The following is a 72,089-nucleotide window of genomic DNA, read 5'->3' as shown; positions in this document are numbered from 1 at the left end:
TAAGAGGGTCTTTGGACCTTGCAAAAAGGATGTCTTTGCTGTTGTTGTTGTCCCTTTGTAGGGAGCTGTCTCTTCTGACCACCTATTTGTTTTTGAGGAAAACTTTTGGAGGTGACTGAAGGCTTACATGATTTTTTATCATAATGAGCCTTTTTTGGGTTGGGTAAAGGGAAGTTTCAGATTTTTTTGTTCCTGAATTCCCCTTTTCCCAAGAGACCATACACTGTACAATTCTGTTGGCGGGATGCTTGTTAAGTTAAGCCACAACAGACTCCACAAACAGGTCCTTACAAAAGGGGTTAGAGTGTAACAATGAAGTCACATTGGGGAGTGACTTGGAGCCTTCCAATGTTTCCATTCACGCTTTTGTGCTCCATTCTAGAAAGTCATAGAGTGCTTCTCATAGGGTTCTCATAAGACTTTTGGCCATAACAGCAAAAAGTGTTCTGGAATCTTCTGGAAGCCATTTGGTGGCAACTTCCAGCAAGGTGGTAGAGATTATAATACTAAGGAGGCAGATCCTAGAAAGAAATTCTGCTGAGGCTGTCTCCTCTGAGATTCTTCCCAAAGGGGTCCCAAACTATTGAGTAGCTATATCTAGAAGGAGCTTTTTCCTTTCAAAAGGGAGTTGAAGTGTTGCCCATTCCTTGGTGGAATTATTTGAGGCTGGGATGACAGTGGCAAACGGCTTTAATACTGCCATTGTCTCTCGTTTTCTAGTCACTACAAAGTTCTGAAAATCGGCCTTCACAAGATTAATGATTTTGAAAATGAAGGGACAGAAGGCTGGGGCTACTTGGTGAGCAAACTGGGTCTTATTCAAAATAAAAGTAGAGATCCATTTTCCATTGTCCTGGTAAAGGGTGTCTTCTATGGCTTTTAATGCTATAGGCATAAGTAGGAGAACTGTTTCTTTTAGTGGTTGCTACTGTCTGCTGAAGGTGGTATCAGGCACTATTCTGTATTAGGGAGTGCTGCCCTGTCTCTAAATTCTACATGTACAACTTCGATCACAGTTTTTCTCTCATTAAGTAGATACTTACCATTGGGAGAGAAAATGCACATTGAGGCATCTTGCCAAGGATTATTAGTATCATCAGGGGTGAGTATTGGAGGCCCTATTATGTTTTGATCTGAAGTTTTGTAGTCCAAACTGGCCATTTTGGTGTTTCCAGGCTGAATTCTAGTATTAGACCTTGTTTGGGCAGAATTTGTATCCACTCTCACTTTTCGTTCACAGGATGCAGAACTTTTACACTTTGGGGTGTACAGGGCTGATCTAATTTCCTTTTCGGAATCATGTGTCATGTCCCTTATATACTGCCGTTCTGTGGCAAGGGCATCTTTGATGTTACTCATTATTTCCTTACGGAATTGATCAAATGTCACAAACTGTGTATCCCTTTTGGGAGAGCTTGCGCAATCTTACTGAGCTTCAACAACTGAACTATAACTGCCTGTTAACCAGGGGGCAGAAGTCCTGGGAGAGTTACTATACCCCTCCAAAAATGTAGTCACTTCAGTTGGGGTTAGGTGGATCCTAGTATCCCTTTTGGAGGAAAGATCCTCTTCAGCATCTGATAGCTGCATGGTTGGCTGAAATTTGTATCCCTGATCCTTCAGGGTTCAGCAGGGCCATTTCAATGGCAATGTCCACTTCAAGTCCATTAGTAGGAATGTCACCCCCATGTAGAGATTCCTCTACTTCCTCCGCGGGGTTAACCTGGGAGGTACTGGAGACTAATGTGACTGGGTTTTGGCCCAAACATAGGTCTTGTTCTGAAAAAGGGTTAAATATCTGATGACAGAGTTCTGCTGGGAAGATATGATCTCCCACTTCCTTACCCCTACTGAACCCTAGGACCCATTGACACAGCTTGAAATGAGCTGCTTTGTCCTTAAAACTTGCAGCCAGGAGCATACTACAAATTTTGTACTTATCTGGTGACCAACCAAATTTTCCTTGTTTTCTGTAAGGAATATGCTCATGGCAGGTGGTATGGGCTGTACCCAATGGCAAAAAACAAACCAAGCAATTTGTTGCACAACACTGAGCTGAGGGTCTTGCATAATGGTGGCCCTGTAGTGATATAAAAGGGATTTTGACAAAGGAAAAATCTATTTCTGAGGGAGGCCCTGTGTCACCTGGTGAAATTTTCTTTCTGCACAAATTTCTAGGTATAAGGCCATTGTTAAATATACCTGAGAAAAAAAGTTATCAGGAATGCTGGGGTTACTTACCCCCAGATTGAGCGCCTATACCAAGGCCGGTATGGATAAGGGTGAGAAGAATAAAACTACAGAACCACACTCAAAAGACATCCCAATGGCAAAATCCTGGAAGAGCGGAGAGCTGTACCAGCTCCTAAACTTCACTGCTCGCCTAAGCGGCGACCCCAGCGCCATCTGAACTCATTTCAGTCTAGCACTACTCCTCAGGCTTGCATGCCAAAGCAGGGGGAAACCAGATACTGAGGGTCACGTGACACAGGGTCTCCTCAGAAATAGATTTTTCCTTTTGTCAAAATGACATTTTGATTCCTAAATAATGTTTAACACATACTTAGTAAGGAGAACATATAGCTTTAGACTGACGATCACAAAATAAACAAAAAGGTGATAAAGCGCCAGTCCGAATATCGGTGATCAAAACTCATGCCTGCCTCTGTCGATTTACTAGAACTATTCCAACATGCAAAGAGAATAATTTACACCTGTCCCTGCGGAATAAAGGAGGGTGTTGTGAAATGTAATAATAGGTAAGTATGTTAAACATTATTTTTAGAATAAAATGTATCTTTTAACAACATAAAAATTAGGTATGTTAGTTAAATATATTGATTGACACCTTTAGGAGTGAACCCAGCCAATGACAGCTAAAAGAGTCACTGGAAACAACATGTTGTTAGTTAATGTAGAAAATTTCTTAGTTCCTCACCTGCTAAGGTAGGCATGATTTCCACAGTTACTGCTCAGTAACCCAATCCTCAGAGCAAACGGGCGGGGGGGATAATGATATGAGATTGTTTAAGCTGGGGGGGTCACCCAGACAGCCACTGTAGAGACATTCTCAGATGTGAGGATGCCCTGCTCAGTGGCGCACAAACATCACTACAAAGGGGTCATCCCAACACCAAAGAAAGTATAACCATAAAAAAAAACCAATTAGTGGGTAAAACTAACCAACACTTAACCTCACAGACAAACCGTGGCCTGTTTCACACCCAAAACATTTTAAGTAAAAGGTAAGATTTAATCCTCCTTTACCTGGGTTTTACCCATTTCGATCTCAGATACAATTCAAAACTGGCCCTAATGTGCTGCACTCGTCAAACACTGTTCTGAATTTGCGAGAGATAATGTAAAGTAAAACAGACTTACACCTCCAGTAGGTTGCTTGCACAATATCTTGAAGGGAGAGGTTCCTTTTATAAGCGAGAGAAGTAGAGATAGCTCCTCACTCTGTGAGCCTTCATTTTACACATTTTCAAATCATTCTTAAATATTGGAGTGAGTTTCAGAAATCAGATCTCTAATAAAAGGGACATGGCATTCTTGGACAGTCAAGAGGGTTCCCTGACCGAACACCATAAGGAATCTGAAGGACGTCTTATCTTTAGTCCTTCGCAAATAATATTTCAAGGCTCTGACTGGGCTCTGGAACCCTCCTGCTCCTTAGTACCAATTCCGACAGACTGAATCTCAAAAGAGCAGGCTTAATGGGTGCTAAGGGGGTCTGTTCTTGGCCATAAAAACAGTTTGAAAGAACAAATTGCTTTTGAAGCAGAGAACTTACCTCTTATCCAAGGCGTGGATCTCACTGATTCTCTTAGCTGTAGCTAACAAAACTAAAAAGAGGGTTTTCTCAGAAGATCTCTTAAGAACAGAACAAAAGGTTCAAATTTCTGACATAAGCCACTTCAGGACTAGAGCATCAAGATTCCATGAAACAATTTTTTTAGCATCTGACCTCTTAGAGGTACCAACGGATTTAATAAGGTCCGTTATATCTGGTTTAGAGATATCCAAACCCTGAGGCGAAAAACAGAGCATCTCAAAATGCTGAACTTATAACCTTTAAGTGTGGATACAGAAAGGTTCTTATTGAGGAACAAAAGAAAATAGCAATCCAATTTCATGAGGTTCTGGAAGAGGAAATGTCATGATCATCCCATGAACGAAACATATTGCCACTTGGACTCATAGACCTTTCAAGATGGTCTTCTGGCTCTATTTTGGATTGAGCCGTTCTTGGAAAATCCTTTGTTGAGTAGATTATGAAAAATCTGAATGAGTTAGCCTCTTAGACTCTGACAGGTCCTGTTCCAGATAGAAATCTCCTGAAGTGGGGCTGTCTGAGTAAATCTACTGTTTGGAAGGCTTTTCGGAAGTCGATCAAGAGATCCTGAGAACTGGGAACCAATCCTTTGGAAGGCCAGAAGGGGCTACATCAACGTCATCCTGGTGTTGGAGTGGTGCTGAAAGCCAACACCGCACCCAACATCTTGAACCAGGGAAGGCGTAGGTCCAGACCGACCAATTCAGAGCATTGCGTCCGTCTGAAGTTAGCTTGGTCCGGGACAGGAGAGCAGAAGATTGGGAGCCTGTTCAGATTTTTTGGCAACAGGCTCCTACCAGAGGTTGACCCCAAAGTCTCCACAGCGACTTGCACACTTTTCGCGGCAAAATCCAGTCTGTGGACAGAACCTGGAAGCTTCCTGCCAAGGAGTCTTGCTCTCACGTTGAGGGCTATGAATGAATTCTCGTTAGAGCAGAATCTTTGTGCTTTAATCCACAAAAAGGAGGTCTCTTGCTACCTCGCTGAGGAGTAAGAATGAGCCACCTGTTTCTTTTATATAAGACAACGCTGTGGTGCTGTCTGAATGAACCAGAACTGTTTGTCCTTGATAAAGGTAGGACGAGAGACTCAGGTGGATTGCTTTCAAACTCCTTCCTTGTTGATGTGCCATTCTTTTCTGTCGCATTCCACAAACCTGAAATTTCTTTTACCCCAACGTCGCTCCCCATCCTACTTCTGACGAGTCTGCAACAGTTCGTGGTCAGAAGGTTCGACTGAAAAGAGAGAGACCTTTCAATAATTTTCTGAGTCTAACCACCACCTGGATCCTCCTGATACGTCCGAGATTGAAAAAGGAGAAGGAGTCTGAAGCTTTTCAGGACTGTTCCATTGCATCCTGGAGGTAGAATTGAAGGGCTCAAGTGAAGTCTCCCAGGGAGACAAACTTTTCTATTGACGCAGAGTTCCCAGGAGGCTCATCCCTGCCTCATGAACAGGTATCCAAATCCAGAAAGTTCCACCCTTTTTGAGACAGTCAGAGAGATTCTTTGATCTGACGGAAAGCCAGAAAAGGAACTGTTTCCAGTCTCACTCCTAATAGATCCTGATTGTGAGGGGAGATAGGTGAGACTTCTTCCAATTGATTAGAAGTCCTAGCTTCTGTGTTGTCGAGAGTTACTTTTCAAATGCTCCAAGCACTTGAGACTGAGACTGGGAACGAATGAGCCAATCGCCCAGATAGAGAGAGATCTTTTTCCTCTGAGATGAAGAGAAGGCAAGGAGTGGACATAACTCTTCTTGAATACTTGAGGGCTGTGGACAGACCGAAGCACAGAGTCCTGAACTGATTTGTCTTCCTGAAAACGAAGCAAGAAACTTCCTGGACGCTGGATGACCGGAATGTGAAAGTAAGCGTCCAGCAGATCTATTGAGACCATCCAACCTCGACGAAGAGAATTGCCTGACGGATTGCGAAGATCCATCGAGAAACTGGTTTTCCACGAAAAAGGTTGAGAGAACTCACGTCCAGGACTGGTCTCCAGCCGCCTGAGGCCTTTGGAACAAGAAAAAGGCGGTTGTAAAAGCTAGAGTTGACTTCTTCCACGATGACAGGTCTCCTTTTAAAAGCATGGAGTGGATTCCGCACCAGAACCGAGCATTTCTCTGTTGCTGGAATATGCTGTCAAAGCTAAAGGTTCTGCAGGGGGCCTCTTTGAGGAAGGGGATAGAATATCCTTCCTTTAGCACGGACGTGGTCCACTGGTCCGCCTAAAATCTCCTCCCAAGTTTGCCAGAACTGCTGAAGTCTGGCATCTACTAGTGGCATGGAGGACATGCAGATCACTTTTTAATTGAGGGTTTGATAGCCCTGAGACAACTTGCTTTGCCCCGAAACTAAGATCCTGTAATGGTGAGGGGCCCCACAAAGGGGAATATTTTGATTAACTAGAGGATGAGTTTGCGCTGGCAGAGAAGGTCCTTGAGGAGCTTTTTGGTTTACGGAGAGGATTGCCAAAAGGTCCTGTGTGGACTTGAGTTCTGGGATTTTACACTTGGGCCACAAGTTCTTGAGGGAAAAGGGCTTATCCAGAGGTGCGAAAAGAAGAGCCGATCTTTTGAGTCCTAGAAACTCCACTGGAACAAAAGAGCACCAAAGTTGTCGCTCTAAGAACTCTAACGTGAAGATGGAGGTAACCCAGACGCACCGTCACGAACTTTATCTAAGCAGGACACCCAGAAGAGAAATCATCCTTCCTTCGAAAGACCAAAAGACTTTACCTTCCTACCAAAGCGCCATTAGTCCAGTCGTCCATAAACTGATGTTCCAAGGCGGAAAACGTTCTTCAAAAGGTGGTCCAACTCTGAAGGAGAGAAGAAAACCAGAGCCAGAGTTCATCGCAGAACGACGGATAGAATCAACGAGACTGAGAAGTCTCCTGAGAGGAGGCAGAAGCTCCCCAGAGAGAAAAACTTCCCCAGTGTCTGTAGCAAGCTTCCTGTCTTAGTAGAAAGTGAAGGAGTGGAAGCAGAGTGGTTTTCCCTGATCACGCTTGTCTTCCAACCAGGAGTTCATTTTCTAATGCCTCTTAGCTGAAATAGAAAGCACTAACTTCATAAAGGAAGAGGAAGGAGGCTTGAATCATCTTGCGTACTCCTAGAGAGGGGATGAGAAGAGAAGGTGCAAAATCCCCTCAGGAAAAGGGCACAAAGAAGCAAGAAGCTTCTGTAATCCTAGAGGATAGAGGAGTCTGTCTGGGTACTACAGGAAATCTTTCCACAACTTCTTCCTCAGACGAAATAGAGAAACCTTCCGTCTTGACACACACATCCTGTGAAGGAGGCCTGAGGAGCCTGAATAAGAGCTTGAGGAGGAGCCTGAGCCTGAGTAGGCGCCACAAGAGGAGAGCCTGAACTGGCGCCACAAGAGGGAGCCTGCGCCCACAAGAGGAGCCTGAACTGGCTTTACAAAAGGAGCCGGGAGTAGCCTTCCTCACCTGGCGCTACCTGAGGCGCTTGAGCCGAGAGAGCGCTTAAATCTTGAGGGAGCGCCTGAGCCTGACTAGGCGCGTATCAGCCTGATCCTGAGCCTGAACCAAAGGAGGATCAAGAGACACAGATCGAGGAGGATCCAGACTCAAGGCTCCGAGAGCTCAGACGAAGGAGGAGGCATCAAACACACTTCAGAAGGCTTTGCTGGAGAAGAACCAGGCCTTCTGAGCCCGCCAAGAATGCTTCCACTTTTTTGTGCACGTCAAGAAAGTCATGAGTAGACGAGATCCAACTGGGGAACGATGATCAGTAGAGCCAGGATCGTGATGAGGAAGAGGCGCAGAAGCCACGAATAGGCTTAAAATGGAAACCAAAAGGAGAAACACCGAACGCTCGGGCTTTACCTAATGGGAAGTCTTATTCTCTAGCGCACATGAGCCTTGCACCTGGAGAAGATCTTCTGACGACGAAAATCTCTCCGACCTCCCAAAAACTACAGGAAAGGCTGTGATAAGCGAAATGGCTTCTTTTCTGAACCGCTGAAGGCTGGAAAGATTCCTGCCCCTCTTCAATGGTCTAGACTCGCTGGAAATTGGTTTCTTGGTGAGACGGAAATCACTGAGCTTGAAGAAAGAAACTTCCTTGAGTCGCCCAACGGGCGCCTGAAACAGCCTGGGAAACAACAGAGAAACTTGAGGGGGCGGCTGCTCGTGAGCAGACCGAACGTCACTCGCCTGCCTTGACTTTCAGCATGTCTTATCCCAGGAGCAGGGAGCTTGACAGAGGAGGGTCAGGAGAACGAGCAGGCCGAGCAACCACCTCCTCCACCACACTAACACTTTGCACTGCACTTAAATTATTCACAATATTTTGAAAGAATCCATACGCCATGAAGGATTTCGGCCAGTTAACGCCAATATCCTCCATGGTTTCACAAGCGGAAGGGTTAAATCTGGCGTCCATCTGACTTGATACTCAGACAGGTAACGGGTTCAGGGATATCAGAGTCAGGAATAGGAATATTAGTGCCACGGGATATTAATTAAAGTTTCTGCATAGCTATGGAGATTCCTGGTTCTGAGAGAGAGAAGAAGAACTTCTAGCTAAAAGCTTCTCCTGGCTCTATCTTTCAAGCTTCTTACATGCTTAGATAGAGCCTTCCAATCTTTTTCAGTCATACTGACACATTCATCACACTTCCTCCTCATATGAACATTCCTGACCTCCTACAAGCTACACAAATTGAATGAGGATCAAGACTAGCTCTTGACTAGGAACTTCTGTCTTGACAGAAGCTTTGCTGCATACCCTAAAGGTATAAGACCCTGAATCTGACATACACTATCAGAAAACCTGACTAAATAGGTGACAAGAAGACAGCTGCAAACCAACAAGAGAGTACTTCACCAAGTGAAAAACAGCTCGATGTAGGACAGCATACAAGAAATTTAGTCGAGTAACTTCTCGACAACAATGTCGCCGCGTGGACGGCAAAATTATTCTGAAGCATGTTGAATAGTTCTTTGTGTACCTCACAGAGTGGCCCTGGGCGATCACCCGATATTCTGAGGCCTGCCGACGCTTTGAAATTTTGCCGTGACGGGGACTAAACTACCTCCTCCATGTAACTAACAGGTAAGTTGTATGTGTTAAAAATCCCTTTCTGAGTTCCCAATCCCTGTGTCACGCAGAGAAATAGTAACGAGAATCATGTCAAGATCAAGATACAAATAAACAAAAAGGTCTAAACAAAAAGGTGTCATGAACAAAAACACATGCTATGAAAATAGATTTAATATGATATCTCAGCAAAGCAAAGAGAATCAAATCACAGGTAAGTATGGGTGGAACAAAAACACAACTTTGTACAATGTCATAGACAGGTAAATATAAACTTTACAATAAGAGAAATACACAATATATCTTATACAATATCAAAAATGTGAGGTATACTGGCGTAAAAATAAAATAACATCGGTAGGGTCTAGGCTTAAATCTAAATACACAGCATAACAAAAACACAATCACCAAGACATTTTGAGATAATGGAATACTAGATCAATTATGGGAAAAGGCAGTGAGGCATGATTGATCCAGGAGAACAGGCAGAGAAATAAATGAGGCAGGCGAAGGGGGGAAAAAGCATGGGTTAAGGATAATTAAGAGTGGGGGATGACACTCGCACAGCCACTGTAGAGAATTTCAGAGCTTCGAGTGATTTTAGATGATCCGGTACCCAACACTAGGGCGGGATTTCCATCGTATCACCTGGACTACATTCAGCAAAAATCCATATTATGAAAATTTTCTGTCGAGATCGAGAATACAGAACCTATGTACTGAACAGGTAAGTTTAATGAAAAACAGAACTTGCTGGTCTTATAGCATTCAAAGAAAGAGTTCCACCTTTCCCGATAAAAGAGAGGACCTGACATACACTGAGGGAGTTCTTTGTACGAAGCCTCTTTAGGAAAAGACTGGGCATAAGGACCGGTCTGTGGAAGAGCACCACCTTCCAGGAGACCACTGTCCTGAGGGTCTTCATTTTTCAAGGAACCCATGATCAGGGAAAGGAGAACTTCTCCTGACGGGAGGAAATCAACGTGATCATCACCTCTAGAGAGAGCAGATAGCACTGAGATTCTGGCACCTGGGCTGCTAATCAGAAACAAGGTCTTCCTTAACAGATCCAGATAAGAGCATTGTGAGTTATCATATCAGAGGCTAATTTTAGAACATCGTTCAGAACCAGGTAACAGAATGTGGGCGTGTTACCGGCCTCAAACGGCATGCTCTAGGGATGGAGGAAAAGCAGAATCTGTAAGGTCAATCTTGAAAACCATACAAAATGATATTTCATAATAAAATAAATTTTTGAAACATACTTACCTGGTAGTTATATATAGCTTTAAGTCCCTTGACGTCGCAGATTCTCAAAACTCGCGTGGCAATCGCCGATCAGGTCAGGTGGAACTACCTGTGCGCCTTCTACCCAGTGTGTACCTGAACCATTCCAAATTATTCCTCAGATCTTCCATGCCTCTAGTCTCTAGAGGGGAGGAGGTACTTAATATATAACTGTTGTAGTAAGTATGTTCAAAATTTATTTTATTATGAAAATATAATTTTTAAAACATCTAACTTACCTGGTAGTTATATATATAGCTGACTGACAATTTTTGGTGGAGGGTCAGGAGACAGCCAACATCGTTGGAATTTCTGCTTTTATGGTTAATAAACCAACTTGTATAGGTCCTTACCTGGATTAAGGAAGCTGACTTTTTGAACTCCCTCATTTTGTCTGCTAGCTTAAGACGTCCAACAATCCACTCAGGGGCTGAAGACCTCTAGGAGCCCCAACCGGGTGTACCAACCTCTATTCGTGACAGACAACCTATAATACCCTTGTTCCAGGGGCCACCAAGGAACAAAATGATCATCTGACTAAAATCAATGATTGCGGAAGACTGCGTATCAATCTTCATCAAACAACCATAAAATTTCAACCATTCCAAGGTAAGAACAAATCGGGTATTGTTTTATGGAATTGGATTAAGGAAGCTGAGTTCAATAAACTCCGCCTCATTATGTCTGTATTCCTTAAGAGGTCCAGCGATCCACTCAGGGCTGAAGACCTCTAGGAGCTGCCAACGGTGTACCAACCTCTATGTGACAGACAACCTATAATACCCTTGTTCCGGGCGTCACCAAGGAACAAAATGATCATCTGACTAAAATCAATGATTGTGGAAGACTACGTTCAATCTTCACAAACAACCATCAAATTTCAACCATTCCAAGGCAAGAACAAAGGGTATTGTTTTATGGGATTGGATTAAGGAAGCTGATTTCAATGAACTCCCCTCATTATGTCTGCATTCCTTAAGAGATCAGCGATCCACCCAGGGGGCTGAAAATCTCAGGGCTGTCAACCGGTGTATAACCTGTGACTAGACCTCCTCTCAATACCCTTGTTCGGGCTCTACCAAGGAACTTTCATCCCAATGATTGCGGAAGACTGCGTCCAGTCTTCACAAACAACCATAAAAATTCTCAATTCCAAGGTAAGAAAAGGGTATTGGTTTATGGGATTGTAGGAGTATTCCCCTCTCCCATTACTGAATTAGATGCTATAAACGGGCACAGCGTATAGCAATCTTCGCATAATGTTTGACTTGTTTTAGATAGTGAGAGGCAAATACTAACTTGCTTCTCCAGAAGGTCGTGTCCAAGATACTCTGCAGGGACCTGTTCTGTTTAAGAGCTACAGAGGTTGCTACTGTCCTGACCTCGTGCGTCTTACTTTCAGAATCTTGTAGTCTATCTCTCTACATTCCATATTTGCTTCTTTTATCAACTGTCTGATAAAATAAAACAGAGCATTCTTCGACATCTATACAGAGAGCTTTTTGACTGAGCACCAAAGCCCTTCTGAATTCCTTCTAAAGTCCTTTGTCCTATCCAGGTAGAGCCTTAGAGCCCTTACAGGAATAGGACTCTCTCTCTCCTCCCTGTTATGTCCGTTGGTTCGGAATCTCGAACGTTCTGGGCTAGGGGTTGTGATGAGTATTCATTTTTGCAAGGAAGCCTAGTTGCAGTGAGCAGATTGCCTTGCCTTGTATAAAATCTATATTCTTGCTGAGAGCATGTATCTCATTAATTCTTTTCGCTGTGCCCAAACTGACCAAGAAAAAGAGTTTTCATGGTGAGGTCCTTTAAAGATGCCCTCTGCAAGGGATCGAACCTACTCCCCATGAGGAACCTCAGGACCACGTCTAAGTTCCATGCTGGTGAGTTCTCTATATACAAATTTGGGTTACAGAAATATTGGAAGAGGACACATGGTTGTCCTTGCACCATCCTCTAAATACCTCCCACTTGGATTGGTATACCTTAATGGTGGATAACCTCCTTGATTTGCGATAGCGCTCAGCTGCCTCCTTCGAAAAACTTCTGGCTCTTGTGAGTTTTCCGATAGTCGAAAACAGTTACTAGTAGCGCTTGTAGGTTTTGGTAATATCTTTCAAGTGGGGTTGTTTGAGTAGATCTATCTGAGGTAGGGGAATGTCCACATCCAATCCAGTACTTCTGGGAACCAATCTCTTGTCGTTTAGTAAGGGGCCACAAGGGTCATTCTGGTCCTCTCATGTGACACAAATTTTTTCAGTACCCTGTGTATTATCTTGAAATAGGGAAATGCATACACGTTCAAGTTGGACCAGTCCACCAGGAACGCGTCTATGTATATAGCCCCGGGATCTGGTACTGGAGAGCAGTAAGTGTCCAACCTCTTCGTTTGCGCTGTGAAGATGATCTATGCAAGGACGTCCCCAAAGTCCTGATGTAGCGTTCATTCTTTTTGAGGACTTTTTTCCTGCTCAGAATGTCCGCCCTCACATTTTTTCTCCCCTTGGATAAAGTGGGTTACTAGTTTGACATTCTCCTCCTTTGCCCAAAGAAGAGATTCTCTTATTGTCTCGTATAGAGACCTGGAGTGAGTGCCCCCTTGTTTGCTGATGTAGGCCAACGCTGCCGTGTTGTCGGTGTTGACCTGCACCTCTTTGTTCCCCACTGTGTTCGAACTCCTGAGAGCTAGAAGGATTGCAGTTAATTCCTTCTAATTGATGTTTAAATCCTCCTGCTCTCTGGTCCAGGAGCCCGAGACTTTTATTTCCCTCGTGTTGCTCCCATACTGAGTCCGACGCGTCGGATAACAACACTAGGTCTGGGTTCCTCTAATATAGAGAAGGGACCTCCTGAGCTTGACGGGACGTTCCACCACTACAAATACGGTCTTATTGGTTCCGAAATGGGGATGCACTTGGTCTCAGTTCTATTTCCTTGTCCCAGTTCTGATTTAGATGAAAACTGTAACGGGCATAGAATTAACCTCTCAAAGGAGACAAACTGTTCCAGCGAGAAAGGGTTCCCAGCAGACTCATCCATTCCTTTGCCAAGCATGACTGTCTCTTTATAAAGTTCTGAAATTTTCTTGAGGCTTGTCCTGTCTTTGCAATAAACGGAAAAGCCCGAAAATCCTGACTCTGAATCTTCATCCTAAGGCATAGAACCTCTTGGGATGGGATCGGCTGAGATTTCTATCTGTTTATCAGAAGACCCTAATTCTTTGTTAGAACGCTTGATGCCAGTGCATCTTGCGTCCTGAGCTAACTCCACGTCTTGGCTTCCAATATCTTGAAGTACCTTCATGTCTTGACGCCCTGACGTCCAATGCCTTGACGATTGACGTCTTGGGTTCATTGACGCTTGTCATCATGGTATTTCACTCCCTAGATGCTTGACGCCACTGCATCCAGCGTCTAGAGTTTCATTCACTACGTTCAGCGTCTTAAACTTCTGGACGTCTAGAAGCTTTAGTTGACGTCTATTATCCTTCTTCTGTTTTCCTGGTTGTCACGCTTGCAGCTGGGAAGACAAAGTCTGCTGCATATTTTATAGTAAAGCTATATGCGGGGCTTCCTGCTGTTGGGGACAGGCTGGGAAGCCTCAACTACGGCAATTATTTCCTTCTCATCGTCAATAATGGACCGAGGAGGGGTTCAGACGAGTACCAATCCGAAGGAGGAAGAGGAGGATGTGGAAGGCAGCACAGTGTCCGCCACGCTCTTGCAGCCCGGTATCCTGACTGAACAGAACTGTCTATGTTTGTTCTTAGTAGGAGAGCTACCCTTGGGGCTGGAAGGAAGAGCTCCGGGTTGCTGCTGTGGCTACAATCTGTAGTCTATGAAGTGTTATCATGACGTCCCTCAATATTGGGTAATTGCTCTTGAGAGGTCTCGGCTCCGAGCCAGACGTCAACCTTGTCTGTTTTAGGCCGAAAGAGAGGGACCGAAACTATAAAACCTTTCCCGTGGACGAACTTCAGAAAATTCTTGGAGATCGGGTGCATGGGGACGTGAAAATACGCATCCTGGAGGTCCAGTGAGGCCATCCAGTCATGACCTTTGTTGCAACACGCTGCTAGTCTCTAACCCCGATTTGGGGTCGTTTCTATAGGTGGATCTTGAACCTGTCTGGTTTTTGCAACATCAAAACTTGTTGTTGAGTGCAATCCTTGGTTCTGTCGTTGCATCTTGACTCAGAAAGGACTATTGGTCTTGTTTGGGGCCTCCTCAGGAAAATCCGAATCTTAGAAGACCTTTGTTGGCGAATTCGGATGAACTTCAGAACTCTCTGTGGGAGTCTCCTTTTGCAACATCAGTTAGAGGACTTGTTGCTGTTAAACCTTTGCCTTGGTTCTTACCGTTGCAGTTTGGCAGAAAAGGTCACTGTCTTGTTACACACAGGGCCTACTCACTTGCAGGCTGGACAGCCTGGCTCCTACACTTGATCTGCAAGAGAAGAAAGGCAGGTCCTTCTTCTTCCCTGTGTAGAGGGTCTTTCGTTATCATTCATCTACCCATCCTAGAGGAACCTCTATCGGAGGGCCGACCATGAAAAGAGCTGAAACACCTGAAACACAGGAACCTCAGCCTTACTCTTTTTAGTGATGAAAGTCGAGGTAGGACTTTTCTAGCTGTTTTAGATCTTAAATCTTACATGGTTTTCAGGGCCAAGGATGAAAAGCCTCTTTACCAAATCTTGAGAGAAGGGGTGAGAGGAAAAGGGCATAAATCAATTCTGATTTTGATTGGACGTGACCCCATTAGCCAGGAAAGAGCAAAGATGGGCATTTTCTTCAGGATTTTCTTCAAGTCCATACACATGAGAAAGGTGCAGTTGAATAATTCTCTTCCTCAACTATCTCCGAGTCCTTTATCCATACACTGATGTTGACATCAAATATATGAGAAAAACAAAAGGCTGTTCCTGGGGAAGAGGCAGGTTTCATTGTTTCTCCTTCTCAAAGTATCCATTCTTCGTAAATGCTGAAAAACAAAGGCCTCTTTTACGCCTTCACAAGAGTAAATTCTGAAGCGCTCTCTTGGCGGGGGGAAAAAACTCAGAATAGCCCTCAGTCGGATAAATTTCGGGATTCTCTGGAAAAATTTCCGAAAATATCTTCATAAGCCTTTTCAAGTCTGATGAAAGCTGATGGCCTTTTATATTGTCTTCGTCAGAAATCTCTACAATAGGATTCACAGGAGAATGCGAGATATTATCATTCTCTTCTTCCGATTGTCGAAGACGGAAATAGCGCGTTGTTTCTCCTTCCTCTTTCAAAATATCATCTTGACGCCAGGCGTCCTGGCGCGTCCAGTCTCTTGACGCCTGGCATGTTGGCGTCCATTTTCTCGAAGCTTAACGTCTTGGCGTCCAGCTTCATGACACCTGACGTCCTGGCGTCCAACTTCTCGACGCCTGACGGCCAGGTGTCCAGTTTCTCACGTCTGACATCCTGGCATCCAGCTTCAACGCTTTCGGCGTCCCTGGCGCCCAGCTTCGACGCCCGGCGTCCTGGCGTCCAAACTTCTAACAATGTTAAGCTGTCCCGCCAAACCTAGAGGTTGCTTGAGAACTGGCGCCTGTGCGACATCGGTCAAAAGTGCTTCCTCAGGTTGGCGTTGGCATCTGAGCCTTTTGTTGTGGCCAGTATTCCGTTTCCGGTTGCGCGACAGCAACCAATGGGGACGAAAAAACAACTTTAACCTCGCCTTTCCTATGGCGGTGAGCGTCCCTGGGAAATGTCAACAAATGCGGCTCGAGGGGACGACTGCTTTGGTAGCTAAAGCCTCTTGCCTCCCTTCGTCTGTCGACTTTCCTTCTCACAGGGGTTGGTGAGCTTGGAAGAGGTCTAGGACTAGGAGCACGACAGGACCCGGCGGTCGCACCCTCCACTGCACTTGCACTAACAACATATTAACACTTTTATTTTTTAGATCTCTTATTATCGATCACATATTATCCCTGTCTTCTGAGAGTTTTACCTGTTGGGCCAGGGTCTGAATGGCAGCCAACAAATCATTAAATATTGGGTCCTTACCTGTTTCAGTAGGGGTTCAGAGACTACCACTACGGAGAAGGATCAATAGGATAGTTATCAAGGGAAAAAGAATGAACTATTCCTGGTTATATCAAGAAGAGTGAGAAACAGTACTCTTGGCTCTTCTGAGGCGGTCTTTCATTCCGTTCTTCAGACATACTAAGTGGGGATCCAAGGAGACTTGGACCCAGCAACTTTGCATCCACACATACATTTTCACACTCGATGAAAGTCAGATATGTTATAAGAAAATCCAAACGAACAAGCGAAAAGCCAAGCCAAAGTGTACTTCACCAAAATAAGTTGCGAAAAAACACAGGCTACGGTGAAATTCCATCGATGTTACCGACACAGCGGCAGGGAAGATCTGAGGAATAGTTGGAATGGTTCCAGGTACCTGGGCAGAGGGCGCAGGTGGTTCACCTGACTACCGATCGGCGATTGCCGCGAGTTTTTGAAATTCTGCCGTGACGTCGGGACTTAAGCTATATATATAACTACCAGGTAAGTTAGATGTTTAAAAATACCTTCTTCAAGGCTGATTTAGCTGTAGTAATAGTGGCCGGAGCTAGGCCTTTTTCAAACAATGATCTAAAGAAAGTAACCGCTAGGTTAGTAGTCATAATCTGAGCTTCAGATGCCTTCAAAAAAGATGCTAATTTTTGACTGCTGAATCATATTGCCTGAGTAGAATCTCTCTTATCGGATTCTAGAAACAGTGTGTTAACAGAGGTCAATATTTGCTCCCTTTTAGCAGCAAATTTTATAAAGTCCATAAAACCAGGGCATTCTAAATTTTTAAGGAAGCTGACACAGTCTTGGTTTGTACTACTTGGGTCAATCTGGGTTTGGGTATCTGATGACACCGCAACTTGAGCTCCAGAAGCAGAGGGAACCAGTTGCTCTTCAGCCAGTGGGGGCTACCAGGGCTAGTTGGCCCTTGAATGACCTGAGTTTGTGTAGTACTTTCAACAACATGTTTATTGGGGGAAACAAGTAGATCCTCTCCCAACTGTTCCAATCTATGGACATTGCGTCCGTGGCGTAGGCATGGGGGTCCAGATTGGGAGCCACATAACAGGGAAGTTTGTGATTGCTCTCTGTGGTGAACAGATCCACTTGGAGTCCCGGAACCCGGTGGCAGATCCAATTGAACGATTCCCCATCCAGAGACCACTCCGTCTCCAACGGAGTAGTTCTGGACAGAGAATCCGCCACCACGTTCCGCACCCCGCTAGGTGGTGGCTGACGAATGCCAGCCGTGCTTGTTCGCCAGGGAAGATGGCTAACATCACCTGATTTACGCTGACTCGATTTGGAGCCGCCCCTGTTTATACAATGAACCACCCGGCGCTGTCTAACACCAGCCTGATGAATCTGGCGGCGGGGGCAAAAGTTTCTTCAGAGTTGAAACACTGCCATAGCTTCAAGGTGTTTATATGGAACTGTCGAAACATTATAGACCATGTCCCTTGTACTTTTTGTTTTGGTGAGTACCCTCCCAGCCGCTTAATGAAGCGTCTGTGTGGATTACCAGAGCTGGGGGAAATTGAAGGGTACAGACTTTGAAAGGCCTTTGACTGTGGACCATGGTGAAGCCTTGTCTTCAAGATTTGAGGGATTGAAGGACTCTGTCTGAGCCTGACATTGGCTCGTCTCTGCCACACTCTGTTTATGTCTTTTAGTCTTGCTTTTCAAGAGCAGGTCTGTCACTGAAACAAACTGAGAGAGCCGAGAATCCTCTCTTGAGATCGGCGGGGACGCTGCTTTGCCCTTCAGAAATTTTCTGGTAGCGTGGCTATCTCCCTCCGGCTTTGGCAGGGGAAGGATAGCCTGTGCGAGTTAGGTCCCACTGGAACCAGCCACTGAAACCGAGACTCCGGAGTCAGGCGGGGACATCTCCTGTTCAATTGAAAGCCTAATGACTCAGGAATTCGATCACTATGGCTGTAGCCTTCCGGCACTCCTGTACGGTTGGGGCCCAGATTATCCAATCGTCCAGGTATGCTGCTAGGAGATCCCCGGGACCGTAGCTGCTGAACAACTGTTTCCGCCAGCTTCGTGAATATCCTGGGGCTATATTGAGCCCAAAAGGCATGACCCTGAAGGTAGGCCTGTTTCCCTAGTCTGAAACCCAGGAAGGAGAGAAGTTCGCGCAACGGGGCGTGATAATAAGCGTCTGAAAGATCGATAGAGGTGGTGCGGCTCCATGCGCAGTAGAGTCCGTGCGAGCAACTGTAAGCATGCGAAATTTGTCGCATTATGTAGAGATTTAGGCGCGACAGATCTAGAATCACTCTTTGCTGGCGGAGTCTTTCTTGGGGACAGTGAACAGCCTGCCTTGAAATTTGAGGTGCCTCACTTTCTTTATTGCTCTCTTGTTACAGAAGCTCCCGTCACAAAGTCTTGTAGGGCTTTGGAGGAGGGTTGATAAAACCTGGTCAGGAGGAGGGTCCTGATCCAGCTCCAACCCAGGCCTTTGGACACAATGCTGTGCCCAAGGACTGAAGGACCACTGGTCTCTGAACCAGTATAGGCGTCCACCTGTCTGACTGGTCTCAGTGGGAGAAGCAGGTTTGTTTCTCTACCGCTGACCACTTTTCCCCGGGAGACGGATCCAGCCCTGCCTCTGTAGGGGGCTTGGCCTCTACCCCCTTACGCTCCCTATTAAGGCAGTGAAGACCCCCACCGGCCTTCATAGGTGGGTTATCGCCCGGCGAGGGAGACGTGCGTAAGGCGCAGCAAGGATTGGGCTGGTTGAACCAGCACATACTGTTGAGGTTGAGCCTTGGAGGTGGACGGTTGACTCACCGTCGAGACCAGGAACTGCCTGAACAACCATCTGGTGTTGTGGTCTCCCTGTGTTTTCTATAACGTTTCCCAGGCCTATTCTGGGAAACTGAGACTCAGGGTCTTCCGCAAAAGGCGAATACCCCACCGGGAGCGCAGACTCTGGTTAGCCCTGGTTGCTTCGCCCAGGACACTGGAGACCTCATCTTCTGGGAAAAGATTGTCTCCCCATAAAGAACTCTTCATGAGCCTGTTAGGCTCATGGCGAACGGTGGCATCAGCCGAAGATGAACTTACGGCAGTTCATCTTTGCCACCATGAAGTCGCACCAAGTCCCGACTGGAACCCTGCTAACAGGATTTAGTCAGAACCTGAAACAATGGCTCCTCTGCAAAGGAGACAGCAGTCGCTTCTGACAAGCACAGCGAGTTCAAAGATCAGCTCAACCGACACCGTGCCTCGAACTCCGCCTTCAGGAGAGCTTCCGGAAGCTTAGGAAGCTGCTTGCTGAACTGCTTTGACGCGCAATCTGCGTCAAATTTACCGACAGTAAATGTGGACGGAGCGTCTCTCCAGAACTCGTCACCCCCTGGGAAAATCAGAGGACGTAGGATCTGATTCCCGGAGCTGAGGCAAGGGTTTGCCATCCAAGCAAGCCTGAGCGGTTGCGATAGCAACCTTGTTCAGGCAGGAGTAGGCAGCTTTATCCCCGAGAGAAAACATAGTGAAGTTGCCTTGGCAGGGTCAACCCGTGTTCTCCGCCTGCCACTCGGAAAAGGTGCAAGAGGCAGATTGCGCTGATCCTAGGGAAGATCACCGTCTCCTTAGGGACCTTGTCTGAGCGTACCAGGCTTCCTCCGTCAGCCTAATGAAGCCCTGGGTAGGGGGCAAGAATCAGCCCAGGAAGAACTCCAGTTCCTCTAGACGTCTGGTACCTAGACCTTCAATGGTCAAGGTGTCTTCATGCCGGATAGCTTACCCCGAAGAGCAAACGCCATGGGTTCCCTACATCAAAATGAGGAGGGTAGCAGTGTCAGGGATCTGATAGTGCGGTCCCGGCCCCACGGAGGCGTGCCATATCAAGGAGATTCTCCTGACTCTCAGGCCTCTCCGTCAACTTTGAGAGTTTGGCCTCTACCTCCATGAGAACCTCTCCAACATCCCCAACAAACGCCTCAGGGTCAAGGCAGGCTGGCGGGGAGGGCTGGGCCTGGCCACCCTCTTACTCGCTCCTTTGCCCGAGGTACCTAGTTTGCTCGGAGGCCACAGGTTCAGCAACCCTTTGGCCGACGGAAATGGGATGCCTTGCGGGAAGGCAGGACTTGAAGCGCCGCCTTCCACGACTTCTTCAACGGGGACAGTAGACTGGCGCTGTCCCTCAAGATGAAGATTTAGCATAAAGCCCTGGAAAGAAGATACAGAGGATGAAGGGGAATCAAAAGCGCCGCGCCCCACTGCCTCCTTACCTCTCTACCTACCTGGTCCTGCTAAGTGTTCATGGGCTCCAGGTCCAAATCAGGCGGCGGCGTCCTCCGAAACCTCGGCGTAAAGGGTCCTCCCCGATGGCTGGAGTCCCGCGACCCGGATCTGCTCGATGATGGGTGCGGCCCGCATCAGCTGAGCGCGGCCCACCGCGATCCGGGCGCCGGGGTGAGAGCAAGTCCCTCGGCTTCCGTCCCGGGACGTAGGGCTTCTGACGGGCGTTCTCCGAACCCAGCCACCCAGGCGGAGAGACTCTGGGGCCTCCTTCTTGGAGGACTCGTCGGCCTGAGAGCAGGGAATCAGGAAGGCTAATATACTGTAAAATATATAAGCGTTAGAACATAAGATATGAAAACATAGCAAACTGTAACTAACGTGAAGAGCGAAGTAAGCAGCTTACCGACTCGTCCTGGATGCATCCCTGATGAAGCAAACCTCACCCTTCCAGATGCCAGGCGATCAGGTCATCAAGCAGGACCGCACAGCCAGCGTGGGTCCGGCACACCACATGCCCGTAGGGGTTGGTGGAGGTGGCGGTGCATCCGGGCTCCTCACAACGAACAGTCTGTAGTGTGAACAGTATATGAACCTACCACTCTAGAAACTTAAACTAAGTAGGCTGCAGGTATTTTCAAACTGTACTGCGGGCACTCGGCGGAATGAAAAACCCGTCAGAGAAAAATAGCAAATTTAAGGTAAGCCCAAGAAGCCCCCTTGACTGCCGGAATACTCCGGCGGAACAAGAAACCAGTCAACAGGACCCTTACAAGGGATGGGAATAAAGCAGCGGAACCCAAGGAGTAAGATCACGGACTCTGATAACAATAACAGAAAACAAATATATATCCGGCAGGATGCCGCATCGGGCGACAATAAAATACATATATATACAGAGGATGGTAACATAATAAGTTAACGATGACATAAAAATCAGCATTCCCGAGTCCAGCCCCCTCCGGGGATCCCAAGCCTCCACCGCTGAGAACAATGAAGAGGTGAGGCTACAAAACACCACAGATCCAAGGGGCAGGTGTAGCGCCAGTCAACCCAACTAGAGGCATCCCGAGCGCCGGGCAGACAGCAGGACAAGGCTGAGAAAAAAGTAACCCTGGTGTTCGAAAACCTGCTCGATCCTGGGAGGCAGGTTGCAGAGACAGAGCCAAGAAAAATGCCATCTGGGACCAGCCCTGGGAAGGAAGCGATCCCTCCACCAGGGAAGATCAACAACTCAGGGTAGTCGTCGGACACCAGCGTCACTCTGCCTTGAGAAGATGACAAAGAGCTGGACCCAGGGTAGATCAGGGTAGAAAGGAGGGGAGGGTTGGTGGGCCAGGAAGGAGTAGGCCAGAGCAGAGGAAAACAGGAGACTGGGAAGATGCCTTCACCTGCTCAACTGTAAACACAACCAGCTCAGGTAAATAATACCAGCTTGGAGAGATCATGTAGCCTACCCCAAAGGAAAAGGAAAAGGAATAGCGACCCTAAGGCCTACATACTCTCACCCCCACACATAGCACAGCCTATGAAATAAAAGGGGGAAGAAGGAAGGGAGGATAATGACAACAAGGGAGAGAAATTCCCGTGCGAAGACCAACAGAGGCGAAAGAAAGGGAATGCTATAAAAGCATGGAGGAGACACACCCACAGAAAAACCTCTACCCTCCGTAAAGAAGGGGAGGACAATGAATCTCATTCCACAACCCAAACAACTGGTCAGTGGATGGAACAACAACAGAAACTCCCTCTGCCTGTCCCCTCATCACCTAACTTCAGGGTGAAAGGGAGAGCAGGAGGCCAATAAGCACAAAATAAAAAGCTAACATACACTAGGCAAGAGATATAGGAAAACCCACACACAAGGGAAGTTAACAGAATAATATTAAATCACCATCATATATACATTAAACAATAAAATAATCTTGTGCTTGTGCTAGCGTAGCCTAACTTGAGGAAGAAGCGACAGGAACTAAACAGGAAAACTGTACTAGCACCCCACGGTAACAATTAAAAATTTTAAGCAGTGAAAACATGATGTCAAGCACACCAGTAAAATAATAATTATAATAATTATAAAGCTATAACTGTCAGGGTAAACATCCTGGGGAGTTACTAAAGCGGGAAGACGGAACCCAAATGCAGGAACCTTAATGATGCGGTTCAACAAAAGGTATCTGAAACACCGAAAAAAACCCAGCCCAGGAAACGCCACCAGGATGAATCCTGGGGAAATAATGATAACAATGTAATCGACAAGAGAAGCCCAAACAGAACAAGCTGGGCGGGCGTACCTCATGATCGACATGGCGTGAGGGGCAGTAAGCGTCATAACAGGGCTCGCGTATAATTAATAAATCACGGGCTGAAGCGTGCCAAACTTATAAAACCCCACAATAAGATGGTACTTAACTTGGATAAGTAAAGCTGCTGGACGACATGCTTGAAAAAGGCGAAAAAAAAGGCCAAAGCACAAGAACAAAAACACAGCAACATCAAGATCCACGTGCTAGAAATGGAATGAGTTCAGATGGCTGGGGTGCGCGCTGGCGGGCGGGTGAGTGAGGAGCTGGTGCGGCTCTCCACTCTTCAGTTTGCCATTGGGATGTCTTTCCAGCGGAGGTGTGGTTCTGTGGTTGTGATTCTTCACTTTCACTGCCCTTATCCATACCGGCCTTCTTGGTATATCGGTAGCTCGATCTGAAGTATGTAGCATTCTGATAAGCTTTTTTTCTGGTATATTTAGCAATAATATTTATACCTAGAAATTCGTGCAAGAAAGGAATTTCACCGGGTGACACAGGGACGAACTCAGAAAACAAGTTTTTATTAGAAACAAGTTAGTACTAATAGTCTGTAATCCTTGTATATAGATAGTATATTAGACATTACACACTAATTTGATTACAAGTGTGTAGATGTAATGCATTTTACTTGCCATATCATTGGGTATTAAATATCTATGTTAACTTAAAACACTTTAGAATTCAGGTTAGTTTTGGCACCAGTATATAGCTGTATTACTATACACTGTTAGTCCTTTTGCAAGGGCCATGTGAAATTTAAAGTTGAATATCATGCCATTCAGGCTAACTGCTATAAACTAATCTGTTTAACTAACACAAGACACTGTTTTATATGGCTTAGGTTAATGCATAATCTACATTAGGCTAAGAATAAAGGATTTCTTAGAGGGTTCTCGCTTAAACTATTTTAGGCCACTGCCTAGTCTAGGCTGACTTAAATCACACTCAAGTATATAAACTATACAGGAAAGAACCTCTTATAACCTAGCTTGCTGTTTTATCTGGCTGAGACTACCCTTTATCTGATATTCGGCCACTGCTTTATTTAATCTGAACTACTGTTTTAGGCTAATAGTAAGATATTCCCTTCATAGGGGTTCCTACTTAATCTAGGTAGGCTACTGCCTGGTCTTGGTTTATGTCACCTTTAAGGATGCAGGCTACATAAGAACCCAACTAATATGTAGCATTTTATCAAGCCTATGATACTGTTTACATTTAATCCTAGGCTATTTGGTCTACACTACAGCTTAGGCCAATAATAGCATACTCCTTAAAATGTTCTCTTTTAGCCTAATCCAGATTATTTTATATCACTCTTAAAAGTACAGGCTACATAAAACAGAAACTCACTAACCTTACTGCTAGGTTCCCACTTTTGTCTAGCCCAAGTTGTTCTTTATATCTAAACCTAGGCTATTTGGTCTAAACTACCACTTAGACCAATAGTAGGGTATTTCTTAAAATGTTCTCACTTAGCCTAGTACAGGGTATTGCCTAATCCAGATTATTTATATCACTCTTAAATGTATAGGCTATATAAAACAGTAACTCACTGATGTATAACCTTATAGTTAGACAATCACTTAAAAGTTCTTACTCTAATCTAGGCTACTGCCTAATCCAGGTTATTTAATCCACACTTAAGGGTATGGGTTACATAAAACACAATTACCTTAATATGTAGCCATAAAGCTAGGCTACCATCTAATCTAGCACAGATTACTATTTCATCTTCATGGGATGTTTTGGCAAGGGTTATCACGTAACCTAATAATAAGGTACTGCCTAATCCAGATTATTTAGATCACGCTTAAGTGTATAGGCTATATAAAAGGAAGAATTTTATTAATATGAAGCCTTATAGCTAGGCTACCGTTTTATCTTGCCCAAATTATTGCTATTATCTAATCCTAGGGTCCTTGGTCTGGGCTAGCCTACTTCCAGAGAAGGGTCTTCTTATTTACCTTTATTTAGGCTAGTACCTAATCCAGGTATTTAGTTCACACTTAAGGATATGTAATCCTAGGTTATAGGGCTACATACAACATCCACTGCCTAGATTATTGTAGATATTGTATAATCTGAAAGGATTTTTTATATTAATGATTTTTTGACAATTATTTTAGTTAAAACATCTAATCAGAACGACAAATTCTTTAAAACAATTTGTACTTTTCAGAATTACCAATCAGCAGTTATGACTAAATGCCGACCATGTGTTGGCAAGAAACACCGGGTTTTCAGCTTTCACACAAAAATTATACCAGTTCTAAAAGTTTAAAACTAAAACTTTAACTGGAACTTAAAATTAAGCACTTAACCTGCCTCTTTAGATATTTCCATAATGAAATCATAGAAATAGCAGTTGTCGGAGCACTGGTAAAGAACAAATCCATTTGGTGTTGACCAAAGAAAATACTGGATTCTTGGTCTCTGTGCCAGTCTGTTTGCTGACAATATGGCGGACTGCACATGCACAGTAATCACTTGTTTTTCTGGCAGGTTTTGACAGTGGGAAAAACCTGGGTACAGCTTCACTGAAGATAAGGGAAAGTGCCCTCTTATCTTTGAGTCCATTGTATACTCCATCACATGTTATAGTGTTTATCATTAAGACATAATACCTGACCACAAGACCAACTAAAAGAGAATTCTCTGATATTAGTCTGATCACCATGGAGCTCTGGTAGACCCATGGAAGTTAACTCCTTGAGGATGAAACAAGCGAATACGCTATCAAAACTCTAGATTACAAAATGTAAAACTTTTAAACAATAAGAAATAAAAAACATAACATGTATATAAATAAGAAACACCCTTTGAAACTCAAGAAAACCAGTTGGTTCCACAAACTTTCAGATGTTACTGGCATCATATACAACAAATCCTCCCAGAATCCTGGCAAGAATGTACCTTTCACCCTCACCACAATCTTCAAAGGAACTGGTCCCCAAGACTGGGGCATTCAGTAAACTTAAGCCTACCAAAGTTCCATGGTGACCAAACTAATATCAGAGAATTCTCTTTTAGTTGGTCTTGTGGCCAGGTATTGTGTTGTAATGATAAACACCATAACACGTGATGGAATATGCAATGGACTCAAAGATAACTGCAGCAATCCCCAGATGTTACTCGAGAGCCAGCAGAAACACAATGAGGCTATCTGCTAAGTCGTTTCCAGTATTCCCAGTGGTGGGCAGGGCCTGTCACCTACACTAAACAATCAAAGTCCTACTGCGACTTTTTTAAATAAAAGATGCTGCGCAAGTTACAAACTATAGCTATGTAATTACTTAGTAAGTTACTTATATGAAACTATCAAAGTGCTACCACAATTTTTTAAATAAAAGGCTGCTGTGCAAGTTAGAAACTATAGCTATGTAATTACTTGGTAAGCTACTTATATGAAAATACAGAATTTAAAATCTCCTAGGACTTCACTTCAGCTCCATTAGATATATTTCCGTCAACTGCTGCTAAAAGTTAAACCCAAAAATCAGGTATCTTCTAAACAAGGAATACAATGACTTCTTAAGTGCATATCTGGAAGGAACTGAGAGACAATGGGTTCTCATAGAGTCAGAAAACCCCATGCATGGGTCTAACTCTAAGACAAGTAGGAGAAAACATCAATAGAGGTACAGTTAACATCATCAAGGTCTATATCGCAACCAGGACAATTGCTACATGAAGCTCAACCAAGCTGGGCTTATTAGCAGGAACAGTAACAAGCAGCAAATGGAACGACCTTTGCCAAGGCTAAGAAGTCCAGAAAAGCAGCAAAAGAGGAGTCTCATGGAATATCAAATGATGGCTACTTCTGCAGAAACACCAACAGCACAGACATACCAAGAGAAACCAACAAAGCAAGAGTAAGCAGTAATGAGCCTTCTGCACATGAAAGTTTCACCTACAGAGAGCTCAGCACATGCACCTTGGCCTTCACTGTTAGTGCAAGGCAATTTATTACATACAAAAATAATATTTTTATAATAAAAGAAAGTTTTATATATACTTACCAAGTAATTACTTGGCTAACAATTATGCTAAATTCAAAATTCGCAGTAACGCATCAGTTGCAAAGCAGGGGGTGACAGGCGCCACCCACTGCAACAGGAGCATGGAAGTGACTCTCAGCCAAAGGCGTCATTCTATTTTATTGCCGCAAGCAAAGTCCATGAAAAAGGGGAGGAGGGAGGGTTCCAATTCCGTAATTACTTGGTAAGTATATAAAAAATAAAGTTTTATATATACTTACCAGATAACTACTTAGCATTTTTATATAAGTAACTTACCAAGTAATTACTTAGCTGAATCCCACATTGATAGGGGGTGGGATGAATGGAAAATTCTACTTCAAAAAATTAATTGTGGCAATGACTTGAACTAGAAAGGATGGTTAGCACTGAAACAAGGCTTGTCGCTTTCTTACCTGGTAAGAGAGCCACTGCAGGTGAATACTGCCTCTGGTTGGTGCTCATCTTAACCTGTAGTGGCACGGTGGTTGAGCCAAAAGTCGCCTCTACATCAGTGGAGGTCTTGCAACGGAGGATATACCTGATCAGTGACAAGACGCATGCAGAAAAAAGGTTGCCCTTACCCTAGGCGCAGTGCCACAAACAAACAACCCGATAACGCTGTAACCCAACCTGACACAACGAACCACTACCTATCCAAAGGACTGGTGGGCACTCCAGGTACAAAGTAGCCCCAGGCTCCCCAAAAACTTGACACCCTACGTCATGGCGAAGAGACAGAAGAGAGACAGAATCTCTCCTATGCTTCTTCTTCAAATACCATGCCAGCCACTGATAAAGGTCCGAGGGTACTGCAGTTTTCAAACAATGTTTCCACTTCTTTCGAATAATGAGACGCAGAGATCGATTTGCACCTCCAAAAGGTTGACTGAAGATTAGACAAGAGGGACAAATTGTGCTTGAAGGTAAGAGAGGTAGCCACTGCTTTGATTTTATGAGTTCTAACCTTGATCAAAGGAAAAGTCATCATGAATCTGGGAATGTGCTTCAGAGTTCGGGTCTCTAATAAAGAATGCTAGGGCATTCTTTGAAAGAGGACAAGAGGGATTCTTGATAGAACACCAGAGGTTGCTAGCAGGTCCTCTGATCTTCTCGGTCCTATGCAGATACTACCTATGGGCTCTGACTGGGCAAAGAACCCTCTCCTCTTCATCAAGGCCCAGGATTTCCAAAAAATTCCTAATGGACGGTGCAAGGCCAGGCCTTAGAAGGATACTCATTCTTAGCTAAGAAGCCTACGGCAAAAGAGCACACTGCATCCCCTTGGGAGAAGCCTACCCTCTTGTCAGTCGCATGCAGTTCACTTACACATTTGGCCATAGCCTGGGCTACTAGAAAGAGGGTCTTCCACATATGGCTCTTGAGGGAAGAGGAACCGAGTGGCTTGAAAGCTCCTTTTCCACATCCAGGAATCCAATGTGTGCATAGGGAAGAGGGTGCAATGGCGGCCAAAGAAAGGGTGAAGTGGCAAGAGGGATGCAAGACAGGGGTTACCCCCTCTAAACCACCATCTCCACCAGTTAATGCCCGTGTAGTAAAATTTTTCTTTATAATATCATTGCACTTAGGACTTGAAATTATTATTTTTTTATATAACTTTTAATGTGTGCATTCCTTTTCTTAGCAAATAAGTGCTTATAGAGATAGTGAATCACATCCTTATACCCTGCACTTTGGGGAACCACTGGAAAAACGAGGTTTCTGGGCAGGGAAAAACACAAAAGTAATATATAGGGATTGATTTAACTTAACTTAACCTAACCTAACATAGGGGCCTGCATCCTTACCTGACAAGGGGGCTTGACAGCCCTGGAACCCCCCACCTAACCTAACCTATGACAGTGAGTCCTAACCTAAGATGCCAGGTCCTTATCTAGACTCCCTACCTAACATAAGCTAGGGGGCTGTGTCCTTACATACCCCAAGGTGGGGAAAGGAGGGGATAGAGGGGGGTGTTTGTTGCTTTGTCTTCCCTTGACCCCCACCTAACCTACCTAGGCCACTGGGTCTTCACCTAGCCCAAGATCCCCTACCTAACTTAACCTTGGGCACTGCAAATGAATAATAAATGTTACAACCTAACCAACCTACAATACCAGGTCCTTACCCTAGTGCATTACATTACTCTGAAAACATTCCATACCATAAATTTAATCCGAATCAGAACTGTCAGTGGAACTATACTGTTGGAAACACTCAGATTTGTTTCAACGCTGCAAAATGTTCGCTATGATTGATAACATAGTGGTCATAACCACAGATATAGAGAGAGAGATTGGACAGTCACGTGACTATCGCGAGCAAGTAAGGCGCCACCATTGCTATGTGTTGACTCAAAGAGATATGGCACTGGCAATGATGGCAGCAACAGAGCCACCTCTGCCACCCAGTGTTGGGCCATCAACTGTATTACATACAGAAACAGAATCACATTTCACAACGGACTTATTTTCATTCATGAAAATCTTTATACTGTGTTGAAACAACCTCAAGTAAACGTGTGAGATCGCAATCAACTTGCAGTCAACCACAGGCCTGCCTTTTGAGCTAATAAAATAATGAATGTTGTAATATGTGTTTTAATAAAGCCTATCTGACATAAATTCATATAGCCTAATAAATTAGCATGTATGGTTACTGTCAGTCCATATGACCATGGTTAGGTCTGACAATTTTCCCTACTACTAGTACTACAATGTACATAGTATCATAAAGCCTAGCCCTGGGGCTGCTACAGTTCCAAGTGTTAATGAAGAGTTATAATGTTATTTACCATGTTATCAATAAGTTCTCAAACCTCCTGGCATGCAGAAGACACAGCTGAATTTGACTGGCCAGAACACTTACAGGTAGTATTCTTCAATTTTATCATTTTTACCCTAAAGGATACTTCAAATTCAAACTATATTATAGCTTTAAAAGTAAACTTTACAAACTAGCTAGTTTACCGGGGGTTGATCACCAAATAACCAAGGGTAGCCTACCATAGCCTAACCTTAGTTTACCAAAGGTAGCTTAACTTGGCATAACCTTTAGGAATGCTGATTTTTCGATCTGTCCCTCTCCATAGACTATGAAACAAAGCTCAAGTCTTGGCTAGCCAAGAAAGTCTAAGTAATTCTTACAGGCTAGCCTAACTCAGACTGTACAATGTAAATAAGTATGTTGAATTACAGATCAGTATGGCTGTGATATGTTACATAGGTTTATATATGTACCTCTTAGTGATAATTGCACTTGAAGCTGTACAAATAAGTTCTATGTCATGGTTCGAATGCTTTTATCTGCTTCTGTACAGTACATACAGTGTACTCTCCCCTAAATCACAACTGTGTGGATATGAATTAATGCAGATTGTAATTACATGCACACTGTAATTATATAAACAGTTTCTCTTATAAGATATGAGTAGCCTCATAGGTTCAATTATGCCTTTAAAATGTCTGCAGGTCAATTTAGGAAGCCTGTTGTTAATATGTGACATGTGAGATTCAGAACTGATTTTTGTCAGTTTTGTATTAAGATTTCCTGACACGAACAAAGATTACGACGGCTACCTTACTTGGGTTAAAAACTGCAGAAGGGATAAAGAACCAAACGATGAATCACACATATGCAGCAAGCATTTTCTGACAAAGTACAGTTTCAAACCTCCTGGTATGCATGAGCTTAAGTTTCTGTAGCAGACTTTGAAGTCCGGAATATGAATGTGGCTACCAAAGTAGATTTAGTCTAATATGTAACCAGAAGGGGCAAGCCGCCTATCAGTACTGGCAACGGCAAGATTTTTACAGCCCTGCAAACTACAATATTTATTGTATCCCTAGTAACAGTATCAGGTACAGTAAATTTTACAATCCTATGATATGATTGTACAGACTATTGAATACTGGCTGTTAGGTATCAGGTTATTAATAATAAGATTATGCCTATGGATGAAGCTTATATGGGATGACAGCGTTGGAGATGACAATTATTTTTGCATACTGTTGTTAAATTCTACTGCCTGTCACTTTGACCCATGAATAAGGAACTATAATACAGTAATTAGTTCTGCCACTAGAGTGTGTGGAAAGAAAGGCACATAACATCGTCAAAATTGGTCAACTTTATTGCTCAGGTGTATAAAAACTACAGACAAGACAGAATTAATATTTTCATTTCTACATGTAGTACATACCAATCTTTAAAGGCAACTGAAAAAATTGTCTGTCAATGCAGCATGATCATAACAACGTTGTAAAGACATCAGACATCTCTTCATTTTCGCATCAATCACGTCATGCATTGCATTTCTTAATGTCAGGACTCTCGTGTAAATATTCATGTGTAGAATTTTCTGGCCTTTCCGCCGACATGTATTTCATCATTGTACATTTATTATGTCTCTCAAAATTGCCATTTGTTTGTCTGTCAACAAACACAAATTACTCAGAGTGTGGGTCACAGCAATCGGAGGTTGGGCACCAAGTTTCCGTCTGCACTCTGCCATGTATACCTGAGCTCAGGTAATAAACAAGTTAATACCCAGTTGACCTTTCTTGTCCTCACAACTGGTGACCCAGGAGGTGACGATGGCTTATAGCGGTTTTGGCTTCGCTTATTAACAGACTCACTGCAGCCACTTTTACCTTCAGGGCTTTAACAGAACCGCGGTGACAAAAAGTCTAGGCCTCTGAAAGCTCCTCCTTGCTGCAGGGCATGACCTGCAGAATATCCATCCTGGCCCGTAAATATGATTGGCCCTTCGTCATCACAGACATCAAGTTCCCTCCTGGGCAATTGATTTCCTCGCACACAACGGACTTTGGCAGATGTCGGCGAAAACGCCTGCTGGATATACGAACCTGCCGCTCCCGACCGCTCCACTGGGCTGTATGCTCATCTCTTGAACAAATTACAGCACCCTCCTCCACGAGTTCTGAGACGTCTTCAAGCCAGGAGCTGCATCAGCCAGGAGCCCAGGCCAAACACGGCATCCATCACCATATCACCACAACAGGCCCGCCTACACGCCAAATTCCGGCGCTTGCCACCCAAAAAACTCCAAGACGCTAAACGGGCCTTCACCAAGATGGAACAGATGGGCATCTGCAGGAAAGCATCAAGCCTGTGGGCGTCCCTCCCTCCACATGGTAAAGAAACCAGACGGCTCCTGGAGGCCCTGTGGGGACTACCGTCAGCTGAACCTAGTAACGACACTGGACCACTATCCCTTGCCGACATGCAGGACCTAACAGGCGCCCTGCACGGGGCCAAAGTATTTACAAAAATGGATTTACTCAAGTCTTATTTTCAGGTACCAGTGCACCCTGACGACGTTCTGAAGACAGCCATCATGACGCCATTGGGAACATATACCTCTCCTACTCCACCTTACATCGCCTCGAAACGCCAGGGCCACATTCCAACACCTTATGGACACCATCTTGGGGGACCTACCTTTCTATGTTTGCTACGTAGACGACATCCTGATCTTTTCCAGGTCCCAGGAGGAACACCTGCGCCACGTCCTGGCCGTGCTGAAACGCCTGCAGGAGAACGGTTTGGTCGTCAGGTTTGACAAGTGTATCTCCAGAGCAGAGAAGGTAGACTTCCTGGGCCATGAGATCTCCCCGGCAGGTGTCCGCCCCATGGCTCAAGGTGGGCGCAAAGTAAAGTGTGCCAACGCCAAAACCAAGTCCCTACAGGAGTTCCTCAGCATGGTCAACTACTACGACCGGCTTCATACCAGATGTCGCCCGCGTATATCCCCGACCACAGTCCTGAAGGGAAGCAAAGCACTGGCGTGGGCAGCTCTGCAACAACAGGCATTCGAGCAGAAGATGGCAGCCCTCGCCAAAGCCACCACATTAACACATCACGACCCCACCACCTCCCTGAGACTTATCACAGATGCCAGCAACACGCTTGCGCATGGTGATTATGGAGCAGGTGTTGAACTCCCCACACCCGCTGGCTTCTGTCTCAGTTAACACCGCGCGGGGAAAGCTACAGTGCATTTGACAGGAGCTGCTGGCAATCTACCGCGGCGGCACTTCAAGTACCTCTTGGACGGCACCCCTTTTACCATCCTCACAGACCACAGAAGCCTTTAGTACATCGCTTACGAAGGTGGGATGATGGTCTCTTGAGGCAGCGTGCACTTGGCCGCTATCTCCAAGTTCGGCTGCCATTGGCAACGTCCTGGCAGGAAGAACCCAGTAGCCGACGCCCTATCAAGGGTCGAGATAAATTCTGTCCACCTCCGCATAGACTACGAGGAACTGGCGAAGGAACAGGCCGCAGACCCGGAAACGGCAGCCTACTGCACAGCACTCACCGCACTGAAGTGGGAAGATGTTCCGACACTTCTCTGCGACACAAGCAAGGGCCGCCCATGCCCCCTGATCCACGCGTCTAGGAGAAAGCAGACGTTCCATGTCATCCACGGCCTGTCCCATCCATCAGGCTGGCAACGGGGCGCCTGATGACAGAGAAGTTCATATGGCATGGTATCAGGAAGGACATTGTGATGGGTGAAGAACTGCATACCATACCAAACAAGTAAAGTCACCCAGCACACTGGATCAGGTATCGGAGAATTCCCTCCAACCATGTGGCACTTCGGTCATATCATAGACGTCGTGGGTCCTCTGCGCGCACAGGGGTGCCAGATACCTCGGACAGTCAGACTATTCCACACAGTGGTCGAAGCAACCCGATGACGGAAGCATCCAACGCAGCGCCTGCGCCAGAGGCCCTCCTGTCGAGATTGGATCAGCTGTTTTGGTGTGCCTGACGGCATAACTAAGGACAGGGCCCGCATTCTGTTGGGCTCTGGGTCGCCCTGGCAGCGCCTGATGGGACAACTCTCCACAGTACGATGGCATATAACCCCACAGTCAATGGCATGGTGAAAAGGGCCCACCATTCGTTGAAGGCAGCTCTGATGGCACGCTGTATCGACGACAACTGGAAAGCCCAGCTCCCCTGGGTCCTGCTGGGTCTCCACACTGCACCAAGGGTAGACGGTGACGTATCTCCCGTTCCGGGAGAGTTCTTCCCCACGGCGCCAGACAATGCAGATACCTCCCTTCCACGGCTGAGGGAAGTGGCACAGAAGTTCGCGCCCTGCAAAGACTTTCACAGACAGGACCCACTGCCCACCCTTGGGGGTCTGGATACCTGCACCCATATCTTCATCAGGATCGACGCCCACCGCCCACCCTTGACCAGACCATACAAGGGCCCATACCGTGTCGCCAACAGATCATCCAAGGCCTACCTCATCAACATCCACGGGCGTGAAGACTGGGTTTCTGTCGACCAGCTGAAACCAGCTTTCCTGTTAGACAGTGAAACTAGGGAGGAAACCGGCAGGCACCCAAAAATTCCTCCACAAAATGTGGCCGCAAATGATCCCGTCGCCATCCCGAACTCGGGGCCGGCTCCTGCTCCCAAAGCAATTCCATGATTGATTTTTTTTCAGATGTCTTCCAATCATTACTTTTGTAATTATTGTCTTGTGGGTGTAGTACTTGTAAAGACGACAGACGTCTCTTCATTTTCGCATCAATCACGTCAGGCATTGCATTTCTTAATATGTCCGCGACTCTCTGTAAATATTCATGTGTAGAAATTTTCTGGCCCTTTCCGAGGCGTATTTCATCATTGTACATTAATTATGTCTCTCAAAATTGCCATTTGTTTGTCTATCAACAAACACAAATTGCTCAGAGTGCAGGTCACGGCGATCGGAGGTCGGGCACCACTTTTCCGTCTGCACTCTGCCATGTATACCTGCGCTGAGGTAATAAAGAAGTTAACACCCAGTTGACCTTTCGTGTCCTCACAACGTTGCCAAATCTGCAAAATTTATGGCTTAAGTGTAGAAAAAACATACCAACAAAATTAGATATTATTATTTCTGTATACAGTACTGTACATACTGTATTTAGTAAATGGGGAATAAATCATTTGACAGCCTGTAGCAATGACGCCAGGCAGTGCATGTCACAGACTGCCAGGCTATCATACGCTGTCCAGTCTCTCTCTCTCTCTCTATCTATGGTCACAACCTCAAAGTCAAGACTTGTAGGCCAGCCAAAGGCACCATGACTGCCAACTAAGCCCAGTTTTTCACAGAATGCCCAATTTCTAAAATTCTACAATTTGGGAATCTTCTAACATATCAAACAATCACGTTTTAGCATTAAATCACAACCACAGTTCCAAGCAATGATGTTCCAGATTCATAATCCACAATACACTTGGCAAACACAATCTAATCAGGGGCTCCACTCCGGTGACAGTGTTAACATTAACAAACCACTTGGAAAAAGTTTGAGTATGCATCAAAATTCAGCAGAACTAATTTCAGCAATAGTAAACTTGCAAAACATGTGACCAAGAGTTTTGTACTAACCATGTTAACCTAAGATCACAATATTAAAAACTCCAACCTCCTGTAAGGGTTTCAAGTACAAAAACAATACCTCCCTTATTACCAAGATTCAATAGCCATTCAAGGTTGCACCAAAGGGTAGAGATTAGTTTTAGATGCAACCCTAAACTTATGGATAATTGAAATTTGGGGAATAAAGCCCAGTGCTAGGCTTGGCAGACCATTCAGCACCTCCTGTTATTTATTTATTCGTTATATTCCCCAGTTCCCAACAGTGTCCTCATTTTATTTTTAGCTTTAACAGGTTGAAATGAGTTAACTATCCATTTCAAGAGGAAATTAATGTAAAATTTTTCTAAATCACATCAAAAACTATCAAAATAGTATTTTACATCTGCATTACAGGTTTAAAGGTAACTTGGTACATTACTGGCACTTTAACAGCACTTATGACGCCATAACTTGAAGTTAGGCACCGTAACTTGATGCTGCATCAAGTTACAGCACTGTAAGTGCCATTAACTTAATGCCTATTCTTGCTGTTAACGCTGTCAACGGCGCTGTAACTTGATGCAACATCAACTTACGGCACTGTAAAATGCAGTTAACAGCACTGGAAAAGCGCCGTAAGATTGAATCCACTGCAAGTTGAATCCACTGCAAGTCGGTGTCACCGCAAGTCCGTGAAGCACTGTATTCATTTCACTTTAATACCAATCCTCAACATTGTTTTTTTTTTTTTTACTTTTGCCTAAGTCTCCTCAGAGTGCTTAATACAAAAATCATACTAAAATGCATTGCCAGCTTACTGCTACAATGATTTTTACCAACGAATGTTATTACCCACACGGACATTTTCTACACTGTTTGTTTCAATGGTCATAGGAGTGGGACTCCAGATCGGATTTTGATTGTTCCAGTGTACTGTGGGTGTATTTTCATGTAGAATGCATGTGAACAATGCTGAAGCATGATTGCTTCTTTTCTTCCAAGTACTGTACCACCAATTAAGTGAACTTTTAGAATTCTGGCATTGCGTGTGTGTGTGTGTGTTTTTAACAGAGCTAATGTTCATTTTAGTAACAAATTACCAGTAGTTAATTAACTTTCACTTAATTATAGGTATAGTTTGCATACTGGAACCCTCTATACTCTACAGTTATGGGGACCACAGTGGGAGATCATTGTGTGGGTGGGGGGAAATATAAAACAAGTTCGGTGCAATAGAGTTTTTTTGCAGCCGCTACAGTGTATAATCAAGACGCTGAAAATAGATCTATCTTTCCGTGGTCTTGGTAAAATGCTGTATGAGCTGCAACCCATGAAACTTTAACCACGGCCAGGTGGTGGCCTATCCTATACTGTCAACAGAAGCATTATTATGGTTAACTTTAACCTTGAATAAAATAAAAACTACTGAGGCTACAGGGCTGCAATTTGGTATGCTTGATGATTGGGGGGGTGGATGATCAACATACTAATTTGTAGCCTTCTGGCCTCCGTAGGTTTTAAGTTCTGAGGGCAGCCAGAAAAAGTGTGGACAAAACAAAGTGCGGATGGAGAGACAAAGCCGGCACAATAGTTTTCTTTTACAGAAAACTAACAAGTGAAATGACAAGGACGTATTCTAACATCCCTATGGTAGCCTACTTCTGCAAGTTTTGAATTTGATTAAGGTATGATTTATCGAATGTTTGATATTTTGGTAATTTTTAATGTAAAACAATTATATTTTGGAGTTGACAATACGATTTTCCTATGTTTTAATGCATCTGAAATGTTTCTGATATTCATTTTGGTGGCAAATTAATAAGCTTGGTGCCTAGTTTCAAAATACAACTCCTCTTATGCCCACAATAACAGGCACCACAATGAGAAACTGGGGTTTCAGGTGGTGGGAGAAATACAAGAGTGAAATACCAGAATGTAATCTAACATCCCCAAGATACTTAAGCAAGTGTCAAAGTGATTAGTGACTCCACACACTAAATAAGGGCCTGGTAACGTAAGTCACGTTATTGGGGAGCAAGGTACAGATCACCCTTGGTTAGGTTAGGTTAAGCTGCAACCCTATGTAACTCTTTTAATTGACAGTTCCCAAAGTTTGTTTTCCCACTACCCAAAAATCCCACTTCCCCTCTGTGATTCCCCTTAATTGTAGGCCATAAAGGGGGGGGGTTCCAATATCTCTTACATTATACAGAATTGATACAAAAACATATGGCAGAAATGTTCAAAGGACATATTAAAACAGCGAAATATAACTTTCAACCCGAAGATGTGATTAAGGTTTAAAGTAAGTATTCACTGGTAACTTACAAAAATGAATCTACCCTATGATGATTTGCTTCTTGTTTCACCTAATTTTTATACTAATAGTGTATTGGAGTCAAATTCACGGTCAAATTTCTATATACAATAACCCTACAAGGTGAAGAATAATCAGATATCATTAACAGATTATTCTTACGGATTGAATCTAGGCTACATGGGCTTACCGATGTGATTTAAGTGATGGAAAAAAAAATAGGGCAAATAAGAATAAAATGGAGGGTAATTTTTCAGAAGACACCAGCCAGCCATTTTTGCTAGAAAAACCATTTTGGGTTTTTCATGCAAAAATTACTAGGAAATGATAGGTCATGTAAAGAACCTAAAAATACCAACCTCAAATAATCTAGTGTGTTTATTGGTTACAATTTTGCCATATTAGCTTTGGAGTGGGGGGTGGGGACGGTATTGTCTTACCTTATACTGTAAGTCATAATCTGATTAATTTTTTCTCTGTTATCTATTGAGAAGAAATTTTTTGTTTTGATGTGTTTTACCCAAGAAAAGTATATACAAATTATAATGCGGGAGGTGGCTGCAATCTTTTGAAAAATAACCAAATGGGGTACTGCTAAGTATAAGCTCCGCACGGACTGCATGTTACAGTTCTGTGAATACGAGACACATTAGGGAGCCATATGTTCAAGAAGGGATGGGCTAAGGAAATCTATTATAAAAGGAACCATACTAACCTAACATACCTAACCTGACCTGTTACTTAGCCGGGGAGGCTCCGGCCCCCAGACCCCCCAGTGAAGGAAACTCAACTTATGAAAAATCCCCCTATAACATTGCACATGTGCAACGGCAAAATTATAATCAGTTCTGAGGTTAATTACAGGTTAATCATAGTCTAGCGACAAAAAATAACAGTAAATTCTTGATAAGCAACCAAACTACTATAGAAAATTAATTTCCAAGGTACTACCCGATGCAGAGCTAGGCTAATACTTAGCTCTAACCCAAATAGAATGGCTGATAAAACTGGTGTCTTGTATTTATTTTTTGTTTGAGGGGAGAACTATAGAACAGCTCTGTAAGGGGTTTGGAAACTGACTTGATAGTTATGAGGTTAATAATAACTGACCGACAATAAACAAGACCTTCTCTTTCATCAGCAACACTAAAAGTATACGAAAAATAAATTCCTAAGGTAGCCTAAGAGTCGGTGCAGAGATATTCTATAGTTTTACCAAGTATTTCTAAGTATGGAACGGTTCCGTGATTACGAGGGACATTAGGGAGACATAGGCTATGTTCAAGAAGGGTTGGGCTAAGGAAATCTATTATAAAAGGAACCACACTAACCTAACGTACCCTACCTAACCTAACCTAGTAGGCCGCGTTACTTAGCCCCCGAACCCGCCGGTGAAGGAAGTTCTGAGATTAATTACAGGTTACAGTCAAGCGACAAAAAATAACGGTAAATTCTTGTTAAGCAACTAAAATACTATAGAAAATGTCATTATACAAGGTAATTCCCGAGGCGGAGATACCTTTTTTTTTGTTGGCATTAAAGGCACAAACGTAGCCCTGACCCCACAGAAGGCATATCTATTCAAAAGCTATCTAATAGTCTTGGTTTATATTGTGCTAAAGCCAGCCACAGTAGTAAATCCGACAAACTGTTAACTGTAATAGTACTTACCATATCCGTATTGAATATATAGCAACACACTAGAAAGGGAAAGATTACATATCCCTTACATGGAAGCAAACACTCTTGCATGTCTTGAATGACAGACTTTACCAAGAGAAATAAACATAGGAGTTGACCCTTTTTTTATTGTAAAATAATGCATATGAATTTATATTCGAAAGGAACTATTATTATTATTATTATTATTATTATTATTATTATTATTATTATGACTTGACAAGGCGTAGTTGCCGTTTTATGAAGGATAAAAAAATCACGCGAATCTTAAGAAAGTATATGATGTAACCGAACCAAACCTACAATACGCATTTTGTCATTATAACCGTGATAAACTTTGGGTAATGCTCAACGAAAATAAACTTCAGGTTAAGATACATTTTTGGTCGCCTTCCCTTGACAGACATTGCAGCAGTCCCATGCAACAATAGCAAAGGATGCAGACGTGTTGTTGGTTATATTTTGAAAGTATTTGAATGCAGAAACACGAAATTAGACTGGACTGAAACACCTGCGTGTATTGAAAGAAAAAGTTATAAATGGCAACTGTGGTCCTATGTCTCATATATCTCAAACCGAATATTTTCTGTGTACCCATCTTTGGAAGGATTTTCATACAAGCTCAATAGCACCAAATTTGCTGTCGCTTAGATAATTTTCGGATCTTTCCTAGATAGTGACCCCCAAGGGTTTTAACCGGTATGTATTCACCTTTACGGCGTTTTTAGTACAAGCTCGTTGGGGATTACCATAAAAACATAACCAAAAGACTGTGAATATCATAAAGATGATGACCCCCAAGAAATATTAGTCCTTGATAACGACCCTCAAACTTTCTTGGGGGTCACTATCTATGAAAGATCCTCATTTTTTCTTTATCACAAACAATCAAGCCACTTAATCTTAAAAATACTTTAAGCGAAAGCTGTCATTACATGTACACCCTTTCGTTTCTTTGACAACTGCTAACATTATTATTATAAAAACCAAATGTATTTGTATTTCTTAAACTTCTCTATTCGTAGAAACGTAGCCCATTGCTCTCAAAACACTATAAACAAGAAACAAATTTTATATAAAAATCACTACTACATTGTAGTTTCATTCCTGACATCATGGTGAGTTAGCAAGTAGTACTTTTTCCGGGTAGCATCACCGTCAAAACGAAAGTTAAAAAAAAAAAATAATTTCTGATTATCGAATATGCACAACTAAAGTATGACAAACATAATGACATTTTCAACATGGCCTATTCATGAAAAGATTTAGAAAGATTTCATTTTGAAACTACAACTTTTGTCATAATATTTTGAGTTGTTAAACCTATTCAAACCCAGGATTAATCCTGTTCAAATCTATGTTCTATACAACGTGGGTGATTACTTACAGCAGGTTTCTTAACTGGGCCCACTCTGCTGACGGCGCGCTTTGGGACCAGCAACAAGCCAAAACCATCATGAGGTAGATAATTTTTGTAAAAGGTGCTAGTGAATTTTTACTCTAAACCGTAATCACATTCCGGAATTGCATGATATATTTCTAAGTTTTATTGTGTGCTTTAAACGTTCGCTTCGACATCAAGTGAGTAATTCAAGAGATACTGGACCCTCCACCCTTTATATCCTACAATTACGCTCATCCCCGTAGAGTGAGCTTAGCCTACAATCTCATACGATTCATAAACAAAATGATCATCAGCAGAATACGGCCCCATTTATGTCTATCTTGCACGCTTTCTTATACTTCCTAAACATTATTAAGACCCTGCGTTCCAGCCAACATATACTGTAGTATGAATTTACATTAATTATCAGATGTATACACAAGCCGAAACCTACAAATAATGTGCTATATTTAAATGTCCGTCCACATCTGCATCAGTGGACTACAGGAACATAAGTGACAAATAAAAAGGGTCACGCCAAATTAACCAAACGGAGGACGATGGAAAGACCTCCAGAAATTAACATGGAAGACGACTTGAAAGAACATCAGCAGATTGTCTGAATGTTCAGCGACCGACGGAGGGGCCACTCTATAGGCTGATGATATCTCTGAGAGCTTTGCGATTCATTATAGTCAGGTAAACCAGACGACACGTCTGACTGCTGTCCACTGGAAGACGCTTCGTCATCAGATCTGTGTGGAACAGTGGTGCTGATGGAGAGTGCATCATCGTTCTCCGCTACTTCCTCGATTTCTCTTCTGGATTCTGTGCAATGTGCATTTGTTCTTGACAAGTCAGTGGCAGCCAAGTTGCGTTCATTTCTGCGATCTCCTTCGCCCTGGAAGAGATGAAGCCGTATCTAAAGGGTTGTATTTTTTTTATTGTTATTGTTGGGCCTCTTCTGTCTATGGACAGAATTAGCTAACTAAATAAAGATCTGTGGCACACCATTGTAATATTTTTATTGTTTGTATCGTGCAGGAATTTTGCTTTATACGTATACTACATACATATATCAAAGTAACAATTAAACAGGGGTAAAAGCCAAACGTCATCTGGCAATAAGCTCAGGGGAAAGTTAGCTTATAATTTATAAACGTCCGGAAATACAAGAGGCCCTTTGTGTGCGTGATCACTTGGCGTTGGAGGCAATGTCAGAAACTCAGAACAGTTACTGAGCCAAGGCCTGCCTGATTTCTTTAACCAAAAATGATAATGCCACAAATAGGTCGGACATTATTCCAACTAAATAAAATCTAGATGAAAATGGCGTAACATGACTTACCTCTTGAGCCATTTGCAGTGCATCTTGGTATGTGGGTAAATTATCCATAACTTCGTCATAGGCTGGTGGAGCATCCCCATTATATGTCTGTTTAAAAAAAATTGTTAGGATTCGGTACTTAAATAACCAAGGGGCATGTTTTCAAAACCTCTGCCCATAATTTAGTATACAGCAAGTATAGTAAATAATGTTACTTAAAAGTGCAAATTTGGATAAAAATCCAGTTGTATCTAACCTTTTATCTACATGCTATAAGTTATAAGGGCATTTAAGCGTATGTATGAATGGTATGCATTTCATCTGTTTTCCTAATGCAATTTGTAAGTAATCAAGCTATTTCAGGGACTGATGACCTTTGCATGTGCGAAGCCGGTTTCGTGATTAATCTCAACCAATCCTTCAGCTCGTACATCATTTTTGCCTTATTCTCAGTCACATAGCTTGAAAATTAATTCAGCTTCAAAGAGATATATTGTTGTGGGACCTAACACTTGATAAACATAAGCAAAGGTTGAGTTCTTGTCTCTTGTTCAATATGTTATATGTCTTGTCTACTAATTTCTAACCAGCAACAGGGCACATGGAATCAATATAACTTTATATCATGCAACAAAATTCCACTTAGAAGTTAGAAATATAAATCTTTATATCCATCAGACTGCTTGCGATATGTAATTTCTGTTATTTTATTTTATATCCTTTAGCAGGAGTTGGCTCCAGTGAAAAGTAAAAAAGGCAACAGTTATTACCCATTCATCCTTCAACCGCTGAATCATGGATGAACATTTGCCTTTTCAGATGCATACACTGCAGGTTCATCAGCAGAACGTCAAACCCAAACATACTCACTGCGCCAGTTACTTCGATTTTGCATGCAATCTCGACTCTGTCAAATTATGCACATTTTTTCACCACATTATCGTACTCCAGTCTCCCAAAATGACCAAACCACGTCAAAATACCCTGATGCTTATTTTCACCCATGCTAACCTTTCATCCACTCCGTATCTCCACATTTCTCTTCCTTGCAGCTCTCGCTTCATTTATATTTAACATTTTCCTTCATTTGGTGTTGATTCTGTAGTCAGAGGCAATTGCACGGACTTCAAATTTCAAAACTATAACTTCCAAATAAATGGAAATTCCAGATGAATAGCTTCATAAATGACAACGAAGACTCTGGGATATGGAGTTCCTTAAAACACCTCTGTCAAGTTGAAGTGACTATGTGCATCTAATTACTGACCTCTGAGTTACTGCCAGAAGAACGTCTGTTTTGCCAGCATCTGTCCCTGGTTTCGTTTCATGAGTAAGAAAATGGAAATGTGTTAGAAACAAGATTTTGCAGTCTAACTTTACAAGTGCAACACACAGTAATTAAGTAAATAGTTTTAAACACAAGAATTATAATTTTCTTATTGTTCAATCATATTTTTGCATATTTTGGAACCTATTTTTCTAATTTCAGATAACAAAATCATCTTTATTATAATCTATAAATGCAGCTGTTCAGATATTACTACGTAATATACAGTTAATATAACTACGAAACTAAAATGTGTTATAACCAGTCATACTCATCTCATTATGATTACAGCTCGCGTATTACTTGACTCCAAAATTGTAAGTACTGTACAGTATAACGAATACCTTAATTTTCAAAGTACAGTAAAATAAAAAAGGAAAAATTAATTCAAGACGACAGTGAAAGCGAACTCACTGAAATAATTGTTGACCTAAACAGTAAACGCGAAGTGTTTGTTTGGTAGCCGAAAGTCGGAGGTTACAGCCGAGGTGAGGAGCGTGGGACCCACATCCTCGTACCAAGGAACGAGAAAAAGGAATATAGAAGAGAGAGAGAGAGAGAGAGAGAGAGAGAGAGAGAGAGAGAGAGAGAGCCACGGTACTTGAATGGTTCCTTACCGCACTTAAGCATGGTCTTTCCCTTTAATTTCCTTGTGTAATCTTTAGCAGTTATAGGAAAATATCATTTTAAAATAAATAAACAAAGCTAGAGAACTGATGAATAGTTGAAAATACTGAAACTGTGAAATGAATGTGACATTTTATTGTTAAGGTAGTACCCTTGGAGTTACAATTATAAAACAAACTTTCTAGCGCATAGGCCTTTGGCCGTAAGTATATTTTTATTTGTATCTATATTCATTTCTTAACTACTAAAGCCTGATTTGATATTTTCCGTTTGAGACATTGTTTCTATATCTCCATTAATTAGGTTTTCGGAAGAGTGGCTTAATTTCCTGCCATGGGTACGTTTTGTAGGAAACAGTCCATGAAAAGGTTGGGCTAACACTTTACTACATTCAAGGCTAAAGTATGAATAGCTTGGCCCTATTTTCACCAAAGGCAACCCAATCCAACTGGGACACTACAGAAGAAATACTCAAGGAATGGCTGATTAAAATTGTAGCTTGTTACTGATATACTAGCAGAACTTCCGTGGTGCTAGTTAACAATTCTTTCATAAATATTACAACTGGATTTTATCTCCTATTTACATATTAACAAAAATAAATTTTGGGCAGCAACTAACTAATGGTTCGATTATACTTTTCCAAGATTTCTCTACCGTGAAAATCTTCCATTACTCTAAAGGACTTACTTTAGTTCCTGACTTAAATAGATTTACTAAAAAGAGAGCAATATTTCCTCAGTCAGTAATCACATAACGAAGCGTTAAACACCCCACGGGAGCACCACCAACACACACCCATGAAAGTCTGCAGGAGGACTTTCATCTTTAGCCTCTCTTCTCTCAGTCCAGTAATAAGGTTTTTATAAGATTTGAAGGAGATTACTCACTTCTTATCAACGTTCTTCAGATCTGTAATTCTATATTCAAGGTATTTTTCTATAAATGGTTCTACTATCATGCAAACCATGCACGTGGGTTCTGTTAACATGGTAATGTACCTTACTTCTCTGCACAGCGGGTTTTATAAATTCTAAAATTACATGATGAATTACAAAAACGAATAGTCCCTCCTCCAAATTCTCCTTCATGAAACCAGCTTCTCTCTTTCTTTCCATCATTCTTATTTGTGAGACCCAGCTACTGAGTACTGAGTGAAGTTCCCAAAAGTTCTAGCATTCACTATAATGATGGTTTGGGGTCAACTCCAAAAAATGACAAATATTGCAAGACCCGAGGTAACTTTAAGTCAGTATGACAGAAACAGATTAATTGTTTCCCCTACTGTTTCACAAATATAAAATTAAATATAAACCCTAATCCTTACACTAGAGAATGTTAATCAAAATTGAAAGATACTTACAGTCCAGCTGCAGTGCAGAGAGAACTGACAATGAACGAACTGACAATCACAATTGTTACAATGATGCAGATTTGAAGCGAAGTCTCGTATAGTACGTACGGGATCTCGCTGATAAAAGATACAAATTTGTATAAATAGTGAGCCAGAAGTAATAAAATAAATAAATCCATTACCAGAGTTCTTTTTTTTTAAATCAATTTCACACTTCTGAGTTTGACCACTTTGCGAGAAAAATGTTTCAGTATGCTGCACGAGGAAATCTCTATTTATTCCATAAAATGTACAATCGGCTGCTGATTGTTATGGAAATACTGTGGAGGTTTTGGGATTTTCTTAAAGTATTAGATCTTTTTCCACTTCATACTCCACCATATCAAATCTTATTGGTAAAAAAAAGTACTGAATATAAAGAAAAAAGTATAAACTAAACACGATTTTCTTTCGCTGTTACTGGTTTTCATGAATAAAGTGAATCACGAAAGATGAAATGGCGGCACAGCGGTTTGAAATGGTTTGATTTTTTAGGGAGAACGAGAGATGATGATAGTATTGTGGAAATGATATAGAAATCAGACGTTTCGGCAAAACAGAAGAAAGAAACGAAGGAGGACTTGACTCGAACGCCTCATACATGTCGAAGCGAAGGGTCATTATAAGTCTATATGAGGTTGTAATTTAAATAAGGGGGAATGATATGAAGTTTATGGGGCTTCATCGTACTGGCAAGTAGCAACTGTGTCTACAAATATCTGGATTCAGGGAAAACTGTAGAAGTAACATTTTTTTTCTTATCCCCAGCCAATCTCTGACAAAAGGCTATTTTTCTAATAAAAATTCACAAATGCAACCACCGTATAAGTGCGTATACTGTGTGAGATTATAAATGTTTACATAAAACTCTTGATATATGTTAAATTCTTAGTACTGGTGTATAGGAAAGCAAGAATTATAAATACAAGCAGAGGATTTAGGGGAGGGCAAAGAATAGTACACGAGTAAGCGAGAGGAAGCAAGATAAATTTTCAGCCTGTCCATAACGATGAATTTTCAATTTTGTCCAAAGTGCACCGCCAAAAGACAGAAAAAATATTCTATTTTGCAGACAAAACGAGGTTATCGGAGATCTCCATCGAACAGGAAAACAGCCTCCTTTGGAATCGGGAGTTTTGCGGTGACTTCTGACATAGTTAAAAGAAACGGGTAAAAGCAAAGACAGATGAAAATAGTTGTTTCTCTTCCCTTGACTAGGGGTCCTGAAGAAAGGGAATGATCAAACCAAATATTAACAGGAGAGAGGCATTTATCAAAGGTGGGTACACGTTTCTCAATAAATGTGGTCAAGTCCACACAGACATAGGTACCTTGCGCTCCAGTTTGGAGTACCAAAACAGCATAAGTCAAAATGCAAGGAGAAAGGTGTATGCATCTACCTAGTAAGAGCTTTCATAAAGCTCTACACGGTGTTAGATATGAGACGAGTCAAATAAAGATGTTACAGAAATTAAAAATGTGATGAATTGTGGGTATAATTGAGTCTTGAGAAAGTAGAGGACATCTCAGACCTACTGGACTCATAATTATGATGATGAATTTGTGCTGGTCTTTGAATAATGTGTTCTGTAAAGTTCGTAACAACACAGTTGCAAGTAGAATGAAGCCATTCAGAGTGCTGCAGGTTTAAGTCTCCCAAAAAAGTAACTCATAGTTTTAGGAGGAAAGCGTAAAACTCGTGGGAAGAATGAGTAAGAGAACAATTCGAGCCGAAGGGCATCAGGATTATTCCAGATCAGAGAGTCTAGCTGTAGATGTGTTGGTGTTATTTTGGTTCAAGTTTACAGAAAAGTGAAATCTCGTGAGAAAGAGGAAGATGACGCAAGGAGCGCACGATTAATGCAATAACATGTAAATGCCTCAGCATTCAAGAGAGGGAGGACTGCCGAAGTTGAAGGCCAAGGGGACAGTAGGTGTAAAAGGCATTCATAAAGCTGCTGCGTTTCCTTACACAGCAAGCTTCTCTGGTTTAATAGAAAAGTGATGGTGACTGATGTTTCGATTTCCTCAGAAACCACACCTTTTGGAAATAGTTATGGTGATAGATGATTATATAGCAGAAGCAGATCATTAGAAATAGCATACTTTTAATAAATGAACTGATGGTAAGAAAGACCTTGTTAATACTCACCAGTAGTAGAATTCATAAAAGCTGCCACTTTTGACGCATTGACAGTAATCCTCTCTGCACTCGGCCATCTCGTGGGCACACGTTCCATTAGAGCACTGTGAACCTATTCGCGCTTTTGAAGACATTAATGAATTAATACTGCGCACATAATAATAATCATTATAAAGCATTCTCAGTTATACTGATGATTAGATCTCAGTAAGTCTTTCTCCTCTAGATCGAGAACAAGATATGCTGTATATCAGGTCCACAATAATATTCAGTGGTGGATTACTGTTGATTTAGAAAAAACGTTACAAGAGCTTGTTTATAAAATCAACAATAATTCACCACTGAACATTATTGTGGACCTGATATACAATTAGATCTCACTTCAAGCAGTGGTTCTGATACATTTAAGTGTGAAACCTGTATTTACGAATTTAACTCTTGTCATAAATGATCATTTAACGATGTTTACGCGAAAAGACAAAATTAATAAAATTAATTCAGAGCAAACAATTCTAAAAATCAAAAAATTATGAAACTCTAAATGATCAGCACTCACCACAAGGCCCACAATAGTAGAAGGGCATATCCTTGCCGTACTGCATGCTGTAGGATACACAGTAATCTGGACCACAGGAACAATGACCAGAAGAATTCCAGGAGGAATTGTCTGTAACTGGAATATCAGGTCTATTAGGCTTTATTAGTAGAGTCTTTTTACACGCGCACACACACATATGTATGCATAATACATACACATACACTTTATATGTATAAGTATACAGTATATATATATATATATATATATATATATATATATATATATATATATATATATATATATATATATATGTGTGTGTGTGTGTGTGTATGTGTGTGTGCGTGTGTGTAGTAAACATAATAATTCTTACTTTATTCATTATTATGTATACAAGTGTATAAATACTTAATAATGAATAAAGTAAGAATTATTATGCTTACTACACACACGCACACACTGTATATACTGTATATACTTATATATAAAAAGTGTATGTGTAAATATAATAATTATAATAATCTTTTCTTTATTCATCATGAAGTACATGATGTACGAGTATACTGGACTACAGAATAGTGAGGACTATGATAGCTGTAGTTAATTATTTTTTGTAAGACTGTAATGAGAATTGTTTATGTTATTAATATATTTAACTATTATTATAAGTAATAATTTTATATTACAGGAGTTGCAGTCAGTCGAATCATTTATATTACAAAAAGAACACAATTATGGATGGTACAATGAATGTATATTAAAATATGCAGTCCTTGTGCATTTATGTTGTCCACCTACTCCACTTTTACTTTTTGCATATCATTCCCCTATGTAATTACTGTAAAAAAACTTGCAAGCTCCAAAAGATGACTGTAGTAGTCAGGGTTTGTGTACAGTAATTCAAATAAGCTGCTACCTAGCCCCAAGCCCAGGTCTACAGATAGTTGCTTGTGCGTTTTTGTGCTTCATAACAACAAGGTCCCTGTCTAATAGATGTAACTAACGAACTTCTAGAAATTTCTCTGTTTTTCATGACCATTTTGCACCATATCATAACCTCTTGAAGAGTAAGAGAGAGTCTACAGAGTTGTCACTCACATTTACAGAAGGGTTCCTTTGGTACTGTACTTCCTAGCCCAAGGGCGGTGTCTATTCCCGGTAGGGCGGCTTTGCAGTCCTCGTGGGTCGTGCATGGTATTGATTCGATGTTAATGGACATCACTGAAATGCAAAAGAACTGCAATTAGATATACAGCAGGAAATCCAGTACTTAAGTATACATATGTATATATATATACAGGTATATACATATATACAGTATATGTATATATATATATATATGTATATATATGTGTGTAAACATACATGCATATTTATTAAAACCATCGTGTTGCTTTGTCAATGTGGGTAGACGTTTTCTCCAAATCTCTGTGAAGGGGCAAAAAAAGAGATAGTAAAGATAAATGTTGCACATTCTGCAAAACAAGATGTGTTGCCAAATACAAACTGTTCACGTGAAATGGCATTTGTAAATGTTATTTTCACATCTGGAACATAATCATTCATGCAAGTGTCTTCCAGGCTCAAAGAAGTTTTTCTGAGTTTTTTGCTTTTCAGTTTGATGCGTGTATCTCTCAGCCTTTGATGCCTTTGCTAATACAGTGCTGTTTTGATAAGACATTTAGAACCAGGAGCCAGTGTGTATTACAATACATTCCAGAGACCATTTTATCCAAACAGTACATTGTAATACATCCAAGAGTCTTACCAACCTTGGTCTAGATTGAAACTGACACAATTACAAGCCATTCAGATTCATAAAAGGTGATTCAAGTTGTGTTTATCATGGGTAAGTCATAAGTCAACCCTAAAGGCATTACAGTATAGTAATTACGTATTTGAAGAAGCATTAAGTACCAGCCATTTCTAGGCTTCTTAATTTTAAACATAAGTACAGTTCATGTATTCTGAACAGAATATTTAATGACAATTGCAATCACCAATCAGCTTTTTGCTGCAAATCGCATTAAACTAATCTTGGCCGGAGCTTCAAACAGAAGATTCGATTCTTGGGTTTTCTAATATAATCAGCAGTCGCATAAGAAAAACCCACGACTGTTATCAGTGATAGGGTTATGCATTAAAAAAAAATGTTCAGCGTGTTCTTTGGAAGAGGGACAACTGGCTGGTATTCCCTGCCAGCATCTACGAATAACAGGTAATTTCAGTTAGTTGTCCCTGTCCAGAAGGTTACTTAAACATTATTCCAGTTGATGAAATCTACTTACGCTGCTCTTCTTCCCCTTGGTAAGTGGCATCGTATAGCCGCGCAAATAGTCTACCATTTTGTATATGCTGTGAAAGGGCTCCCGTAGTTGCTGCAATCTCTCGTAAATGGGAGAGCAAGAGAAAACCAGCAATCCACAGCAATGCAAAGCCACCGACACTTCTCATGGCCCGTCAGCGTCAAATTTCAAAACTGGATCAACGTTGCTGAAATTCAAGCAGGTCTCGGAGCCTTATCAGGGCATGATAAATGATTTGCTTATCTTATCAGCAAACAGGTGATTAGTACCATGAAGCTTCGTGTAGAAATTATGACTCAACGTTTGTGTGGATATAAATGAATGTGCAAGAACACATGCAAATCGTCAACGAAAGGAGATATGACATATACCACAACGAATATAAAAAATTGCTGTTACGCCATTTCACGTAGTAAATAGAATCCACAAATATCGACAGACAAACAGTAGATTTATAGTCATGTTCAAGGAAACCTTTCGTCAGTCGATGCCCCTTGGGCATGATAACTGGAATAACAGACCCTAGAGCACCAAGGTCCTTTTATGAATAGACCTTGTGATAAACAAATATCAAAATAAGTGCCCTACTTTTACTCCACGGAAATCAGTAATCCTTAGATTGTACGGTTCACTGAATTTTTCTATCTGTTGCCAAAATTTGTAATGTCATTCCTTCTTTTCTTCGTGACTCTTGTAATATTCAGTAATTAACAATAAATCATGCACAGGTTTCACATTAAAGAAACAACATATTAGTTCCTGCCAGTTTCATTGCAGCTTTTTTTTTTGTGCAGGCATTATTATTAGCTTACAAAACAGCTGTTTCCTTAAACCTCACAAAATAAAGTTGTATTGTCTCATGAAATTTCAAATTTATGAAAGAGTTTAAAAAAATATACGAGAGTAGCAAGACTGAGAAACGTCTTTTTAGACTGATAAAGAACGTGTACTTGTGCACTTCCCACACGAGCAACTGGCAAAGAACTAGAGTGTAAAATTTCCTCAAACTACTGCAGCTGTAATATCAGAATAGGTTCGGCGCACATTTTCCAGCTAATTAAGCACTTTCTGGTGGTAACAAAACTCGAGATACTGACTGGGAACGATCTGTTGGATGGGCAGGTTGATGGTTTAGATTAAGTTGGCTTTATGCCAGCAACGACCCTTGTCCAAAATGTGGTGAAATAGTAAGTGGAATCTGAGGGCTGCTGTGTATCTCTAGACTGCCTAACCCACCGAGACGAAAAAGATTCCCACTAACATCTACCACAAGTGCTACGCCTTATTTAATGAACGAAATTCGATGCCAACCTTCTATTGCAGTATTTACCTCAGTGACCCACTACAGATGACGTCACCACATTTAGGAAATCTAGATTATTTTGCGAAATAAGCAAAACCATGAGTCTGGCAAATTCCTATATCAACGCTGATGACCAGTCCCTTCTCTGCATCGTTCACCGGAAAACAGATGCCTGAAGTGAACTTCTTTGGATAATGACCTACAGAAAAGCCTATTACTCTCCTTACCATGAATTTGCTGCCTATTTCTAACCTTCTCTTATGCCCTTCAACGAACTTCCACCGAAAACTTTTTTCGTTATGGAAAATTTCACACGCTGGAACACAAGTTGAGCTGTGTTTACCGCAGTTTTTGAGTCTGCCTGCCTTCTCCTCCAGCTGTCTTCGATAACTGGATTTTTCTTTCACCTCTTGCTCTAGTTCACTCGGTATCCACTGAAGAGAACAGTAACTTACGATGACATATCAATTAATTTTGTACTTGTCATATGCTACTTACCACATATTGTCAGCAGGTCTTACTATACGCCCTCCAAAGCTACTATCCGGCCAGTTTACACAGCAAGGACTCTCAAGTCTCAAGGGCTTTGTTACAACAAATCATTATTCAGAAGTTCGGAGATGGAAATACCCAAAGTTCTTCATTTAGCACACTACCAATGCAAGGGTGACTTATGTCCCATTTTCAGTGCAAGAAATCCAAAGACTGTGCTCTAATTTGACAACGTTGTTACCAGCAAGGTAAAGAAAGAGAGGAATCAGCAACTACCGAGCGAGTAAGTTACCGATGTTCTCGGAAACATGGTTTGGGAGAACGAGTCTCCTATTTTGATTTTTCTGAATGTGTCTCCTATTTTGATTTTTCTCAAAGATAATTAACCGAGTAACATTCTTTGGCTACCAATAAAGTAACTAGGCTTGGTAAATACGTCGATCTATAAGGGATTTAGCAATCTCCATCGTACTTCAAACAACTGCGGTAATTTTTTTTACTTGGTTGCTTTCATACTTGTTACTGTTGTTGGCTTTAGCTGGGATTGTGCCTGCGTGAACTGTCGCTCATACGAGAGAACTCACACTTCTGTCAACTTCTGTCATGCGCAATCACTTGTTTACAGAATAATTGGTAGCATATTCATTTCATAACAGTATGAATACTGTACATCTACAATGTATCTACTAAAGGATTTTCTGAGGGTATGTATACTGGTAATGCACTCTTAATCTCTTACTTGCATATACTTCACACATCATAACGTTTCATCCGAATGATACGCGGACGATAATTTTCAAATCTATTCGTCAGGAAAAACGCCCAAGGTTTTTAACAAGTAAAAAAATTCCCAATCTCCAAATTACCCCTTATTTTTCAAATGGTTTTCTGTGTTACCCCAAATAATTAAAAAAATTAGGTGAGCAGACTCTGGGGTGCGATGAACAACCTTTAGAAGCAATTGAGTATTGAGAATTATGTGCAGAAAGTCGCATGAAAGCGAAATCACAACAGTCAACCAACTGAGAATGGGCATCAGCGGAAGCTGGGAGTTGAGAGAAGGGGTATGGGCTTGTGATCCTCATCTCGACAAACTTGATGAGATTCGGAAGACTCTATCTTCCTGAAGGTATCCCACCCAAGGGCAAAAAGGAGCATCTTTAAGAAATGTATTGTTTATCCTGTACGTACACCTTGCGCACGCTACTATTTGAGCAGTGCACTTCAGTTTCGAATAAGTTTCATAATTATCGTCACGATGAATGAAACGCAAGTGAACAATATCAAAAATGTCCACGGAAGTAATAAAGGCATCATACATCAGTTTTATTCGTTATCTGTACACGTGACCTTGATGAATTTAATTCAAGTTTCCATTGTTTTCATTTAACGTTGATGGCGGTAAGACAAAATATAAAGGTCCTTAATGAGCTAAAGTTTATAAGTGAAGAGGAAAGAGAGAGTAACCACAGTGAAAATAAATATGGTGATGTTTATCGTGGCAAGAATAAAATGAAAAGCTTCTTTGATGAAAGGAGGTTATAGATATCGACAAAAGCACCTTGGCCTCTTCTGCATATGAAAAGCCTTACAGTATTTACTTTGGAAATCTGAAATGAAGTGGAAGAAAGCATTCAATATATAAGCAATTTTCCACCTGCGTGTAATATATATACAGTATAATATATATATATATATATATATATATATATATATATATATATATATATATATTTGTGTGTGTGCATGCATGTACCAGTAATCTACTGTCGCCTATATTCCCCAAGGGCGTCTCGTATAGGCTGTTCAATGGGTTGCTCCTCAGAAACTGCTGGGTTGATTGACAGGCCGTCCGACGGCGAACGGACTCTTGATTGATCGTTGTCGTCTTCGAGTGACGCTACTCTATTTGTATGGGTGCTGGGTCCGCACGAAGACCGATTTCCCGAGGGTCTCACGCTGTGGACGGCGCTTTCCTCATAGGAAGGCGGTGGTCCTTCGTCGTCTTCGAAGGCTGGGTTGTCGTTGCCTTGCAGGGTGCTCTAAGGGAGGAATAGAAGGATGAATCTCTATCTGTCTATCTATCTGGTTCTAACTTACTTTGCGAATTAACTCTCTCTCTCTCTCTCTCTCTCTCTCTCTCTCTCTCTCTCTCTCTATATATATATATATATATATATATATATATATATATATATATATATATATATTTATATATACACACACACACACACACATATATATATATATATATATATATATATATATATATATATATATATATATATATATAATATAATATATGTATATATATAAAACAATCATCAGAACCATTTTACATCATAATAAGTTTTGACAAATGAGAAGAATTTCACACGCAAAAGAAGCTTATCCTCATTGTCTGTCTTGTCTCCGTCAAATTATCTATATTACAGTATCAAAAGTAGAAGCAGCTGTCATATTCACTAGGGAACTGATCTCGCTTTCAAATATCCATGACCTCAACTGTCTTCAGCAAGCAGCTTTGTCAAAGATGTACTCACATTTTCCATTTCCAAAGCGTCCTGGTAAGATGGAACCTTTTCCACCACGTCATCGTACGTGGGAGGCGTGTCCTCTGGCGGGCTCTGAAAAAAAAATACTCTTCATTACTAATATCATAATGATAATGATAATTATCATGGTCAGTGTGTATGAATGCATGTTAGATCATTTAGTTAGCTGTCTTTCGATTTTAGATTTACCTCATTTTGGAGTTATTTTCTGATTAAATCAAATAGAATTAGTTGATTTTGGATTTCATTTTCTGTTCATTTCACAGAGAATTAGTTGATATTGAATTTATCATTTTATAAATCATCGAGAATTAGTTGATATTGGAGTCTGCTATACAAATCATGCAGAATTAGTTGATCTTGGAGTTTATTTTCTTGACAAATCGTGGAGAATTAGCTGATCTTGAAATTTATTTTCTTTGCAAATCATGCAGAATTAGCTGATCTTGAAACTTATTTTCTTTACGAATCATGCAGAATTAGCTGATCTTGGAGTTTATTTTCTTGGCAAATCAAGCAGAATTAGCTGATCTTGGAGTTTATTTTCTTTACAAATCACGTAAAATTAGTTGATTTTGGCGCTTATATTCTTTTGAAATCATACAGAAATAGTTACAATTAAGATACAACAAGTTAAGTATACCTTAGTTTAACCAGACCACTGAGCTGATTAACAGCTCTCCTAGGGCTGGCCTGAAGGATTAGACTACGTCAAGATATTAAGATACTCGGATTACTATCTTACCTCCCGCACGACGCTGCTCCTTCGCCACGAGTTGAATCTTCTGAAGTATCTTCTCCTGGAGCTGTGAAAAGAGTCAGACAAAATACTCATTTTATTTGATACATTTGTAATAATAAGGTTTAATTATTAATTCTTTACAGCCTATATGTAAATGAAAACAGGCAGACGAGTAGACAGAACGTAAATATGTAAGAAAGTGTGAATGCATATATTATTAGGGTACAAATTTTATCAATATGCTTATGTATAAAACTATAAATACAACGAATATTTATGTGTGTGTGCATGTGCGTATATACAGTATACATATTCATATATACATATATATATATATATATATATATATATATATATATATATATATATACATATACTGTATATATATACAACTATACTGTTTTATATATATATATATATATATATATATATATATACACACATATTATATATATATATATATATATATATATATATATATATATATATATATATATATATATATATATACATATACATTATATATATAATATATATATATATATATATATATATATATATATATATATATATATATATATATATATATATATATATATATATATATATATATATATATACATACGCACATTTAGTATGTTCTTATGGGACAGTTTCCAGAAACCTTCATACTTCTACCATAGTGCTTCCGTAACTGGTCTTCTGGGGCTTCTGCACATGATACCAAGTGTGTCCTGGCTTGTTTAAGGTCACTTTTACAAAGTGCCTCTTCAGCAGGTCTTCATGACCTTCTGCATTCTTACAAAGTGACTCTTCAACCAGTCTTTAGGAGGGCTCTGACATTTTACAAACTGCCTACAGGCTAGTCTTCATCAGCTTTCACACCCATGACAGTCTCTTAAGGTGGACTTCAAGGGCTTTCGCAATTTTCATAAAATATCTCATTCAAACTTAGCTGAAGGAAGCACTTTCTAAAATGTGCAGAATCTGAGGATCAGCAGAATATATTCAACGGTATATCACCGTGGCAACCATTACCCCCAAATTCTGAGACACTTTGTGCCGTTTCTCTCAAGCTAACAACCTCTTCATTCTCATTCATACCTTAGCAACAACCTCTTTATTTATAATCATTCCATACCTTGAAAGCCTGTGGTAGCTGTACGCCAAGACACCACACAGAGAGACAATGATGAGTGTGCTGATAAACATCTGGACAATGACCTTCGCCCCGAAGTAAGGAATGTAGCTGCAAGTATTTTCAGAAAATGTTATCAGTTGCAATACCTTGATGATTACTTATTTTTTTAATTATTATTCTTCTTATTATTGGTCAAAGGAGACTATAAACCCGCAGTGCTCTTCATTACACCTCAAAACAATTAAATGAATTAACATTTGGGTTGGCATTGTTTTATGGTAGGCATAATGAGATATAAAAGATTATTCTTAGTGATATCTCGTGTTAGATATATTTTGTATGAAGTACCTGCTTACAAGAAGTAACTGATATAACTTGAAAGTCGGTCAGTTATGACCTACATTTATGGGAGAGTAGCAACAGAAATAGCTCTTATAAGTGTTGGAACTGAAAGATTAATCATACTGTGGATACCATTTTACATTTTTTAGAGCTTCAGTGTCTCTAAAATAACTCTAAAGATTATTACAGTGTTGATGCATCAACAGAGTGACATCACGGGCAAGACAGCTGCAGTAAACTATACTGAAAGCACAATTAACGAGTGATGAGGGATTATTTACCAGAACGCCAAGTTGTAGAAGATCCCCTGCTCGATGCACTCACAGAAACCACTGCGACACTCAGCCAAAGGATGAACGCATGGGCGAACAGCACAACTTGCCCCAACGTATCCTTGAATGAAAAGTTGCATTTGCAGAAAGAAAATAGAGTTCGTTATTCTTCAACTGAAGATACTGACCGACAAATTGTGACAGACAGATGCTAGTTTTACTTCTTTTCTTGTAACCAAACTTATCAAGTGATGTAGCCTGATTGACTGACTTATGGCTACTAAAACTGGCGTTGCAACATCTAGATTACTGACGCCGTAATAAAATTAAGTAGGGAACTAAAAAAAAGAAATTTAAAAAGTTTTATATGAGAAATATCTATTTATCAATCTATCTATCTATATATAATATATATTATATATATATATTATATATATATATATATATATATATATATATATATATATATATATATATATATATATATATATATAATCATATCTGCTCACTGAAGTCAAAACATACTACCTCGGGCAAGATTGTCTGTTTGATCTATAAACTGCGTTTGAATTTGTTACACTCTTTTTACAGCTTAACTAGCAAAGAATTATGCTACAGTGAACCGACAGAAAAGGGCTGCTGGCATTTAGGTGATAACGTAAATACTACGATGTTCACTGAATTAGGTATAAACAAAGAATGGTGTCCCCCATGCTCGTCATACCAAAGCCTTAGGAAAAGTCTTAAGAAAAGACTAGGACATATTTGTTATTATCAGGAGAAAGAAGACAGCTAAAGAAAAACAAGAAAAAAGTCTCGGATATTCCTTACCACAAGGGCCACAATAGTAGAATCGCTTTCCGGTCTTTTTGTCTGTACTGTAAGAGAAACACCTTTCGACACCACAGGCGCATCGTCCCTCGTGTTCATCGGACGAGTTTTTCCTTGTTTCGTCTGTTAGGAGAAATGAACCAGTCAGTATAAGAATGATTATGCACCAGGCTAATGCTCGTGTTTATTTTATCATTTTTTTAAAATTTCTGGATGCATCTTCAGGCACATCTCGATGAACTCATTAGAGAGGTCTTTGGTATGCCACAACATTCAATTTTGGCTACGCTTTATAATCAGGATGAGTTCGAAGCACTGCAGTTTTACAAGATTCATGACTAAAGATTACAATCTTGGGTATTAATGTAATAATGATCATCCGTATGCCTATGCAAAATGTGCTTTTGGTTAACTGTAATTTTTAAAACATGACAGAAGGTCATCAACCGCTGCCTTTTCCATCCAGGAAAACTAGTGACTGCAATGTTCATGTTTAGGAACATAAATGTTACACTAATATTTTCTATCTAAGTTTCTGTTACACTAATATTTTCTATTTTCTATCTAATCTAAGTTTCAAAATTAGTTTTCAATTCTATTCGTTTAGGTTTTATCTTTATTGAAAGTATGTTCTCTGTGAAAGTATGTTCTCTGATCCAGTGGTTGCGTCTGAAATAAGGCTCAATTATTCTCTCTGGCTCACAGAAAATCGTCAGCTTTGGTCTGTTCTCCATATCAGTTCTTGACGGAGCCATTATCGCCTTGCACTCATTTTAAGAAAACAATTTAGATAATGTCAACGCATCTAGCACAAGCTCACTGTTTCCTACCAGTTTTAAAAACAATTATTAATCATGATTATTAGCAAGAGTCTTTTCCTTTTTTATTTTATTTTATTCTCGTACATAAAATTCCCTTGGTAAACATTACACATATTCAGTACTTTTCTTTTAAAATGAAAATACTTACTTTGACAAACAGGTCCATATGGAACGTCGTCAATTCCATAATGAAAAGCCATTTCCAGATTCGGGAAACATTTGTTGCAGTCACTGTCTACCTCACAAGTTTGGTTAACTGTGCAGTTGTATGGGTCGGGTAGGGCAGCTGTGAAAACCAAAAATACCAATTAGAATTACTGCTTCTACTGCTAATACTACTACTATCATATTCCAATGGTGATGCCAGGCTGCATCAAAGCTACAATATATGGCTGAGTGTGCCGAAGTTTAATGAGAATATTTATCCAGATTTTTACCGAAATCCTTATCCAGATTAAGCCCAGATTGCTTCTAATTTTAGCTTTTGGTCTCGGGATTGAAATCCACTTTCCTTGAGAATCTCACTGGATTCTTTCTGGGCACTAGTCAATCCAATCCCCTAAATACATATGAGAAAAAAAAGTTATATAAAACAAGAACTGACTAACTTCTACAGCAAACTTTTGTTTCTTATTAAAAAACAAAATGGACCGAAATCTGTAAAACCTTCATGCAAAACTCTGATATAGCCTCCTTAATGACGCCTTACTTTTAGCCTACTGATCCAAAGGTCTCCCCAAATATCTTGATAAGTAGCTATTTTATTTCTTATAAGTGCAACAAGAACTTGCAAAAAAAAAAAAAACGCACCATCGATATATACATGTATAAACCGAAGACTATCTTTTGTCTGTAAACAGATATATATATATATATATATATATATATATATATATATATATATATATATATATATATATAGATATATATATATATATATATATATATATATATATATATATATACAAGTATATATATATTTTTTTTGATCATGTAGAAAGTATGGGGAATGTGCATCAAGCATCCTGTTACGTATGATTATGAGCGAATGTTTACTATATAAGTTTTTGTTGTGATCTACAACCGGATCTTATTTCAGAATATCTAATCAGTGACGAGTGTGACGTGACCTCATACAACGACTTTGTGAACCAGCTCTCTATGTTATTCTCGTTTATCCGTGAATAGGCATTGTTTCATACAGCACAAAATTTTAGAAAAGAGGGAATGGCATACGACTCCAAAAAAAGAAAAAAATCATAAATCCTATCAACGAAGGTTACAGATAACAGGTAACGGCAATTTATAACCAGAAGGAAATTCAAGTTCCGAAATTTTTCATATCAAAATGTTGTGGTTTTTTTTTTTCGATGAAAATGTCATTAGAAATTAGATGAATCCTCTTAATATATATGCAAAATGTTTTCCAGCGCTCTTAACAGCAAACGTAATAATTTTTCCTTGTTATATTTTGCTTAATAATCTGTACTGTCATATAGTTAAGTGCCATTTGAAGTGATTGAAATACATGTAACTAACCAAACACGGGTTATATAGCTATAATGGGCTTCAGCCATTTAATACTTCAAGAACAATACAGAATTATTTACGCACTGATGTATGTTACCAAAATGCTTCGCTTCTCACCATAGTGGATATATTCCGTCTACATGTCTGTCTCTGAAATTCATTATGATTTGGCGATTGCTGTGATAAACTGATACTATTATCAACCCCATTTGACACGCACGACGTAGGTTTTAAATCTCAGTGTTTACCGACTCTTATGTAAACGCAATATTTGTGAGTCATAGGAATTAAATAAAACTCTGCCATGTTCTGAGTAAAAATTTTTAAAAATTATCATATATATAGTCCCGGGCGCTGATGGTTGATTCGAGTTTTCAGCTTGAACAGTTTCTAGCGTCACGAATCCTTTATATTGGCTTTCATGAAAAGACAACAGGTTATAAAGACTGCTCCTTTGTCGGTAGATTCAGGCTAAGTAAAGTCTAAGGTATTAGCAGACTCTTAGCAAATTTCAAATTATCCAAACGAAACTGAATTGCATATGTATATGTGTATATATATATATATATATACACACACTATAGGAATGCAAAGGAATATGAAAGTCAGGCCAAGCGCTGGGAAATATGAGGTCATTCAGCGCTAACAGAAAGATTAAGAGTCGAATGGTTTTAGAGGTGTAACAGAAGGAAAACTTCGCAGTCGCACTATGAAGCAATTGTTAGGAGAGGGTGGGAAGACTAAGGAAAGAGAATATGAACGTAGGCACAGCAAAACGAATAAAAGATGTTGCAGGCAGGGATGGTGCAAAGAACCATGAGCAATGCCTACAGTGCACAGCGTGAGGTGTACTGCACTATTATATATATATATATATATCTATATATATATATATATATATATATATATATATATATATATATATATATATAGATAGATAGATAGATATATTATATACATACACATAGAGCACTGAAAACCATCCATGAAAAGAGTGAAGCAAGCTGTAAGTTTAGGAGGAAACAAAACTAAGGAATTTATGCAACGCACCTGACGTCATAGACAAAATCATGGTCTACATTCTTTTAAGATAAAGCATTTTTACACCTATTTAAAGTATCAGCCTTGGCCGACACAGAACTTGGTCACGGTATTTAACTGTTATGGGTTTAGTTAGCTATTTAGTTATTTCACTCTTCAAATTAGCAACCTGCATTTACTGTCTATCATAGTGACGTCTAACTTCTCGTTTATTTATGAATAATAGTTTTTTTTTAATTTCCCATGTCTATCCAGGCACTACAACTGAAGGGATTTTCATCCCGGAAACCTCCGCAATCGATGTCAATTTGGAATATATATAGAATTTAGGCCAAAGGTCAAGTGCTGGGACCTATGAGGTCATTTAGCGCTGAAATGGATATTGAGTAAAGGAGGCTTTGAAGGTGCAACAGGAGGAAAACCTCACAGCTGCACTGTGAAACAATTGTTAGGAGAGGGTGGAAAGTAAGTTGGAACAAAGGCAATATCACGGAGGTACAGTAAAGGGAATGAAAGAGGTTGCAGCTAGGGGCCAAAGGGACGCTGTAAAAACCTTAAGCAATGCCTACAGCGCACTGCGTGAGGTGCACTGATGGCACTATCCTCGTACGGGGTATGTCAAGTTAAAGCGCTTACCGTAAGACTTTCCCAGAGGAACTGAGCCCAGGGCGAAATAGTATCTCTTCTCCACTTCCACAGTTCTGTCACTCCCATCGTGAATGTCTTCGTCTTCGCTAACTTTACAGTTTTCTGACTTCGTTCGTTCACTCTTACACGACTGGAATAACAATACGATCACAAAACCCAAACACAGATATCGGAAGTTCTTTGGATGCATGACTAGATTCACTGAGCAACTTGGAGGCGCCTGATGGGTGTCATGGCGTTTTGTGGACTTGGACTAAAACGCATTTTATCGATGTAATCTTCCTTATCGCTGACAAGGATGGCGTTCACTTTGTACATCAGAGGTGATAAGATATGTGAGCACTTATTTCATCGTTGTATTTCCTCTGAAAGAGCCGTTACTAACATCATTATTATTATTATTATTATTATTATTATTATTATTATTACCTTGTGGGGTCAAGTGTCACGCATTATTCAGTCTGTAGAGTAAGCGAATGGCTGACCGCCAAGAATCAGTGGATGTTGTTGGCATACGACCCCTGTGGCCAGCCGTGTGAGGGGAATGGGAGTAGGGGTTGCAGCCTCATGCTCTGATAAGGAAAACTGAAATCCCTCCCAGCCACATTCTCGATAGCCGGAATTCTCCACATTTTCGTTAAGAAAGAAAAATACCCCTCGAGTTATCAGACTTTTCGTCACTCGTCCCAATAAGTAAATATAAAATTTAGGCCAAAGGCCAAGTGGTGGGATGTAATGGGTCAATCAGCGCTGAGATAAAAACAAGATAGCTTCGGCGCAATCGAGTTTTCTGTACAGCGTATAATGCTGTATGAAATTCTCAGCCACGACCCATGAAACTTTCGGCCACGGCCCGGTGGTGGCACGTGTTGTTGGCACCTACAGTGGTGCCAGACGCATGATCATGCTAACTTTGACCTTAAATAAAATAAAAGCTACTGAGGCTAGAGGTTTGTAATTTGGTATATTTGAAGATTGGAGGGTGGGTGATCAACATACCAATTTGCAGCCCTCTTGCCTCAGTGGTTTTTAAGATCTGCCGGCGGACAGAAAAAGCGCCGACAGACAGACAAACAGTCGTCACAATTGTTTTCTTTTACAGAAAACTAATGAGAGTAAAAAGGTGTTAAAGGTGTAACAGGAGGAAAACCTCGCAATTGCACTACGAAACAATTGTTAGGAGAGGGTGGAAAGTAAGATGGAAGAAAGAGAATATGAACAGAGGTGCAGTAAAAGGAATAAAGAGGGGTTGCTAGGGGCCGAAGGGACGCTGCAAAGAACCTTAAGTAATGCCTACAGTGCACCGCGTGAGGCGGTGTAAGAGTTTTCTATCTGGAGTCATTGTGTAGCCCATTCTTTTGTCATATTGTACACTAAGTTCATTTTAATTATTAACACCACAATAAATGACAGCACTACCTCCCTACGGGAACTTGTCCCAATAAACTTGACAAAGAAATTGTACACCAATTTCATTTTCATTATCAACATCAACAATAAATGTAATTATATCTAGCCAATTATTTATGCCCATTGAAGAACCATTTAAGTCCCAACAAATCTTGCCTTGTATATTTACCGCCATGTATATTTTTCCCCTAGAGTAAGAGTTTTCGATCTGGAGTCATTGTGTAGCCCATTCTTTTGTCATATTGTACACTAAGTTCATTTTAATTATTAACACCACAATAAATGCATTTATATCTAACTAATTATATATGCCCACTGTAGATCCATTTTATTCCTAACAAATCACCCTTATGTAATCACCCTATGTATGGGAAAATGTACATGGAGGTAAATATAATTTACAAGGGAAGATTTTTTGGAACTTAAATGGTTCTACAATGGGCACATATAATTAGCTAGATATAAATAAATTTATTGTGATGTTGATAATTAAAATGAAATCAGTGTACAGTATGACAAAATAAGGTGGTAAACAACAATGACTCCAGCTCGAAAATCTTACTCCAGGGTAAAAAATGGCTAAAGATAGCTAAAACGACTATTGTCGCCATCATTCTTGCTATTGCTGTTGATGTTGCTACATTATACAAACGATAGATCAAGCCATATCCGATCTCTCATGAAAAAACTTTTCCGGCAAAAAGTACTTTTTCCTATTTCATGTTACATCAATAAGGATATACTCGAGTTTAAATCTATTAATAGATGATATCAACACTTGCTATCAGTGACTTGAAGTGTTATATGAAAAATATGTCATGAAATGTCGCCTATCTCCAGACGTCTTTAATGAAGTAGAACATTATACGACTAAACACAACATATGCATATATATATATATATATATATATATATATATATATATATATATATATATATATATATATATATATATATATATATATATATATATATATCATATCTCAGACGTCTTTAATGAAGTAGAACATTATACGACTAAACAGAACATATGTATATATATATATATATATATATATATATATATATATATATATATATATATATATATATATATATATATATATATATATATATATATATATACATATATATATATATATATATATTTATAGCTGTCTGACCGAGCGTAATAAGGTAAAGTCATAAAACCGGATGAGAGATAAAGCTTTTAGTAATACACACACACATATATATATATATATATATATATATATATATATATATATATATATATATATATATATTTGTCTTGTACACATGTTCTGTAATGCTCTGTATATGTCATTTTATGTCTTTCAACAAACACAATTCTGTACACGGACGCAGGGGGGCCCGGGTCGTCCGCTACCTTTCCGTCAGCTTTCCTCATTATAAGTACCTGTCGTGAACAATAAAGAAGTTACGGGCTGCTCTAGGAGCATGAGCCCGTGCTGGCACAAGGCCAGCTAAATCTGAAACAACAACAATAAAGAATCAGTCTCACTTCTCACCTTTCTTGAACCTCACACTGGTGACCCCGGGAAGCCACAGCCTACCGTCAGAGAGCCTTTAACGGACTAAACACGGCGTCAAGTTTAGGCCTCTGATAGTTCCTTCCCTGGCGGAAACCGTGCCATTAACGGACTAAATACGGCGTACCCAACAAAGGGAACGTTTAGGCACTACAATCAGCACCATTAACGGACTCAACACGGCTCATTTTCCGCGTTTTGGTGCGTGAGCAATAAAGATGGCAGAAGATGAAATTCAATGCGAATGCGCGAGCATCGTCTGTATGCCTCTCTCGCCGACAAAAGCAGACGCAGTCAAACTCCCTCAGTTTTCGCGCGAGAACACAGCATCATGGTTCCTGCGCGCATAAGTGCACTTCCGCATGGCGCGCATAACAGACGATGCAAGCAAATCCGACATCACCATGGCGGCGCTCCCGGTAGTAGAGGTGTTCAACAGGATCTCCCCCTGGCTCGACGCGCAGGCAGACGAAGTCACGTACGCGGCATTAAAAGATAAACTAATCAAGACCTACTCAATGCCCGTGACGGAAAGAGCACAGGGCGCACTCGACCTGGCATTCCAGCCCCTCGGAGAAGCATCACCAAGAGAGGCCTGGGACGAACTGCAGGGGCTTATAACATTACCAGGCCGAGACAAGAACGGGAGGATAAGGAAATTCGACCTGGCAAGGGCGATCTTCCTTCGACGCCTCCCGCAGGAAGTAAGGAGCCAGATAAGGGACGCCGACGCCCTCGACACCGGGACATTAATAGACGTCGCCCAGTAGGTACACGAGGCCACCAAGGCCTCGGAACACGCCGCCACCCTTGCAGCCGCCGCCCTGGAAACCTGCAGCCTGACGGAGAGCAACAACGACGACGACAAAGAGATCAACGTCGTCTTCAAAAAGAAACCGAAAGAGAACAGAGGGAAATCATTGGCGACGTGGTGCTTCTACCACAGGAAGTTCAGCGCCAAAGCAAAGTACTACAAACACCCCTGTTCCTTTCCAAAAAAATGACATATACAGAGCATTACAGAACACGTACAAGGCAGATATATATATCGGCGAATAGGCCGTAGAATGATACATATAATGAGATACATAAAGAATCTGACAAGTGACAAATACGACATGAATAATGTGCAAATGTAGCGCAAAACACAAGTAATGGAGAGGCGGTTTGACGTCCTTACACGTGAAATTATTGTCTTTGGGGGGTGGGAGGAGGAGAGTATTGTAAGGGCGTCAAACTGCCTCTCCGTTCCTTGTGTTTCGCTCTACATTTGTACATTAATCATGTCATTTATCACTTATATGTTTCAGGTCCTTTATGTATCTCATTATATGTATCATTCTACGGCCTATTCCTGATATATATATCTGCCTTGCTACATGTTCTATAATGCTTTGTATATGTCATTTTATGTCTTTCAACAAACACAATTCTTTACGGACCCAGCGGGGGGCCGCAGGTCGTCCGCTTTCCGCATTGTAAGTACCTGTGGTGAACAATAAACAGTCTCACTTCTGACCTTTCTTGAACCTCACAATATATGCACATTATATATATATATATATATATATATATATATATATATATATATATATATATATATATATATATGTATGTATGTATGTATGTATATATTACTAAAAGCTTTGTTTCTCATTCGGTTTTTGACTTTTATCTTATTACTCTCGTTCAGACAGCTATTCTCTGTCTATCTGTTAGTTTACTTAAGATTTAAGTGTACGAAAATTACACAATATTTAGTTGAGAACTAATTTTTCTTGATGATAATACGTTAACTGACTTATAACCCGTACAATCAGTCAATTACTAAATGATGTGAGAATTAGGCAAATACCGATCATATATTTAGTCTAGTCTACCTTATCCTTCTACCCATTTTCTGTGACAAGATAGCATGGACGGTTTTCTCTTCACGCTGCAAGCGATGACTAAGGTCTCTCCCTCTCTCTCTCTCGGTAGAGACAATATTTCATAAATATATATGACAGAGAAGTGGCAGTCAGCTTTTAAGACTAACTGCGTTAAGACTTCGTCCTTAATACATATACCGCATTAAAAAACCATAATAAACATTTCTTGGACATAAATATTACATCACACTGTTCAGAGGGCGAAATGGACAGTCTGGTAATTATGAGAAATGTGCAAACCGAAATGTAGATATTTGTTTTTATGAAATGGCACGAGGAAACTAAAAAAATAGTTAGTAGAAAAAACTCTGGATGTATTCACCGTACTAAGATTTATACATTCCATTCTGTCTATTTCAGTTTCTCATCAACGTCTCTCTCTCTCTCTCTCTCTAACTAGTGATTTTTTCATTTTTTAATTTGCACAACAATTAAGAATTATCATACTATGAAGGCTGATATAAACTTACCATGCACTGAATGTAGAGCTTGAGATCACCTGTGATTTGCTTGACCTGGAAATTCGTTGGTTTCAAAGAAAACTGTTCAGTGAATGACCTAGATGTTTTGTAGCAGGAAAGAGTAATGTATGAGACAGAAATTTCACGTCTTCTGTGGTTTGCAAAAGGTAGCTCTTCGTTCTTCTCACTTTGTAGGACCCGCAAACTTCTTGGTTTGTTCACTGTCGACTTTTCTTTGCAGTTACCCTTAAAGATTAAAAAACAAATACTTCAAAGTGTATGATTCATGTAATTTAGAAATTAACAAAGCTGCTCATTGCTTTTCGGAAAGAACAAGGGCTGATAGTATTTTAACATAACTAATTTAGTGTAATTATGTACCCATAGATTTTGGAACACTGTAACCTTATGAATATTGTAAAAGACAACTGACAAAATTATTCAGTGCTTAATTGAATCTGTTTTAATGCTATAATTACTCAATGGACCACTGTAAAGGTAATGATGAATATTTTTTTGTTACATTCACTCAACTGTACATTTGGAGCATGGTAATATTAAGGTCATAGCACGCTGGCTTGTTTGACTAGATTAAGGGAGTAGGACTGGTGTGGACCTTTACATTCTGCCCAGCAAGAGACGGCTATATTACGCACTCTCGGGAATTCAAAACTGAAACACTTAAATTGTCAATCCTCTACCAAGGAACGCACACTTTGTCTTCGAAGGAGATTACAAAAGTCAAGTAAGTCTTCATTTGCAATAACTTTCCTCTGCTGCTTTCTCCTTCCGCGCCAGGGAGATGAAAACATCTTGGAGGTGATAAACAAGAACCAGTTAATTGACGTCCTCGGTGGCGAAATGGAAAGTGAAGGTAGAGAGTCATTAGAGGGGTTCATAAAGGCCTTCTTAATTTTCTCGCACCATAGAGGGAGAACGTATTTGGACAACGCTGCTCGGGGCCTCGTGATTCAGCTGGAGTAGCGCGGCCTTTGGAAGACGAGTTTGAAACCTCTTCTAGAATGTCATCATCCTCTATAAGGGATGACTGTGTTTAATCATTTATGTGCTTATCGTGCCTTGGCTGAACGGAGGAGGGACGTCTAGTGTATATGGTAATGATAGTGATCTCATCGGTGATGACATCATGATTGTCACCGCCATAGTAATCATTATTATTGTTTCTTAAATAATCACTGATGTTACAAATCTCAATCGTAATCTTACTATACGTCATCACCACTTTCGTATAGGTAAAAGTATTTCCTTTTTATGACTGTCAAGAAACTATTGCTACATGAAGAAATCTTGGTTAAAATAATGATTACCTCAAGTGTCAAAATGTTTACGTCCTCAGCTTCATATCCAGCGCCCCGAAGTATGATATTCCGCTAACTGTGAAAGTCGTTGGCGACGTGCTTTCTGGATCAATATACTGAAGAGAAAAGACAGAAAGGTTCTTACTGGACAATGAAAAAAAAAAAAGCCTTAGTACAAAAATTAGTAACTTTTGAAAACTTAAACATACCCATCCATTTCCTGGTTTACGATGATACCAGTTTCAGCAACGCTAATTAAAAAGAGCAACTGGTCCTGAGATTGGCAAATTTTGCCGAAAAATTGAAAGGTCCTTTAGGTTGAGTTTATCACTGTGCGTTGGTACCTATACTTATCTCGTCAGAGTAGGAGCTTAGTACTGTCTTTATGACTCCTAAGACAGAGTTCAGTAATAAATGGAAACACTAAAGCCAGACAGATTTCTACAAGTCAGTGAAACTAACTGTGATGATCACCCCAGACTGTGAGGGCAGTCTATGCACGACATTAATTTTTCCTAATCTGAAGGGGAAAAGGGGCTGCAAAAGAGGCTATCACAAAAACGGAGTCTCGCTAGTTTCAATAATATTATCACATAATAAATTATACAGCATTGATTTTCCATAGCTATTACGCCTGGGCTGTTCATAGATCTATGGCAGGGATCTCAACATTTTTCTCGCCAAGTAACCTCTGAGTTAACAGGTCATCTGCCCACACCCCTTTATCCTGTCTGCCACCAGATAGAGTATCACTATTATTTAATACTAATTTGTAATAAGATGGCACGACAAAAGAGATAGTGAATTAGTTGACACTGTTATTATGCCTTTACTCTGCGCTCACCTATTTTTGTCATAAAACTGACACTCAACCTTCTGAGAACCCACTGAAAATCATCTATCACAGCCAAGTCTGAAACCCCTTGGGCCATGCATTTATATTTTCCATTCCTTTATCAGCACCCTACTTAATCTTAATTCTTGAAGAGAGAGAGAGAGAGAGAGAGAGAGAGAGAGAGAGAGAGAGAGAGAGAGAGAGAGAGAGAGAGAGAGAGCGGCCACTTGGACAGCGATTCCTCATCCGTAAGGTGAGGCTGATGAAAATGAATTGTGACAGCATCGAGGAATAAATCTCCCGGCTTTCCAAGGTGTGGCTGAGATTTCGCTGAGATCAAAGTCAAGAAATAAATGGAGTAATAGAATTATTAAGTGGAAATATGAAGGAAATTCGGGGACCGATAATCAACAGACGGAAGGAGACGCATGAGACATTAAGTTGAGAAATTAAGTAGTATTACCATAGAAGGGAGAAAAATAAAAGTGACAAAATTTCTGAGGGGAAATGGGAAAAGGAGGAGGAAGAGGAGATGAAGAAGGGAGAGAAGGAAAAAGGAGGTCAAGGACAAGGGGAGGTCTGGCAAAGAGAAAATATTGACTAAGAAACTTTATCTACGAATTCAATTGAATAAAGGGGATGATGGATGCTCCAAATTTAAGAAAGTTCCTATAGGCAATATATATACATACACACACACACACACATATATATATATACACACATATATATAATATATATATATATAAAACATTCATTTCCGGTATGTATGCAATGAACTTGTATATAAACCTAACGATTTCAAATTGGCTGATGATATCATAAAAGTTTTGTGAAAGAATGGAAATCTACAATTTTATGCTTCAACATGCTATGATTCTCTTGTGCCATCACGAAAACCGAAAGGTCTTCCGACCCAGAGACCCGATTAATCAGAGGTCAGAGTCCTCATCTTCAAAAAAAAAAAAGAATAAAAACCCATTTCTGAATCTTGCAACAACCTTCTGCAGTATGTTGCATGCGGTAATGGGTTACACTGAGGCATGGAAACCAGCCGAGTGAGCAAAAGCAATTATCGGGAATATCCAGGAAGAGGCGTCACCAAACACTGCTTCTTATCGAAAGGAAGACTATTGAACGCCAGCATTTTGCTCAGGTAACACTCCGGGCAATCAGTCATGCCTCCCCCAGTATGCAAATCCTTTCAAGAGGACTTTTAGGAGTGCGAGGATCTGCGATAAATAATTCCCATGGCCCTGTCCGCCCCTCTCATGTAGGCCTGGTAAGCAATCCCGACGGGCTAGGGGCTTCAGATTGAGTGGTTTGGCCCTAGGCCGATGGGGGCTATTTACTAGACAATGGCCTAGCACAATGGCGCGCTGAATGACTACACGCCCAGCCTCGGGTTATGACAGCTCATTCTCTCTTCTCAAAAGCATAACTTTCCCTCTCAAAGAGCGTCATTTCGCGGTCAAGAGATTCCTTTTCTATGAAAGAGAGAAATAAAGAGAGAGAGAGAGAAAAAAAATCCCCATTTTCTTTATTACCTTCGTTATATTTTCTCGGCATGTAGGTGATGAAACGAAGTGATTCACCACGGTAGCATTATGGTCGTATTTCAAATTCCGTCCCAAAATGCTATGCTTGACGTCATGAATAATTGGCAAATACCTTTCAAAGTCAGTTAAATTATGCACACTCAAAATAATATATATATATATATATATATATATATATATATATATATATATATATATATATATATATATATATATACACGCACACACATATATATATGCGTGTATAATGTGAATATTCACAAAAATTAGACTACAAATGTCAATTAATATCCAATTCGCTCTACCTCGGAAATAATACCGAAGGAGAATTATAACTGGTAAGTGGTTCGTCACCTGTCGGCGATGTGATAAAAATTCACACACACATATATATATAGAGTATATTATATATATATATATATATATATATATATATATATATATATATATATATATATATATATATATATATGTATATATATACATATATATATGTATATATATACATATATATATATATACATATATATATATATATACATATATATATGTATATATATATACATATATAATATATATATATATATATATATATATATATATATATATATATATATATATATATATATATATATATATATATATATATATATATATATATATATGTGTATGTGTGCGCGTGTGTATTCAATACTACGTTGTTCACGACCAGAGGAAGAGGCTACGCCAACAATAGATCAACATAATGGACGTGGTTAAGAACTGGACACCGAATAACTAATGGAGCAAGAGTCAGAATCAGCTGGGGATAACTAATGGATAATCCGTGCATCTCACCTGCTATCAGTTCCTTATAAGCTGTGTTGGCCGTGGAAGAGAATCCATTGTTCTGGCTCTCATTTGAATAGACGTGATCTTTCGCAGTGATGGAGATCTGTCGCTGTTCTCTCCACCCTGCCTTATGCCAGCACGGATCCTTGCTTGCTGTTGTTGATGAGCTGGCTGGTCTTATGCCAGCACGGGATCTTGCTTCTGAAGCAGCA

At 40.7% G+C, this 72,089-nt stretch overlaps 3 protein-coding genes and 1 long non-coding RNA gene across 5 annotated transcripts in view; 1 reads left to right on the top strand and 3 right to left on the bottom strand.

Moving 5' to 3' along the window:
• LOC136833367 (uncharacterized) overlaps positions 1–25,727 on the bottom strand; it is a 43,145-nt gene extending 17,418 nt beyond the window's left edge. The window contains exon 1 of the long non-coding RNA XR_010851448.1: positions 25,133–25,727. This is a non-coding gene — a long non-coding RNA (uncharacterized lncRNA). The remainder of the gene's footprint in view (positions 1–25,132) is intronic.
• A 7,982-nt stretch (positions 25,728–33,709) lies between these two features.
• On the top strand, positions 33,710–34,300 carry LOC136833034 (uncharacterized). Its single transcript, XM_067094681.1, has one exon. The coding sequence runs from the start codon at positions 33,710–33,712 to the stop codon at positions 34,298–34,300; it is 591 nt and encodes a 196-aa protein (XP_066950782.1).
• Positions 34,301–39,490: 5,190 nt separating this feature from the next.
• On the bottom strand, positions 39,491–53,221 carry LOC136833366 (uncharacterized). Of its 2 annotated transcripts, none has more exons than XM_067095417.1 (8): positions 51,907–53,221; positions 49,053–49,175; positions 47,976–48,092; positions 47,429–47,540; positions 45,247–45,354; positions 43,197–43,242; positions 41,951–42,037; positions 39,491–41,503 (listed from the first exon to the last, which is right to left on the bottom strand). In XM_067095417.1, the coding sequence occupies exons 2-8, from the start codon at positions 49,171–49,173 to the stop codon at positions 41,210–41,212; spliced, it is 885 nt and encodes a 294-aa protein (XP_066951518.1). In that variant the 5' UTR covers positions 49,174–49,175; positions 51,907–53,221; the 3' UTR covers positions 39,491–41,209. The 2 variants fall into 2 exon arrangements, with proteins under 2 accessions (XP_066951518.1, XP_066951517.1); XM_067095416.1 differs by lacking the exon at positions 51,907–53,221 and adding an exon at positions 50,243–50,455.
• A 139-nt stretch (positions 53,222–53,360) lies between these two features.
• LOC136833365 (uncharacterized) lies at positions 53,361–62,237 on the bottom strand. The gene is made up of 8 exons (XM_067095415.1): positions 61,967–62,237; positions 58,908–59,045; positions 57,939–58,061; positions 57,117–57,228; positions 56,494–56,601; positions 55,356–55,416; positions 54,599–54,682; positions 53,361–54,097 (listed from the first exon to the last, which is right to left on the bottom strand). The coding sequence occupies exons 1-8, from the start codon at positions 62,166–62,168 to the stop codon at positions 53,819–53,821; spliced, it is 1,107 nt and encodes a 368-aa protein (XP_066951516.1). The 5' UTR covers positions 62,169–62,237; the 3' UTR covers positions 53,361–53,818.
• Positions 62,238–72,089: the final 9,852 nt, after the last annotated feature.

This window comes from Macrobrachium rosenbergii, chromosome 51, assembly GCF_040412425.1.
Source record: "Macrobrachium rosenbergii isolate ZJJX-2024 chromosome 51, ASM4041242v1, whole genome shotgun sequence".
NCBI classification, from domain to species: Eukaryota; Metazoa; Arthropoda; class Malacostraca; order Decapoda; family Palaemonidae; genus Macrobrachium; species Macrobrachium rosenbergii.
The sequence above is the reverse complement of the archived record's forward strand: the minus strand, read 5'-3'. Positions and strand labels throughout refer to the sequence as shown.

Coding starts and splice junctions, on each gene's coding strand:
- LOC136833365 (XM_067095415.1), bottom strand. CDS start 62,168: ATGCATCCAAAGAACTTCCGATATCTGTGTTTGGGTTTTGTGATCGTA. Junction 54,683..55,355: donor GGAGCAGCGTCGTGCGGGAG/GTAAGATAGTAA, acceptor TTTTTTTTTCAG/AGCCCGCCAGAGGACACGCC. Junction 54,098..54,598: donor ACGCTTTGGAAATGGAAAAT/GTGAGTACATCT, acceptor TTCCTCCCTTAG/AGCACCCTGCAAGGCAACGA.
- LOC136833366 (XM_067095416.1), bottom strand. CDS start 50,408: ATGAGAAGTGTCGGTGGCTTTGCATTGCTGTGGATTGCTGGTTTTCTC. Junction 49,176..50,242: donor CCAAGGGGAAGAAGAGCAGC/GTAAGTAGATTT, acceptor TTTGCATTTCAG/TGATGTCCATTAACATCGAA. Junction 47,541..47,975: donor CTACTATTGTGGGCCTTGTG/GTGAGTGCTGAT, acceptor TGTCTTCAAAAG/CGCGAATAGGTTCACAGTGC.
- LOC136833034 (XM_067094681.1), top strand. CDS start 33,710: ATGGCATATAACCCCACAGTCAATGGCATGGTGAAAAGGGCCCACCAT.